The sequence below is a fragment of the Rattus norvegicus genome, chromosome 4, assembly GCF_036323735.1.
Source record: "Rattus norvegicus strain BN/NHsdMcwi chromosome 4, GRCr8, whole genome shotgun sequence".
Lineage (NCBI taxonomy): Eukaryota > Metazoa > Chordata > Mammalia > Rodentia > Muridae > Rattus > Rattus norvegicus.
In genome coordinates, this window is record NC_086022.1 from 157108707 (window position 1) to 157170058 (window position 61352).

The window sequence follows — 61352 nt, forward strand, 5'->3', positions numbered from 1 at the left end:
CCCTGCATTCTGCTGCCTACAGGAAACACACCTCAGAGACAAAGACAGACACTACCTCAGAGTGAAAGGCTGTAAAACAACTTTCCAAGCAAATGGTCTAAAGAAGCAAGCTGGAGTAGCCATTCTAATATCAAATAAAATCGATTTTCGACCAAAAGTCATCAAAAAAGATAAAGAAGGACACTTTATATTCATCAAAGGAAAAATCCACCAAGATGAACTCTCAATCCTAAATATCTATGCTCCAAATACAAGGGCACCTACATACATAAAAGAAACCTTACTAAAGCTCAAAACACAGATTGCACCTCACACAATAATAGTACAGATAGGACAGATCATGGAAACAGAAATTAAATAGAGACATAGACAGACTAAGAGAAGTCATGAACCAAATGGACTTAACAGATATTTATAGAACATTCTATCCTAAAGCAAAAGGATATACATTCTTCTCAGCACCTCATGCTACTTTCTCCAAAATTGACCATATAATTGGTCATAAAACAGGCTTCAAAAGATACCAAAAGATACAAATGATCCCATGTATCCTATCAGACCACCACGGGCTAAAGGTGGTCTTCAATAAAAATAAGGGAAGAACGACCACATATACATGGAAGTTGAACAATGCTCTACTCAATGATAACCTGGTCAAGGAAGAAATAAAGAAAGAAATTAGAGACTTCTTAGAATTTAATGAAAATGAAGGTACAACATACCCAAACTTATGGGACACAATGAAAGCTGTGCTAAGAAGAAAGCTCATAGCTCTGAGTGCCTGCAGAAAGAAAGAGAAGAGACCATATGTCAGCAGCTTGACAGCACACCTAAAAGCTCTACAACAAAAAGAAGCAAATACACCCAGGAGGAGTAGAAGGCAGGAAATAATCAAACTCAGAGCTGAAATCAACCAAGTAGAAACAAAAAGAACCATAGAAAGAATCAACAGAACCAAAAGGTGGTTCTTTGAGAAAATCAACAAGATAGATAAACTCTTAGCCAGACTAATGAGAGGACACAGAGAGTGTGTCCAAATTGAAAAAAATCAGAAATGAAAAGGGAGACGTGACTACAGAATCAGAGAAAATTCAAAAAATCATCAGATCCTACTACAAAAGCCTATATTCAACAAAACTTGAAAATCTGCAGGAAATGGACAATTTCCTAGACAGATACCAGGTACCAAAGTTAAATCAGGAACAAATAAACCATTTAAACAATCTTATAACTCCTAACGAAATAGAAGCAGTCGTTAAAGGTCTCCCAACCAAAAAGAGGCCAGGTCCAGATGGATTCAGTGCAGAATTCTATCAGACCTTCATAGAAGACCTCATACCAATACTATCCAAACTATTCCACAAAATTGAAACAGATGGAGCACTACCGAATTCCTTCTATGAAGCCACAAGAACTCTTATACCTAAACCACACAAAGACCCAACAAAGAAAGAGAACTTCAGACCAATTTCCCTTATGAATATCGACGTAAAAATACTCAATAAAATTCTGGCAAACCGAATCCAAGAGCACATCAAAACAATCATCCACCATGATCAAGCAGGCTTCATCCCAGGCATGCAGGGATGGTTTATTATACAGAAAACCATCAATGTGATCCATTATATAAACAAACTGAAAGAACAAAACCACATGATCATTTCATTAGATGCTGAGAAAGCATTTGACAAAATTCAACACCCCTTCATGATAAAAGTCCTGGAAAGAATAGGAATTCAAGGCCCATACCTAAACATAGTAAATGCCATATACAGCAAACCAGTCGCTAACATTAAACTAACTGGAGAGAAACTTGAAGCAATCCCACTAAAATCAGGGACTAGACAAGGCTGCACACTCTCTCCCTACTTAGTCAATATAGTTCTTGAAGTTCGAGCCAGAGCAATCAGACAACAAACGGAGATCAAGGGGATACAGATTGGAAAAGAAGAAGTCAAAATATCACTATTTGCAGATGATATGATAGTATATTTAAGTGATCCCAAAAGTTCCACCAGAGAACTACTAAAGCTGATAAGCAACTTCAGCAAAGTGGCTGGGTATAAAATTAACTCAAATAAATCAGTAGCCATCCTCTACACAAAAGAGAAACAAACCGAGAAAGAAATTAGGGAAACAACACCCTTCATAATAGTCCCAAATAATATAAAATAAATCGGTGTGACTTTAACCAAGCAAGTAAAAGATTTGTACAATAAGAACTTCAAGCCTCTGAAGAAAGAAACTGGAGAAGACCTCAGAAGATGGAAAGATCTCCCATGCTCATGGATTGGCAGGATTAATATAGTAAAAATGGCCATTTTACCAAAAGCGATCTACAGAATCAATGCAATCCCCATCAAAATACCAATCCAATTCTTCAGAGAGTTAGACCGAACAATTTGCAAATTCATCTGGAATAACAAAAAACCCAGGATAACTAAAACTATCCTCAACAATAAAAGGACTTCAGGGGGAATCACTATCCATGAACTCAAGCAGTATTACAGAGCAATAGTGATAAAAACTGCATGGTATTGGTACAGAGACAGACAGATAGACGAGTGGAATAGAATTGAAGACCCAGAAATGAACCCACACACCTATGGGCACTTGATTTTTGACAAAGGAGCCAAAACCATCCAATGGAAAAAAGATAGCATTTTCAGCAAATGGTGCTGGTTCAACTGGAGGTCAGCCTGTAGAAGAATGCAGATCGGTCCATGCTTATCACCCTGTACAAAGCTTAAGTCCAAGTGGATCAAGGACCTCCACATCAAACCACATACACTCAAACTAATAGAAGAAAAAGTGGGGAAGCATCTGGAACACGTGGGCACTGGAGAAAACATTGGTGTTTCCTGAACAAAACACCAATGGCTTATGCTCTAAGATCAAGAATCGACAAATGGGATCTCATAAAACTGCAAAGCTTCTGTAAGGCAAAGGACACTGTGGTTAGGACAAAATGGCAACCAACAGATTGGGAAAAGATCTTTACCAATCCTACAACAGATAGAGGCCTTATATCCAAAATATACAAAGAACTCAAGAAGTTAGACCGCAGGGAGACAAATACCCCTATTAAAAAATGGAGTTCAGAGCTAAACAAAGAATTCACAGCTGAAGAATGCCGAATGGCTGAGAAACACCTAAAGAAATGTTCAACATCTTTAGTCATAAAGGAAATGCAAATCAAAACAACCCTGAGATTTCACCTCACACCAGTGAGAATGGCTAAGATCAAAAACTCAGGTGACAGCAGATACTGGCGAGGATGTGGAGAAAGAGGAACACTCCTCCATTGTTGGTGGGATTGCAGACTGGTACAACCATTCTGGAAATCAGTCTGGAGGTTCCTCAGAAAATTGGACACTGAACTACCTGAGGATCCAGCTATACCTCTCTTGGGCATATACCCAAAAGATGCCCCAACATATAACAAAGACACATGCTCCACTATGTTCATAGCAGCCTTATTTATAATAGCCAGAAGCTGGAAAGAACCCAGATGCCCTTCAACAGAGGAATGGATACAGAAAATGTGGTACATCTACACAATGGAATATTACTCAGCTATCAAAAACAATGACTTTATGTTGTTGTTTGCCCTGAGGCTATCTGTATTTTGATGCTAATTCCACTGCCCCTAGGACAGCTGCCTAGTCACATACTCAGGAATCAGGTGACTTGATCAGAACCTTTTCCCCATTGAATTTGTAAAGTACAGGTGAGGGGCAGGTACAGGATAGAAGGAGGCCTGTCATTGGAGGAGAAGGAAGGATGGGCGGGAGAGAAGTTTGAAGGACAAGAAGAGGAAGTAGGAGAGACAGGACAGAGTCGGAGAGAGGAGAGAAGCCATGGCAGGTGCTGTTAAGATTCTGCTCTGTGTATTTACACGTTGTTATCAATATTCCTAAGGGATGGATGGTACCGGGCTTTGTATGTTTAAGTGGGCAATTATATCTTGTCAATTGGGTCAAAGATTATTGTGTTGTCTGTTCTTTTATGTGAAGGTTTGAGTATAGGAAAGTGCGCGGCTGGGATGTGTTTCCGCCAAGATACCTAGCAGATATCTTGGGACACCACAGTACGGACCTAGCGGGTTAAAAGACCATCATTACTTTTTTATTTTTATATTTTTACAACGACTTTATGAAATTCATAGGCAAATGGATGGAACTGGAAAATATCATCCTGAGTGAGGTAACCCAATCACAGAAAAACACACATGGTATGCACTCATTGATAAGTGGCTATTAGCCCAAATGCTTGAATTGCCCTAGATGCACAGAACACATGAAACTCAAGACAGATAATCAAGTTGTGAATGCTTCACTCCTTCTTTAAAAGGGGAACAAGAATACCCTTGGCAGGGAATAGAGAGGCAAAGATTAAAACAGACACAGAAGGAACACCCATTCAGAGCCTGCCCCACATGTGGCCCATGCATATACAGCCACCCAATTAGACAAGATGGATGAAGCAAAGAAGTGCAGGCTGACAGGAACGGATGTAGATCTCTCCTGAGAGACACAGCCAGAATACAGCTAATACATAGGTGAATGCCAGCAGCAAACCATTGAACTGAGAACGGGACCCCCGTTGAAGGAATCAGAGAAAGAACTGGAAGAGCTTGAAGGGGCTCCAGACCCCATATGAACAATAATGCCAAGCAACCAGAGCTTCCAGGGACTAAGCCACTACCTAAAGACTATACATGGACTTACCCTGGACACTGACCTCATGGGTAGCAATGAATATCCTAGTAAGAGCACCAGTGGAAGGGGAAGCCCTTGGTCCTGCTAAGACTGAACCCCCAGTGAACGTGATTGTTGTGGGGAGGGCGGTAATAGGGGAAGGATGGGGAGGGGAACACCCTTGTTGAAGGGGAGGGGGAGGGGAAGGGGAATATTGGCCCGGAAACCAGGAAAGGAAATAACAATCGAAATGTAAATAAGAAATACTCAAGTTAATAATGAAAAAAATAAGTGTAAAATGATACATTAAATTAAATATAAAGTAATATATTGTTATATAGTTATATATTTTATACATAAATAAGTTACAAACATTTATTCTAGTTATTTCTGCCAGCCCATGAGATAGAGGGATTAATGGCAACAAAAGCAGTGTATTGTGGCCCTCCCAGCCCACCTAAGTAAGCAGGTAAATATCTCAAAGGCAACAGCTAGTTCAATTTGAATTTTCTGTCTATAGAAGGAGGTAACAGGGAATCACACCCCTGCCCATCTCTCAGCTTTGCTCCTTGGTGGGGAACACTCATAATTTATGGTGTGGTGGTATTTGTCCTACTTTGTTGGGGTAATTATGGTGACTCCACTTGGGCCATGGCTTGGCTGCTAGAAGGTGTGCAGTTTCAGTTTCTACTCAAACAGACTTGGAGGGGGACAGCAGGCCTGTAGCAGTCACCAAGCAGACAGGATGTGTGCAGCTTCCTTTACAAAGAGTTTAGCAGATGTGTAAGAATTTCAGAGGGTTATCACCAGTACAGAGTGTTATCTTTTACCTCCTTGTCTTGCAGAAGTGTTAGTATAGAAAATACTCATCTCCAGCAGGGAATGGTGGTCATATACTCCTGTAGTCCCAGCATGTGGGAGGGGAAGGACAGAGGATCAGGAGTTTAAGGCTAACCTCAGTTATGTAGTAAGTTCAGACCAACCTGAACTACAACAGACCCTGTCTCAAAACAAAATAAAACAAAACAGAAGCAAACAACAAAGAAAACAAAACAGCCCACCAACAGCCAGTAAAAGCCCACCCCCTCAGCATTTGCTGTCCCTCACACTTGGTATTGACTCAGTTTCTCCTTCTTTCCTGGGTGAGAGTTTGGAAAACCTGAAGCCAACTCCTGCAGGATAAGCTTAAATCTTGTGGTCGATCGCTTTGATGCACAGTATGTGTGTCTATCCAGCACACACCATATCTGGGACTAAACGTTTCCTTTGTTTGCACTGGATTTTCATTTATTTAATTTGACCCTGAACACATGGCCCAGTGTGTGTGGAAATCAGCTCAACCGGTGGAGCTGTTTGCCCCTCCCACCATGTGGGCACAGAGTGAGACTGGGTGGCAGGCACCTCTACTTGCAGGGCATCCTCTCCAGCTTGGGATAACACCTTTACTTCAGTTACCACGAGAATATTCATAAGGTTAACAACATCAAGACAGGGAGACACCTCTCTAGAGGATGTCTGAGGGTAGTTTAAATGGAAATAAAACACTATGTTCTTTAGACAGTAGCAGAAAACAAGGCCTTTGTCTTGTGTTTGTTTTTATTATTCTCTTTTGCTTTAATAAGAACACATCCTTTTCGGACCTCGAGTACAGTGATGGGCAGAGTGCAACTCCCCAGTGTTCATGAGCGTCTTTGTTAGGTCATATGAGCATCTCATCTCTGTTTCTCCTTCTCTCTGTGACTACAGCCCTTAACCTTTCCTCTGGGGATGTTACTGCCTGCACATGCGCAGTAAGGTGCCATCTTTGTTTCGCCGTGCCGCTCTCTACATCTCCCCCTTTTTTGTTTAATAAAATGACTGGTCTAGATCTGGGTGTCGCGTCAATCTTGTCATTGCTCCTGTCTTAGGTCGTTCCTTACGATGACTCGGCCTTACCCGTCGCTGGGTCACCCTATCGCCACCGGGCCCCATGTCTTAGGTTGGTCCGAGTTCGAGGAAAGTTGCCCGTCCCTGGATACAATGACTCCACATGACTGTGACAAAAACGATCTAGGGAGAACTCTTGATCTTTCAAAGAGGCCAGCCATATGTTGGGAGAAGTACCCTTTTTAATGGTGGTCATAGCCTGGTAAACAACCACTTTGTGTCTGGCATGTTCTCTTTTTAAACGGCCAATAAGCCAGAGACCTACTCTGCATCCCAGGAGGACAATAGCTCCCCGGGACAAACATGCCCGCCCACTCCTTGAAAAGGGAGAAAGCATTGGTAATCCATGAGGTAAAGTCTTCAACTGTGATGGGGTCCAGCCTAGTGCTGTTGAGGACAGCAATCTGCATCAGCAATTGTCTTGATAGTTGCTCTGCTTTCATGGACCAGTTTCCTTTCGGATAATTCGAGATTTCTTTGTTCTGTTGAAAATTCTGAGAAAAGTTAGCTCGCAAAGGAATAATGCATAAACCTCTAAGGGAGGAAACACAAGACAGCTGTGTCATATGATACAGTGCTTCAATTTGTTCTTGAACTAAATCTATCCTTTGATTGGCTAATAGAAGGCCAGATGCCAAATGGGTATTAAATTCTTTTTGTATCTCTAGTGCCATTGCAGTTCTTTCTACAATCTGATTGACAGTCTCAGCCGTCTGTATTTGATTGGTCATAGCGATTGCAGCTGTGGTAGCTGCGGCAGCAGACAGCACAATGGCTGAAATTATGGCTGCCATAATTCCAAAATCTCTTTTGGCTCTCAGCAAATTAAGAATAAGAAAGCTATCTGGGTTTGCCTCCACTGGGATTGGCACAAAGGAGGGAATCTTAACCATCACTGCGGTGTCATTGGTGCCATCCCAGCATTCAGCTAAATAGCAGACTACATCAGAGCTATTACAATTTAAAGCACCACTGCTTACATTAGTGCTTATCAGAAAAAAGGTGATCTAGCACATACTGAAGTACTAGTGGCAGTATTATTTACCAAGAGGTTATTATATTGAATATTGATCAACCTGGTATCACCTTTTTCTGGTAGCTGAAACATTATACAGCACGAAGTTCTCTCCCATCAACCTAGCAAAGGGGGTCAGGGATGTATATGCCCCTTGCTCATTGGACAGCATCCATTGGAACCAAGGCCAGAGATTATGCTTGCCAGTCTTATTCTCAAAACAGTAGAATTGCTATGAACTGGCATGGGTACTGGCCAGGATCTGGCAATAGCCCACAGGGTGAGCGAATTAACCTGTATTACCATTCCCAGTAGTAATAGTAGGGTTCATAGTCTCATCTTCAGGAAGAGCAGAAGACAATCTTTGAGTCAAACGCTCAGGTACCCAAATTGGATTTTCTTGATTCTGCGGAAAAACACAAATCGCTCCCCTAGATCTCGAAATCACGGGATCTGGGCCACGCCATTCATCAGTTAAGACATCTTTCCACTTTACTTCTGTATTAGTTATAGGTGTAGTAGTAGCATGGTGATCCGCAGCAGAGCGGCCATGTGCATCCAGAATTAAGAAATTTAGAGTAGAAAGAGCTAAAGAAAGTTGTTCTTTTGGTGTTCGGCTGCTGGCAATTCCCTCTTTTTGTTTTTGTATAAGCTCTTTTAAGGTACGATGTACTCTTTCCACAATTCCTTGACCTTGGGGATTGTATGGTAAGCCTGTAGTATGACCGACCTGTATTGTCTGGCAAAATGCCTGAAAGAACTTTGCAGTGTAGGCAGGCCCATTGTCTTTCTTGAGACTATCAGGCTTTCCCCAGGCTGCCCATGCCTCTAAGCAATGACTTATGGCATTACAAGCCTTTTCACCAGTCATCAGAGTAGCGTGTATAATACCGGAACAGGTATCAACAGAAACATGAGCATATTTTAAATTTCCAAATTGAGATATGTGTGTGAAATCCATCTGCCAAAGTTTCAGCGGGATCAGACCACGAGGGTTAATCCCCACATGAGGAGGGTGGTGAAACACAATTCTGGCAACTTAGCACCACATGACGAGCTGCAGCTCTAGAGATTTTAAATTTTGTTGAAGAGTAAAGGCAGGTACATGAAACTTTTGATGAAATCCTCTAGCGAGATCAACCGGAGTGGCATGAAAAATAAACTCTCTACTAGTACTAGCATCCACCAGGGTGTTATTACTGGTCATGGGACCAGGCAAATTAGTATGGGCTCGAATATGTTGTATAAAAATTTTATTTTTTCTGGCCCAAATCAAATTTTGTAATTCTAAAAGAATTTGACATACGGTACTACTCGACCGAATTGGCCCTGCAATTTCAAGTGAGCGCACAGCATTAACTACATAAGCAGAGTCAGAAATTAAATTAAAATAATCATGAAATCTTTTGAAAACTTTCAATACAATTTTATATTCTGTAATTTAGGGGGTGCCTGGACTGTATTGAATTAATACTGGTTCTTGAGAATCAACCATATAGGCACCTACACCTGTTTTGGAGCCATCTGTATAAATATTTAACGCTCCAGACAAAGGCTCTGAGGCAGTGACCTTTGGAAAAATCACTGGATGTTCAGTAAAAAATTGTAGCAAAGGCATCCCAATTTAGACCTGTTTCCCTAGATTGGCTCATGACTCCATCCAAATTTACCAGTTTTATGTCAACTTTCTGTTATCAATGTTACATTTTTTTAAACCATATCCAATAACTTAAAAGCCAATAGTCCATAACCAAGGCATGTAGAGAATATTTATACATTTAAAACCAGTCAGAAAACAAAATTGAAGTGGCTACACATATCTTAGCTATAGGTGCAAGGCTCCAAGGGCCAATTGAAACTGCTTTTTTAAGAGAAGCACCTTGTCACTTGCTAAATCTCCTTGAGATCAGGAATCCAAGTAGGCACACTCAAGTTTATCTTTTTGTTTGATTCTCCTGAATAAATTTTCAGGCGGTCTACCTCTATCAAATCTGATCAGTATGACTCTGTGAGGTTTCCAGAGCCTAATCACATACCTAGCAATAGCCTCAACTTGAGCCACAACAAAAGCTGCACTGACCTCATTTTTTATCTCTGCCTTCTCTCTGTTCCTTTTATCTCCTTTTCTTTTTTTTTTTCTTTCGAGACCTTTTCTCCCTCTGACATACTTTCTTGTTGCTCTCCAAGGACCCTCTGACCTGTTCTAACAGCTCTAAGGGCTTCCTCACATCGTTTATCCTCTAAGCAGGCAGGGACCATTTGCCAAAGAGGTTTTGGTCTGGGCTTAAGCTTGCCATCTGTGGCTTCTCTATCCCACACAAAGAAAAAAAGAAACAAAATTACCAGCCTTGCCCAGAAAGGATCCATAACTTTAGGTTTCTTCACAGTGGCTCTCCACCTAGGCCCATATCTTTCTTCCTCATATATGTCTGCCTCTTCCTCTAATTCCTCCTCCTCCCACTCTGACAACTCTTGCTCAGAGTCACTGCCAGCCAGTTCTAAGGCTTCTAATTCTTTTAATGGATACAAAGTATCCTCTCCGGATGACTTGTACTTTGTCCTCCGGGGCATACCTATTTTTTCCTCTGGCAGCGTTTCTTCCGCCTTTTGTATCTCTTTCACTTTTGTTTTAGTAACCTTTTTCTTTTTTCGCGCTCCTAATTTCTCACTCTGCTCCGTTTCTGACATGCTCTCTTCCAAAAAGGGGCATGCCTCTCGAAGCTTACCTTTTAATTTACCTTCTCGCAGTTCTGAATCCTCTTCAGCACACTGAAGGGTCCCCTCGGTACCGGCGATGTTGGTTCCCGGGTCTCAGCACCACTTGTCGCGCGCCTAATGTCCCGCCAGTAAGAACGACGCGTGGCAACAGGATTCTTCTGCGAACAAGCCTTTACTGTGTTACAGCTCTTCTTAGTGTTACAGCTCTTCTCAGTGTTACAGCTCTCTTGAACAGGGACCCCGAGCAGCAAAATCGCTCGGCTTATATAGACAACAGTATGCTAATTATCTCTCAGGGATTGGTGGGGCATGGATCACCCCACTACTTGTCCTCCAGGGATTGGCGGAGAATGAATCACCTCATTAGCATATTAACGGTCAACTGACACCTGGTGCATAAACCGCACATGTGCAGTACCGCTGTTCACCACTAGAGGGAGCCCTAGCAAGGGACAAGCCTGCACATGCGCAGTAAGTTGTCGACATCCAGACAAGGCTGGATGTCGGCGCCATCTTTGTTTCGCCGCGCCGCTCTCTACACTGCCTCCATTTTTAGGAAGTGGTCCTTGGTCTTATATGTAACTCATTGGTTTTCAAAACACACTTTACTGTTGTATGTTGTTTCCATAGTTCTATGAGGTTGAGGCCTGTCTACCCATGCTGGTATAAATAATCTAATGGTTGGCTGTATCCATTGTCTTTTTTTTTTTAACTTTTATTCTTTTCTCTACCTTTATATCCCCACCTGCAGTTTCCCCACCCTTCATTCCTCACAGTCCCTCGCCTCCCTCCTCCAGATCAACTCTTTCTTTTTATTTCTCTTCAAACAAAATAAAACAAAACAAGCAGGCCTCCCAGGGCTATCCACCAAACAAACCTAAGAAGATACAATAAGATTAGGTACTAACCTTCATATTAAGGCTGGATGTGGCAACCCAGGGGCAGGGAAAAAGTCATGAGAGCACACAAAAGAGTCAGAGACACCCCCCATCCCCATTTTTAGGAGTCCCTTAAAAACACCAAGCTATACAACCCTAAGCCATATATAGAGGACCTAGTTCAGGCCCACACAGGGTCCCTGTTGGTCCATTTAGTTCATCTGATTCCCTCTGATCCCTGGTTGGTTCTGGGTGTTCTCCTGGTGTCCTTGATCCCTCTCTAATCCTTCCTCTCCCTCTTCTGTGGGGTTACCCTGGTTCCACCTACTGTTTGACTCTGGGTCTCTGCATATGTATAATATGGATGAGTGTCAGACATTTTAAGTAAAAGAATACAGGAAAAATGCACTTTGTATAATTCTTTTAAATTCTATATACTACAGCTTTAAATGATGCAGCCTAACCATGCCCACAGTCGAAGCCCTCAGAAGGCTAAGACAGGAAGATCAAGAATTCAAGGCAAGTCCGAACCCCAAAATGAGACCCTACCCTTAAAAGTATGCAACCTAAATTAAAGTGCCAGATAAAGTATGCCCAGATTTAGTAGGGGAGCGGCTTTCATGTGGGAGGTGGAGGGGAGGGGATGAGAACTTGTTGAAGCCAGGAGGACTGTTTTTGAACACAGTGGCTTCCCATCTTGGTGAATGGAAAGAAAGGCGTGCTTGAGACGTGCAAGAGACAGCCGTTCCAACTGCAGCCAGGAGAGTGTGTGGGATTTTACTCAGGAACCGCCCACGCATACTCATTTTTGACATGCTCAGTTGCAAGGTTAAAGACTACAATCTTGAGCATGCTCAGGTTAAGGTCATAATTTTAGAAAGAATAGTAGTAGGCAAGCTTTGTAGTGTGCTCAGCTCAGGGTGATGAGAACATATTAAATGATTAAACCGATGGACAGGGATCCCTCTGGCATGCTCAAATTTTTTTAACTACATTTTCTTTTAAAGACACTTTGAAGGTACATCAAAAGTTTGCTCCTCAAGATGTCTGCCTCACTCATCTTCTAAAAATACTCCTGTGAGTGTTGGGGTCCAGGAGTCGCCTCACAAACCAGACAAACACTGATCATAGTCAGACAGGAATAGTTGGATAGTTCATTGAGCAAACACACAGGACTGATCTATCAGGGCCCGGCCCAGATTTGGGAACTGAACCGTGACCCTGAGTTAAGATCCTACAGGGTTTTTAAGCCTAAAATTCACAGATATAGCTGCCAAGTTATTCCACCAATCAGGATTTAGGGATGGGGCTTTCCTTAGGAACATGTCTTTGTTGTACAGTACCCTGCTCCTGTTGGTTGGGACACTCAGCTGTGGCAGGGCATTAGCCTTAACCAACATTCATGTCAACCTGTCAACTAGGGTGTCAATTACCCATGTACAAGTCTTTTTCTGCCAAGGAGGATGTCAGTTCCCAGAGAGGTCTTAGGAACTTAAACTTTACAAGACCACTACTCAAATTGGAAATCTTCTTATATCGGGGTGAGGTATCTCTCATGTTGGGGTCCATCCCAGGAGTAGCTTACACCATACACAGCTGCAGGTAGTACTGTTGGGTGGTTGGTTCTGGTCCAGTCTCGTTGTGGGTAACAACTGTAGAAAGCAGTTCTACTGACTTCTGTCGTGATTGATTTCCAAGGGCACAGAACATAACAGAATATGTAATCAACTTAGGCATGAGAAAGTTTCCTAGTGACAGCAGAAACAACATATGAGGAAACTTTCTTATATTATTAGTTACAGAACAAAATGGCAGACCAGACAGGTAACAGTTACCTAGGCTTAACATTTTACCTATGCCTAAATATTTTACCTAGGCCTTAACAGTGAGTCATCCACATACTTGATATCTTGGTGGTGGTGCCCATTCCATGCTACATATATGTAATTTGGTTCTACCTATGAGCCAGATTTTTGCCCTTTAAATGTGTTCCAATTATTGAATATCAAATGAACCTCAATCAAACTGGTTTTTGGTTTGGTTCTGCTTGGGTTTTGTTTTGTTTTTTTTTTGGGGGGGGGTGTTGGATGTATATTGTTTGGTTTGGTTTCAGTTGTATATTTATTTTGTTTTTAGCAGCCCGTGGAATTGAACCTCAGTCTTCTCCCATGTCAGGCAGTGCTGTACCCACCGAGCATTCTTTTTTTTTTTTTTTAACTTGAGTATTTCTTATATACATTTCGAGTGTTATTCCCTTTCCCGGTATCCGGGCAAACATCCCCCTCCCCCCTCCCCTTCCTTATGGGTGTTCCCCTCCCAACCCTCCCCCCATTGCCGCCCTCCACCCACCAGTCTAGTTCACTCCCACCGAGCATTCTTTTACTTTTACACTGAAACAAAGTCTAAGGCAGCAGACCAGTCTGGAACTCAATTTGTAGCCCAAGATTCTTCTTGAACTTTCAATCCTCCTGCCTCAGTGTGTCAAAGAGCTGAGATAACAGATCTGCACCACCAGACCTGGCATTCAAACTGGTGTCAAAGGTTGGTTGTAACTAGAAAGCCATCACAGTAATTAATACAATTAGACAACAGCTTGGTACCACAGGTAAGCATGGGGGAGGGGCACCGAGTGATGGCATTTCTTGTTAGCATAAACAGGAAAAGTGACCGATGGAGTGAAGAAATCCAAATGCAAGAATATGAGAGATAAGTTCTTCTGATACCAAAGGACTAAAGGAATGTTGATCCATAGGTAAGGTGACCCGAGGTCGGGGACACCTCTCCTCCAGCATCTTCTTAGACCATGAACCAAAGAGAGACAGGAGAAATATTAAGGAGCTTCATGAAACCAGACTTGCAGAAAGAGACTTGACAGACAAGCTGAAGAAAGTAGAAACTGGGTGCCTTGAGTTTGCCCATTGACATTTTGTGAATGAAAAGGTGGCTTGTACCTAGGGCATGAAACTCAGGCTTCCTCAGACCAACAGAGAAGAAATTATTACCTTCCTGCTGTTACCATCACTTTAACCTTGAGGTCTGCTGTGTGTGCCTCGAAACTGGGGCTGGGTGTTGGGGACAGGAGCTAGCTGACCACACTTACTGCCAGGAGTTTGTCTTTCAGTGTCTCTTAGCTCTGGTGCAGGAAGAACAGCTATCATCTAGTATTCAACAACACCGGTTTATCCTTTAGATTATGGCCTGTGTCTGCACTTGCTACTCTTTCCCCAAGGTCTTCTGGTTCCTGTTTAATTCACTGGTGACAAGAAGTTTGAGGACTGTTTGCTGAAATGCCAGTGTTCATTTGTTCTCTCTGTGCACAAGCCCAGGGTCTGCTGCCTGTCCCTCTGAGAAGCTGCCTCTTCTCCCAGTTGCTTAAGTTGTTGCCAATTCCAACACTCTAGTCTCAAATCTACACAATAGGGTAGATTGTAGGGCCACTTCCTAGACAGAGAAAACTGGAAAATAGGTTATGTAAAAATATTCATCATATCTTTAAAAAATTACGGGGAGTCAGAGGTAAACTAGAGATATACCATTAAGACAATGGATCCTAGCTATACCTCTCTTGGGCAAATACCCACAAGATGCCCCAACATATAAAAAAAGACATGTGCTCCACTATGTTCATCACAGCCTTATTTATAATAGCCAGAAGCTGGAAAGAACCCAGATGCCCTTCAACAGAGGAATGGATACAGAAAATGTGGTACATCTACACAATGGAATATTACTCAGCTATCAAAAACAACGACTTTATGAAATTCGTAGGCAAATGGATGGAACTGGAAAATATCATCCTGAGTGAGGTAACCCAATCACAGAAAGACATACATGGTATGCACTCATTGATAAGTGGCTATGAGCCCAAATGCTTGAATTACCCTAGATGCCTAGAACAAATGAAACTCAAGACGGATGATCAAAATGTGAATGCTTCACTCCTTCTTTAAAAGGGGAACAAGAATACCCTTGGCAGGGAAGAGAGAGGCAAAGATTAAAACAGACACAGAAGGAACACCCATTCAGAGCCTGCCCCACATGTGGCCCATGCATATACAGCCATCCAATTAGACAAGATGGATGAAGCAAAGAAGTGCAGGCCGACAGGAGCCGGATGTAGATCTCTCCCGAGAGACACAGCCAGAATACAGCAAATACAGAGGCGAATGTCAGCAGCAAACCACTGAACTGAGAATAGGACCCCCGTTGAAGGAATCAGAGAAAGAACTGGAAGAGTTTGAAGGGGCTTGAGATCCCATATGTACAACAATGCCAAGCAACCAGAGCTTCCAGGGACTAAGCCACTACCTAAAGACTATACATGGACTGACCCTGGACTCTGACCTCATAGGTAGCAATGAATATCCTAGTAAGAGCACCAGTGGAAGGGGAAGCCCTGGGTCCTGCAAAGACTGAACCCCCAGTGAACTAGACTGTTGGGGGGAGGGCGGCAAGGGGGGGAGGATGGGGAGGGGAACACCCATAAATAAGGGGAGGGGATGTTTGCCTGGAAACCGGGAAAGGGAATAACACTCAAAATGTATATAAGAAATACTCAAGTTAATAAAAAAAAAAAAGACAATGGATCCACCAAGCAAGGATGGGAACAGATGCAGAGACCCAGAGTCAAACACTAGGTGGAGCCAGGGTACCCCGCAGAAGAGGGACAGGAAGGATTAGAGAGGGATCAAGGACACCAGGAGAACACCCAGAACCAACCATGGATTAGAGGGAGTCAGAGGAACTAAATGGACAAACAGGGACCCTGTGTGGGTCTGAACTAGGTCCTCTATATATGCCTTAAGGTTGTATAGCTTGGTGTTTTTTAAGGGACTCCCAACAGTGGGGATGGGAGGTGTCTCTGACTCTTTTGCCTTCTCTCATGTCATTTTTCCTCCTACTGGGTTGCCACATCAGCTGTAATATGAAGGTTAGTACCTAATCTTATTGTACATTGTTAGGCCACCTCTGCTGGATAGCCCTGGGGAGGCTGCTTGTTTTGTTTTATTTTCTTTGAAGAGAAAGCAAAGGTAAGAGTTGATCTGGAGGAGAGAGGAGGGAGGGGATGGACTGGGAGGAGTGAAGGGTGGGGAAACTGCAGGTGGGGATATAATGCTTCGGAGAGGAATGAAAGTTAAAAACAGACAATGGATACAACCAACAGATTATGTACACCAGCGTGAGTGGACAGGCCTCAAACACATAGAACTATGGAAACAAGATACAACAGTGAGTACGTTTTGGAAACCATTAAGACCAAGGACCAAAGATAGAGGAAGACAGAAGGAACATCCCCAGAGGAAAGGTTAAGAGCTGTAGTCACCAGAGAGAGGGAGAAACAGAGATGAGATGCTCGTATGACCTAACAAAGACGCTCATGAACACTGGGGAGTTGCACTCTGCCCATCTCTGTACTCGAGGTCCGAAAAGGATGTGTTCTTATTAAAGCAAAAGAGAATAATAAGAACAACCACGAGACAAAGGCCTTGTTTTCTGCTACTGTCTAAAGAACATAGTGTTTTATTTCCATTTAAACTACCCTCAGACATCCTCTAGAGAGGTGTCTCCCTGTCTTGATGTTGTTAACCTTATGAATATTCTCGTGGTAACTGAAGTAAAGGTGTTATCCCAAGCTGGAGAGGATGCCCTGCAAGTAGAGGTACCTGCCACCCAGTCTCACTCTGTGCCCACATGGTGGGAGGGGCAAACAGCTCCACCGGTTGAGCTGATTTCCACACACACTGGGCCATGTGTTCAGGGTCAAATTAAATAAATGAAAATCCAGTGCAAACAAAGGAAACGTTTAGTCCCAGATATGGTGTGTGCTGGATAGGCACACATACTGTGCGTCAAAGTGATCGACCACAAGATTTAAGCTTATCCTGCAGGAGTTGGCTTCAGGTTTTCCAAACTCTCACCCAGGAAAGAAGGAGAAACTGAGTCAATACCAAGTGTGAGGGACAGCAAATGCTGAGGGGGTGGGCTTTTACTGGCTGTTGGTGGGCTGTTTTGTTTTCTTTGTTGTTTGTTTCTGTTTTGTTTTGTTTTATTTTGTTTTGAGATAGGGTCTGTTGTAGTTCAGGTTGGTCTGAACTTGCTACATAACTGAGGTTAGCCTTAAACTCCTGATCCTCTGGCCTTCCCCTCCCACATGCTGGGACTACAGGAGTATATGACCACCATTCCCCGCTGGAGATGAGTATTTTCTATACTAACACTTCCAGAGGACAAGGAGGTAAAAGATAACACTCTGTACTGGTGATAACCCTCTGAAATTCTTACACATCTGCTAAACTCTTTGTAAAGGAAGCTGCACACATCCTGTCTGCTTGGTGACTGCTACAGGCCTGCTGTCCCCCTCCAAGTCTGTTTGAGTAGAAACTGAAACTGCACACCTTCTAGCAGCCAAGCCATGGCCCAAGTGGAGTCACCATAATTACCCCAACAAAGTAGGACAAATACCACCACACCATAAATTATGAGTGTTCCCCACCAAGGAGCAAAGCTGAGAGATGGGCAGGGGTGTGATTCCCTGTTACCTCCTTCTATAGACAGAAAATTCAAATTGAACTAGCTGTTGCCTTTGAGATATTTACCTGCTTACTTAGGTGGGCTGGGAGGGCCACAATACACTGCTTTTGTTGCCTTTAATCCCTCTATCTCATGGGCTGGCAGAAATTACTAGAATAAATGTTTGTAACTTATTTATATATAAAATATACAAATATATAACAATATATTATTTTATATTTAATTTAATGTATCATTTTACAGTTATATTTATTTATATAAATGTTTAATATATATTTGATTGAATGTATAGCTGATTTGATATATTGATATATAATTAATTTAATATAATATAAATTAATTTATATATTTATGTCACTTAAACATATGGTAAATTTTATGTATATAAAATAAAATAACTCCTCTTATTTTATTCACCAGTCTGTCTATTAAGCGTTTGCTAAGTGTCAGCATTTTCTTAGATGCTGAGATAGACAGGTAGAAGAATGACTGTGAAGGGTAACATGGCAGTCAGCATCCTCAAAAGACAGAGATTTCCTTCTGTTGTGTTGTGTGTAGACCCAAAGGATACGCTCTCTCCTCGCCTGTGCCCAAAGTCTACTAAGAAGAAATAGTGAGGTCTCTCCTCACTTCTGAGGCATCGGGGCAGGAGTCAGCCCCATAAATGACCTCTGTAAAGTTTCCTCTGTAGAAGCCCAGTCTCAGACTAAAGACAATCACACACTCACCCAGTAGAACAGAATCTGTTGTCACACACTGGCTCCTTCAACCACACCCAGGCAGGAGTATCTGAAGAAACTACATTAAGGGCAGGTCACTGGGTAAGTGTGAACAGCTGAATCAGTAGAAAGCTTCATCCTGTCGTCATCTGCTTCCCACACTGTAGAGCCATGCCTTCTCGCAGCAAGCAGTGTTTCAGCATAAAACTCCACACACCACAAGCCACTGTTAGCACACGATACGCAGTGGGGTGGGGGGAGGCAGGTACCATTAGCTGGCATAGTTTATGTTCTTCATAACAGTGCACAGGAAAGGGTCTCACCAATGCTACATGCACACACTTCTTCAGATTAATTCCAGATATAAAATAGACATGTAGCAGAAAGGTATTTTTTATTTTAATTGGGACTTCTTTAATTTTTAGGGAAATTAGGGATAGATAATGATTGTACACATTTATGGGGCACAGTGTGATATTTCAATGTGTGTGGAAATCATCCAGTCAGGGTTCTCAGCACATCTCTCCTGCAGGCATTTGGTAACACCCACGGTCCTTCCACCTCGCTATCCGGAAGTTCACAACATATTGGCAAACATACAACAATCATTAATCATGATGGTCACCCCACACCAGCCAAACCATTAACCAACCTCTACCATCCCTTCAGTCTCCTGGACTCTGGTAACCACTGCACTTCTCCCTACACCTCAGGCTTGAGCTACTTCAGCTTCCAAGCAGGAGTGAGAACAGGAGGTGTTTGCTTTTCTGTCTCTACTCGATGTCTATGTAATGTGTTATTGACCGTGGTGGGGGTTCTTCTGCAGATGAATAGTTTTGCACATATCTTTGATAGATATGGCAGAGTATGGGATGAGAAAGCCAGGGTGAGTTTGTGCAGTAAGAGCCATCAAAATAAATTTTATCTATTTCATTTGCCCAGATTTAGGCTTTAAATGGCTAACATGACTGAGAAAGCCCAGTTGAAAAATGCCAGCTCCCAGGAAGGAATGCTAACGCCTGTCTAATGGCATATCATAACAGGTTTGGCATTTGCTAAAGACACCTTTGTGAACAGAGGTTCCCCATGCCCATTCCCTCTTTTTGAAGACATGTGGCAGATCTGAGGCTTGGGACACAGTGGAATCCTTCAGGGCAGGACCTTCTCACAGATCCACTGCAAAGCAACCTCACAACTGGAGGCGTGGAGGCCACACCTGTGGATGGTGCCACACTTCTGTACCACGCTGTTAGAGAGAATGCTGTAAGAAAGCAGAGGCATTGGTCACTTTCGGTAACCTGTAAGGTAGAAGACTTAAAAGGCATGAACGAAAAGAAGTGGAATGAATCTAGTCTCCTCAGATCGCCCCTGCACCAAAGCAGTCAGAGAATAAGCTGTTTATTGTCCCCTTGAACATGTCACCACATTTTTGTCCTTTCCTATGATCACCGTTTTTCTTTCCTGTCTTTGTTCCTTTATCTTCTGTGGCACAGCCAAACCCACTAGAAACAGAGGGTCCTGAAGCCAGCACAGTTCCAGGAAAGCTGAGAGGGTGGCTTGCTCACATTGCTGTCCTGTCTCTAATTTTGGCTTTTGGTCTCTGAGTGTTGTACTCTTGGGGGATTTTGGCATTGTGATTCAGTTTATGTCTTTTCCAGAGAAAATTATGTCTGAGTCTTTTTAGGAAAATGCTAAAATTCACTTTATCTGGCACTATTGGGGCCTTCTTTATGCCTTGGAGATCTTAAGCACCGATTAGCACAGAGGAGGCCATTTCTCCAGGGGTCTGCGAGGGGTATCTGTCCCTGCGCTAATGCACACAGCATCATTGATGCAGGGTAAACAGAGGCAATTAGCTAACTCTGACTGACCAGGGGATGGGCTACAGGTTCAAGATCTCTTCTCATTATAGACTTCGAGATCTTTGTAAAAGTAGTTTAAAGTTAAGGGTTCATACTGGGTACACCCCTGAAGGAATAAAACTCAGAAAGTAAGATAGTTTGACTAAAATAACTACTTTATAGAGTACATGATGAGATAGCAATAGAAGTTCGGTATTAATGTTTGCTGCTCATAAAAGGACCAGTTCACATCGTTTCTGTTTGTTTGAAGGGCTTTCAAATCCTCCATCCTAAAAGCAGGAAGCCATGTATTAAATGTGTTTGCTTTAGTGAAGACATTCTTTAGATTCTCTACATTGGAGTTATAGGTCAAAGAAGGAGTTGGAGGAAGAGTTGAAGGAGAAGGAAGAGGAAGAGGAGGAAGAAGAGGAGGAGGGAGAGGAGGAAGAGATTCACCTTTTGTTTGTATATTCTAATTGCAACTGAACTCGTAACCCTGAACATGTAATGAAAAGTCAAACACATTCTGTACCACTTGGATAATCATTGGTCTGTCTGTCCTGTGAACCTTGTATAAATAAAGAACCTGGTTGCTAGTCAGTCATTGTAGCAGAAATGGCCTGATTGCTAGTCAAAGCCATACAGGCAGCCCTCTGCCCTGCCAGGAGTCACCCAATCAGGAAGGTCCCTGCTACTGTCCTCTCATGCTGGGGAAGCATCCCCCACTCCCAACCACCCTCATCCACCCACCAATCCACACCCACACCCATCCCACTACCTCTCCTTTTCACCCTTTGCTGTCTGTCCTTTTCCTTCTGTTTCCCTGGGTTTTTCCTTCCTTCTTCCTCTTCTTTCACTGCCTCACTCCTCAAACACTTTACCTTAAGCTGAGAGCTGGGCCATCTTCCCACCTCCAGCCATCGATGTCCCTCAAGCCAATCCAGTAAAAGTCCTCGCCCACATACTCCTGGAACAGGTTCTAAGAGAAAGATTGAAGACAGTGAATAAAGATAACAAAGACACCCGGGACCCCTTGAGTGAATCACATATCATCCTTATCCTTTCTCTGTGTCTCTCTGTCTGTCTCTGTCTATGTCTCTCTTTGTCTCTGTCTATCTCTGTCTCTCTCAGACCCGGGTGAGGACTGGATGTTTATTTAAGCCAAAATTCATCTGTTGAAACTATAACCTCTGAAGTCATCTGAAAGTGGATAGCCTCAAGTTGTTCAGGCTTAGGTGAGGTCATAAGAAGGTACCCCCATGAAACAATGCTACAGCCTTAAAATAAGAAGGGACCAGAGCTACAGCTCTCTCTACAGGGAGGATCCAAGGCAAGACACTCAGATGAGCTGAAAGAGGCTCTAAGCAGCAACCTTGACTTTAGACATCCCAATCTCCAAAACTGTGCCTACTGTTTAAGCCATTCGCTCTAGGGGATCTTACAGAAATGAAGGAAATTGAGGCAAACAACCACTTCAGTTAACTAAGCCCTCTTTCCCTTCTAATTCTAATGGGGCTCCTGGTTCTAACTAAGGTCTATCTATTATGAGGAGCTGCCTCGCAGAACTGACCTTTAGTTTATAAGTACAGCTCACAACATAACAGATAAGATATTGGGTCAGATCTGTCTGGACTGCCACTTCCTTTCTGATTAGATGGAGCCTGATAGGTACTCAGCAGAAAGAAGCTCGACCCTGCTGCAGGAGCATTCACCTCACTCATTATCCACACCACCAGCCGCAGCTACACTCACTCAGTGATATGCTCTGTGTCCCCCATAAGGCTCTCATTTTCAATGGGCCTTTAGGCCGACTTAAACTAAGTGCACCCCTGTGTGTACCCCTTGGGATGGGATGAACGATGCTTTGCTCTGTACAGTAGTAGTACAGTCCAGTGAAGATGTTTATGCCCTCAGGGAACAGCTCACCGCATTAACCAGAAAAAAGAATAAATCCACAAAGATGGATTTTTGTTGTTAAGGTAACATTCATGTAATGAGTAATTACATTTTCAATATCTTCCAGTGACAGCTTAATTAATTGAATTTGGACTAAACTACTTGAATTACCTTTTTATGGTATTTTAGATTGGTGTTTGTGGAATCATTTCCTTAGAGGAAATTGTCTTTTATTCAGAAATTAAGAAGGTCCAGTGAAATACCAATTCTATTATGATGATGCTCCTAAATGTCTCAATTGGGGGTCATTTTTATTCTGGTCCTAGAAGAGGCCACCTGAGGAGAAAGAATGTGAGGGCTCAGCTGTAGACAGCTCTCCCTTGCCTGACTGCATCCTTCCCAGCAAGAAGAGAGTCAAAGGCCTAAGTTCTCTCTGCATGCCCAGGGACAGCAAACAGTTGGAAACTCTTCTGTGCTCTCTACTAAGGCCAGAAGCACCTCTATCCTATCTTCACTAGGTTTCAGGTTTTAAAATCTAAAAATCTACACGTACAAAGGCTTGCATAATCTGGGCACTGCCAATCACTCGTTCACCAACTTCTAGCCCCATCTGCCCTCTTTTCTCCTTTTTGTAACAGGCCAAGAGCATTCTTGCATTAGAACTTTGCACAGCCTGTACTGCACCCTGGATTTTCTATGACCGTCATTGTATAGGCCTTGGCCTTCCTTCTGAAGGGTCCATGTAGAGCAATGTCCAGTCACTGTCCCATCAAACTGTGCATTTTCTCTAAAGCACTAATTACCATATTTATTTATGTCTTTAGTTGGCTGTCTCATCTAAAATTTCCCACTATAATGGCAAGAACTCTTGCTTACAAGAGTCTCAACACCTTGAAGAAATATAGGAAATACCTTACTCATATGTAGTATTTGTGGAAGAATAAACTTTGGCATCAGGCTCATGCTATCCTAAGTACAAATCTCCATACCCTCTGCCTCTTGTGAGTACTGACTGCACGCTGAGGTAGCATGGGAGAATGAAGGAGAAAGAAGAGATTGGACAAAGTGATAGGCCAGTGCTCAAGTTGGCATTTGTGGGCCCACTGTCTAAAATGGTTGCTTATATTGAAGGAGACATGTGGGTGCCTCTCCTGGCTTTTTAAGAAAACCTTTCACTTCTTGGGCTGGAGCTGTGAAGTTCAGTGGTGAAGCGATTGATTACCTAGTACATACAAGGCTGTGGTACTGTCTCCATAACCACAAGAGAGAAGGAACATCTTCATTGCGTTTTCTCATCCTCTCCAAAGGAGGACCAGAGCTAATAAGGCACTGAAGTGGGAAGGCATCTTGCAGGGCAGGAAAGAGCACCTCTTCTTGTGCTGGTTTATTATGCTCAAGTCCCATACGATGCTAAGCCACATGACTAGTCCTCCTACTCAAGGTGAACCCAGATGTTCAAAAATTTCTCTTGAATATCATCCCACATGAACAAGGCCTTCAAACACAAATAAAATTATTTTTCTCTCTCCTCCTGATTGTTTGATTAGGGTATGTGGGCACGTGTACATGTGTCAAATAGAAGAAACATAAATGTATGCCTAAAGGTGTTAGCTCAGAACTCTTTATCTCCCAAAGAGATTGACACTTCTGGAGCAGGCAATGTTTGCTTGGATTCCAAAAAAGGGGAACACCGCAAAAACCAAAATGAACCAAAAAAATGTTAGATTAAGTGGGGCTCACCACAGCTCGCATGTGTGGAGGTTCCAGGATTGAACTCAGGCTGTCTGGTTTAGTGGCAAGCACCTTTCCTCAATGAACTATTTTGTGACCTGAATTTTTTCAGTTTTAATAGACTTGTATTGGTGGTCAGAGTCTCGGTTTGTAGGCTGTGTTGTCCCAGAGCATAAGCTTCTCTGACTTCAGGCTACAGAGTGGAGGAATTACCAGTATGGGTCACCACATCCATAATTTTGTTTTTAAATATGGTCTTTCCAGACACACATGAAGCTAGGTGTACTGCTCATACCATAATAAAATAAGTCTTGCCTGAGAACAAAAGAGTACACAGGGGCAATGGACTCTACCAATCTGTACAGGTTGTTTTGACTTGAGAGACATTGACCAAAAGTGAAAAAAAAAAAATCAAGTAAGAATTCACAGGAATGTGGGAAATTACTTATCAGTAGCTTTATTAAATGTAGCAGGGGTTTATTAAATAAATGTAGCAGGGGCACTTGGCACCCTCCAACTCTGACTGTAACCAAGTGCTCTTGGTTTAAAAAAAAACAAACAAAAAAGTCTTGACTTTGGAAAAGTAGTGGACTTAACTCAACAGAGTACTCTCCACAGTGGGCACATGATCCAGGAAACACAAAGAAAGAAAACACAAAATCCTTCAAGAATCCTCCGGGCACAAAGACGGCCTCAACTCCCAGATACTCCTTGTCTTAGCTCTTCTGGCTCTCCTGGGCGCATGTCTCCTGTGCACATGAGGTAGTTTATGGCGCTGCTATACTTGATTCTCTGTTGCACTGTCTCGTGTTGTGACTCACTGCTGCTCTGTCAGAGTTTAGGGGCAAATGTTTCCAGCTAGTTCCTCACTTTTGCTAATGACTTCAATCAGGTGCTCAAAGCTGCTATAGTAAGTTCCAGAAAACAAGGCTATGTAGTATATCTTGCCACTTGGCTTAGAGAAAGAATAAAGGAAAAGCACATTTCTGAGGAAGGATTTGGAATTTAGATCCTTCCTGAATTTCAAGCGCATAAGTGTTCTTTTGAGAGAAAATAAACTAAATAGCTCATCTTTACTCAAAATAGGCAGTGTCAATCCAGGACTGTGGTGAACTCCTTGAATCCCAGGAGATTAGTCTGAATGGAAAGCTGAGCCCAGGACATCATGAGTTTGAAACCAACCCATGCTACAAAACCCCTAGCTCTCAATTATTAATGAACTATTCTCTGTGGTTTGATTTTATTCTCCCATCAAATTAAAAAAAAAACCGCAGTATCAAAACCAAAAATCATCTAAGATTTCTTACTGTCTTATGTGTGAATTGTAACTGAGGTTGGTCAAGTTTGTGCCAGGATGTCAGCTCCTCAAACAGATTGGAGAGACTCTGGGTGCACAGGAGCTGAGGGGGCTGTAGGAAACAGAGCCTCACCCCCACCTCCTGTGTTCTCTTCTTCTAATAGAACTTTCTAGACGTTGTTTCCAATCTGGAACTTACTAAAATCCAGTGAATAAAAAACACTCAGCAGAGGACATTTAAGTGCTTATCTGTAGTCCCTTTGTCCCTGAGCCTGTCCTTGCCAAGTTCCACCCACTTCCTCAGAGAACTGGACCTCTGTATTTCAGGACTTCATCCCTCATTTAACTCGGCTTGTGTTCTACGTCTAGTTCCTCTGCAGTGGTTACCAGCATCTCCCCTCTGTCACACACACACACACACACACACACACACACACACACACACAGAGGCAAATACAAGCACATATACATACCATAAACACACCAAGGCATGTGCGTGCAGACACGTGCATAGACAAATAAATAAATGTCCAAATTCACACATAAATAAACAATTGTTAAAAAAATACATACACAAAGTAGATAAATGAATATTTAAACACACACACACACACAGAGAGAGAGAGAGAGAGAGAGAGAGAGAGAGAGAGAGAGAGCTAGAAGGCTGAGGCAGGAAAACCACAAGTTCATAGCCAGCCTGGACTATATAGGAAGACGTCATCTCAAAGGAGGGAAGGAATAGAGGAGGTGAGAGGAAGAGAGGAAGGGAAAAATAGCTCTATATTTTCTATATGTTTTCATTTACCACTCCCTGGTTGTCCGGAAATGTAAGGAGATGCGAGCCTTTGTCTGCACAGAACTTCAGACTAGAGTTCCAGTCCCTTTTCTCCATTGAGAAGTAGTAACAGTGGCTCCCGTTCCTCATCCAGAGGTTGGGGCACCTGGAGCACTGGGAACACATAAAGCCCTTGGAGCCTAGAAGGAAAGAGGATGCAGTTCGCATCTTTGTGGACCAAATGATCCTGGAAAGTAAAAAGGAGATACAGGAGAACATGGCCTCTCCAGTGTCTACCTTGCCCTTCCCCTTGTCAAATACTGAATGGTTCACCATGTCCAACTCATCACTCTGAAGTACTTTCCACTAGGCAGGCATGGATTCTGCTCAGCCTGTGGAGTACATATACACTGAAAATGATCTGTATCCATGTGATACACACACAGCGCATAATGGATGCATGGGCTGTCATGGTACATGTCTATGTACTGTCTGTATAGCCCCCAGTGAGTTCACGGAGTTCATGAATTCAGTGTTCAGAACCCTTCAGGACATCAAGACAGCATGCATGAGGTGTACAGGAAAAAGGAGGCCAGCCAGAAAGTGCCAACAGATGTGGTCTCTGGAACCAATAGAAATTTTAAAAAAATCATCTTCAGACAAAGTTACTACTTAAACATTTTTTTTTCTGACAGAAAAGCACATTTTCCTCTAGAAAATACAATCCTCCTTCCTTTAAAGTGCTTGAAATGAATGGCCATTGTGTAAGCATCTTGGGGACTTCAAATAAGTTTCCACAATTGGGGTTTTTTTCCTTCCATGGGACTCATTTGCATAAAATCACCATAAGTCATCCCACCAAAGGACACACGTACATACATGAACATCTGTCGTACACATACATATTCTAGATTGGGAACTGGAAGTTAAGAAAAGCTTCCTGAGGGGTTGGGGATTTAGCTCAGTGGTAGAGCACTTGCCTAGGAAGCGCAAGGCCCTGGGTTTGGTCCCCAGCTCCGAAAAAAAGAACCAAAAAAAAAAAAAAAGAAAAGCTTCCTGAGTCTCACTAAGTTTAGGTAACTTCCTGAGGGAAGGCTGTGTGTGTGTGCACAGCACCAGGGTTGAAGTTTTCAGACTGAGGTGTCAAATTGCATTTGGTGGCCTCATGCCTTTTCCAGACAACTGTGGCAAAATCAGCCTGGATCAGAAAAGTTCCAACTTCCTGGGAGTTTCTCTGCTGGAAGTTAGGGTCTGAGTACAAAGTGCAGAGTGTGACTGAATCCTATGAATGCTCTACTAGAGTCTGTAAAACCCTGCCACTAACAGTCGTCTTGCTTTATAATATAAAGGGAAAGGTTAATTTGGAGGTGAAGTTAGCACTCACCACAGCACAGAGTCCGTTGGTACAACAGTAGACTCATGAGAATCACAGTCAAAAGCCCCAAAGCCACCATCACAAGGTAGGAAACACAGGGTCGGTGTAAGACAGCTGCAGAGACACAACCCAAAGCAAAAGCCTTGAGCCGTGAGCAGAGGCTCAGGCAAGAACCTCTGTATCTTGAAGCACTTCTGCCTGGAGGGACAGGAACCCAGGCCACACAGGTTCCTCTCCTGATTAGGGTGAGCACTTGTTCTCCAGTTAAAGGGAAACCTTGGCTTTGCAACTGTGGCTTCTGTACTCTCACTAGGACAGAGAGCTATCGAGTAGATAAGCAAGCTCCACCTGTTAGAGATCGAAGGACAATTTGGAATGATTTACCAGAATTGAAAAGCATTTTGCCTTTTGGCCCAGCAATTTCTCCTCGAGTAACATTTTTCTAGACAGGCACACATGTGTGAGATACACACATAAAGTTACCTGTGGCAGTAATGTCTGAATGATGGTCACCTGTCTACACCTATCAACCAAAAAAAAAAAAAAAAAAAAAACCTCCAAAAATCAGCAGGATATATTTATAGCCATGAAATATATAGCTTCTGAAGAGGGATTCTTTTAAAGTCAATAGGAAGTGATTTTTAAATATATAATTAAAAGAAAGGCATATTCCTCAGAACAAAGGCTTCCTGATATCACTGATGTCTATCCAAAAGCACTTCTCAGCCTTTAGGCCAAGATCAAATGTGGAAGTCCATCTGGGCATTTGATAGTGTTTTCCCTTTTAAAGAGGAAATGGGTGGTTAGGAGCAGAAGCAAAAGGAGAGGTTCTTTTGCTTTTTTTAAATTTTTATTTATTATTATAATTTGACTCTGGCACTCAATTTTTAAATAAATAAAATTTTAAACTGATGGCTTCTCGGTCTTTTGGCTACGATCAAGTATAAAATTTAAGCTGAAATAAAGTAAAACGAAGTTTTAATAAACAAAACCAAGTTCTTCTTCTTTTCAGAAGAACTTGATAAAATTCACCTTGTTTTGCAAGAAACTATTCGATGTACCATAAGTTTAGGTTGCCCTTGTTTTTGAGGGTTGAGCACTGTGTCTTATTACTTACGTGGCTACTTCGTCTAAGAATACTGTATTTCCAGTTTAAAAATGAAAGTATTCTTCTCAGATATTTGTTTAAAAAAATCATAGGTGTCTTATCATTTGATGGCATGGGAAGCACGTGTAAAGAAAAACTGTAAAGATTCTTTTGCATTCCTTCGGTTTATCTTGAAATAAATCAATTATTTTGGAGCTGGATGTGGTAGCCCAGACCTGTAGTGGTGGCATTTGGAGCCTAAAACCAGAGGGATCCGTGATCCAAAGTCACCCCAGCAAATTCGGGGTCAGCTTGGGCTACATGAGATTCTGTCTCAGAGAGAGAGACTTTAATTTTCCTACTGTAGTCCCATGTACCTGCTCAAGTTTTAGGTAAATTGTTCTTAACACATTCCCATCGATGAAAGAGTCTCAATTTCTTAAAGTAATTTTATAGTAAGAGTTCAACGTGGCAAATGCTTTCACTCATGAATCCCAAGTGTCTTGGGATTCTAATGAAATAAGACAACAACAAAAAACTTCACCTTTAACCCCAGCACTGGGGAGGCAGAGACAGGTGGATCCCTTTGAGTTTGAGGCCAGCCTTATCTACAGGGTGTAGCCAGCACTACATAGAGAGACCCTATCTCAAAAAATAAAACTAAAATTAAAAATTAAAAAGTATATCAGATTTGTAGCATAGATGACTTTTTTATCATTTATGCCTACCCCCCACCACCCCAGACAGGGTATCTCTGTGTAACCCTAGCTGCCCTGGAACATGCTCTGTAGACCGGGTTAGCTTTGAACTCAGAGATCTGCCTGCCTCTGCTTCCTGAGTGAGCACCACCAAGCCCAGCTGCATAAATGACTTCTTAATGAAATTAAAAGCCCTCATTTATTTGTGTGCCAAATGAAAGAAAATGTTATCAGATTATAGTTGTATTTGGGTAGCCACCATCCAACTTAAAGTAAAACAAAAATTTTACTTATTTTATTTTATGTATATATTAGTTCCAACTATTAATTATTAGGTTCTTTACTTAAAATATATTTAATAAATAAATAAATAACATATCATATTATTAATTAAGTTCTATACTTCAAAATACACATTCCCTTTGACTTAACACTTCTATCCCTCACGAATTAGAGCAGATACAATAAAGGAAAAAATCACACATACAGTGATGTGTAGCTCTATATAGTTTATAGAAACAGAAATAAATCTAAATGCCCATGATTTAGAAAACATGGCAATGTTTTCAAAAGGTGCATAAAAATTTTAACAAAAAGGAGGGAGAAAAGGGTGGTAAAAAAACAGAGAAAATCTTAAAAACTATAAAAGAGATAGTGTCTCTTGGAGTCACCTGCTCAACGTGTAAAACCAAAGATTAATTTTGGCATTTACATCGACCCCTGTCTCAGACAGAATCTGCATAAAAAGGGGGGGTTTGTAGGTGTCGTGGATGATCTCTGAGTCCACAGATCTCTAGCCAGCAGTCTTTAGCATCCAATGCCTTTCACTGAGTCGCACCCCAAGAAAGAGAGAAGAAACAGGAAACAAATCTACATGCGTGAATCCATTTCTCATCTCAACAACTCTTACCACTAGCCCTTAATAAAACTGTTGCTTTTTTCACTCCGTGGTTAGAGAAACAGAGGTACGTGGTGGATGGCCGCCATCAAAGCCTGACTACAGAAAAATCCTCTCACGAAGCTCTGACTTTAGGTCAGGGTCAATAAATAATGGCACGCTTGTCTGCATGTACAGAATCCTTGAGAATAAAAGGAAAAAATAACAAAAAATATAGCATTGCCTTTGCGGGGCATGAGCTGGGATCCCAGGAGTGGGAGCCTAGAGAAGAATCATCTGAGACATTGCAGCAGCGCTCCACACCGAAAGTCCATGTCTCGGATCGGCGTGGCAAACTGAACCTGAAGTATGCCTTCACAGTGTCCTGGATTCTGCACCCTCTCCTCCCAGTAATTCCCCTCTCCTCATCCTCCGCACAGTCTTCAGTGCTGACGTGCCTAACTCACCTTTGACCTTCCATCTGGAGTCATCTTGGACTCGAGGTGCAGCAGGCAGCTCTAATGTTGAGTAGATAGAGTTGTCGGCCATCTCCACCCAACGCCCTTCACACTCAGCAGGGAGTGACGACAGTAAGCAGGGTGAGATCAGCACCCGTGAGGAACAGCCCATCCTGTAAAGTAGCAGCAAGGAGACTTGACCAAAACAGAAGCAAATGTGTCAGGAAATGATGCAGGTTCTAGGGCCGCTATAGAAATGGATGATCAAATTGTCCTTTGAAGTCAGCACACCCGGAAGATGCTTGCTAGATACATGCTGACTGGCAGGCTCATCTTGCTCTGTGGGAATCATGGTGCTCAGGCCCAGAAGTTTGTATATGGACTCTGCAATAAATGTGAATAGTTCCTAGACTTCATCACAGAGCCTCTTTCCCTTCTAAAAAAGACAGACACCAATTAATGCTGATTTCTTCATACTGTGGACCTTTTGAGTACCAGTAAAAGCTAGGGTGACGGATTGTGGCTGCATGGGCCTATTTCACGGAAGAGACAGACTCCCATGTATTTTGTGAGTGTGCCATAGCATTCACTGTCTTACCCGGAACACCTTGACCTTTTCTCATTGCTTTATCTTTCTATGTGAACACAATTACAAAGAAAAACAAGTTCTAAAGTGCCAGCAGTTTATTTCTGGTAGGAGAAGGGCTAATAAAAACTCAAGTAAGAAAACATAAAGGGCTGTGATCTTTGAGAAAGGAGAGAGTAAAGTGAACAGGACTCTCCACACTGGCTTCCCCAGGGAGAAGGAATCGGATAAACGGGGTAGCAGTCACTCTCACCAAGCAGGAGTCAGAGGCTGGCATTCTGAACTGTTACTGTGGCTGGGAGTTATATGGTCCAGTTACTGATAAGAGCTTTGCACTGGGAGGTACCTGAAAGACCTTGGGGGAATCCACCACAGGTCTGTGACTAAAATCTAGGATTCTCCGGCTTGAGACAGAGCTTCATCTCTACAGCACAGTCTCCTGCACTGCCAGCAACTGTCAACAGAGGTAGTATAGTGCTTGTTATGCGTACTAACACACACACACACACACACACACACACACACACACACACCACACATACACCCACACACACATATACATACACACACACAAATATACACATACACACACATACACACTCACACACACACTCACACATACACTCACACATACACACTCACAAATATACACATACACACACATACACACTCACACACACACTCACACATACACTCACACATACACACTCACACACACAAATATACACATACACACGCATACACACTCACACACACGTACACACACACTCACACATACACACACTCACATACACGTACACACACACTCACACATACACACACACACATAAACACACACATACACATTCACACACACACTCACACATACACACACTCACACACACATAAACACACACATACACATTCACACACACACTCACACATACACACTCACACACACTCACACACATATACACACTCACACACACACATATACACACACATACACACTCACACATACATACACTCACACACACACATACACATACACACCCATACACACACACTCACACACACACATACACACACTCACACACATACATATACACACATACACACACTCACTCACACACTCATACACACTCACACACACACTCACACACACTCACACACTCATACACACTCACACATACACACACTCACTCACACATACACACACACACACATACACACACACACACACACCACATCTCTAGAAAAACACCGAAAAGGTCCACAGGTGACTTAGCCACAGACATGAAAACCAATACTAACACCATTAAAAGGAACTTAATATCAAAATTAGTTATACTTGTAGCAAAATATTAGTCAGCGTTAAAAGGGAAGGAAATTCCATCATATGCTGTGACTGGTGTGATGATGCTTGCTTTTAATTCCACCACTGAGAAGGCTGAGGCAGGAGGATCATGAGTTCAAGGCTAGCCTGGATGCACAGCACATTAGTTGATATCCTTATTGCCATGTCAAATCGCTGACAAAAGCATATTTAGTGTGGGGGGAGGGGGGACAGTTATGCTCACAGAGGGGGGAGGGGGTCAGTTAGGCTCACAGAGGGGGGACAATTAGGCTCACAGAGGGGGATTAGTTAGTCTCACAAAGAGGGGACAGTTAGGCTCACAGAGGGGGTTAGTTAGGCTGGGGGGGTGTCAGTTAGACTCACAGAGGGGGGACAGTTAGGCTCACAGAGGGGGGTCCCCAATTAGGCTCATGGGGGGGGTGATCAATTAGGCTCACAGGGAGGTTAGGCTCACAGAGGTGGCATCATTTAGGCTTACAGATAAGAGGAAAGTGATCCATCCGTCATGATAGAAAGTTCTGGTGACAGGAGCTTGAGACAGCTGGGCTCATTGAACGTGAAAGTCAGGGCACAGGGAGAGAGGAAGCTGGCGCTCTGCCCATGTTTTCCTTCTTAGTAAGTCTAGGGCCATACTTCATAGACAATGCTACCCACATTTGGGTGGACCCTCCCATCTCAGTAACTCAGTTTAGAAAACCCTTCACAGACACACACACAGAGATGTGTCTCCTAGGTGATTCTAGGGCAAAGTTCTCAACCTTCCTAAAGCTGCGACCCTTTAATACCCTTCATGTTGTGGTGACCCCTAACCATAAAATTATTTCATTGCTACTTCATAACTGTAATTTTGCTTGCTACGAATCGTAATGTGAATATTTGAGGTGCAGGATATCTGATATGCGAGCCCTGTGGGGAGATCTGCTGCTCTATATATCCTGTCAAGTTGATAAGCAGCATTAACCATCAGAGTCCACCCTGGTCAAACCGACACTAAGACGTAACACCTCTAAACCACACTCTGGGGGGAAAACGGTTAAGCAGCAAGAAGCATCCATGAGATAGAGACCAGAGTCAGCAAGCAAGAACTGTAGTCATTTAGAAAAATATGTTTGAACACTTGTTAAAAAGTAGGATCAGGGTCTGGACAGATGACTCAGCAGTTAAGAGCATCCGTAATCCGATGCCCTCTTCTGGTGTGTCTGAAGACAGCTACAGTGTACTCATATAAGTAAAATAAATAAATAAATGCATCTTTTAAAAAAAAAAGTAGGATCAGAATGAATAAAAGGCTGAAGAATTTCATCAGAGAAATGGCAACTATAAAAAGAGAATCAGCCAGATATTCTGGAGTAATGTTGAGGTTTGGTCTGTTGTTGCAATGCTTAATTCTATATCTGAAGGTCTAGGCCTGCAAGCGGCTTCTCCTGTTTACAAGCTTTTGTTGTGCAATCTGGTTCCTCAATATAAAACTATTGGCTAAACAAAATTGGCTATGGCCAGTTACTGGAGGGGGTGGGCTTGGGGTGGCCTGGTTTGGGGAGGGAGACAAGAAGAGGAAGAGGAAGAAAAGGAGAGAGGAAGTCACCATGAGGGGACACATACGGACAGTGAGCACATGGCCAGGAGAGACCTCAAGTATCTGGGGTACACCCTGGGGTGGCAGCCAGGGTGGCAGTGAGGAGAGTAGATTAGGGGTGACACCCCAGTAATTGTCAAGGCCAAATAAAGTAGCCATTGTCTGAGTCTCATTTATCTGTAAGCTGGTCGGGGGTAAGTTTATAGTGGTTTTACAGACTACAGAATAATAGTCATGATTTTTAAAAATAACGGAATATGGCTAATAGCAAGTCGGAACATTCGGAAGGAAAGCTCAGTGAAGAAGCCATAAGATAATATCAAAAAATATAAGTAAATTGAGAGGCTAAGGAGGTGAGTTATCAGTAAAGTACCTGCCTGGCAAGCACAAGGACCCGAGTTCATGTCTCCAGCGCCCACATAAAAAGCCACGCATGTGGCCATGCACCTGCGATCCCTACGCTGGGATAATACAGACAGGAGATCCCTGTTGCTCATGGGCCAGCCAGCCAAATTGATGAGCTACAGGGTCAGTGAGAGACTCTGTCTCAAAATAATAATAATCACAACAACAACAATAACAATAACAATAACAAGGTTGAACAATTGCAGAAGACACCCAACATTAACCTCTGACCTCTACACGCACAAATACACACACACACACACACACACACACACACACACACACGAGCAAGGGAGTGGGGGTTGAAGTAGAAACTTAAGGGTTCTTTGGGAAATCAGTTGGTGGTTTTGCCGGGGCAAACACATGAAGGAACATTTAGCTGAAATGGACAAAGGCGAAAGGCTAAGGCAGACTCGTGAAGGAACGGTTCGCTGAAGCAGGCACAAAGGAGAGGATGTTCTGCTAAAGCAAGCATGTGAAAGGACCAGTGATGAAGGATGCTTTGCTAACGACCAACGACCTGCTGTATTCGTCCCAGTACTGTGTAGGTGAGTTGCATTTGTTGGGACTCCATGGAGAAAAATGTACCAAAAAAAAAAAAAAAACAAAACAAAACAAAAAAAAAAAAAACTTCTGGTGATGTGCTGCACTCACTTGCAGCTTCCGAAAGCTCGGGCTGATTGGCAGAGTGATGTCAGCTGAGCTCAGACACGTGAAGGACACGTGATGTCTGGAGGGTATAAATAAGACTCAATGAATGGTAGGGCGGAGCTTGGCTTGCTGGTACGGTTGTGGGTCTCCAGTCTTCCCTGAAAGAGGCACAGATGAGAACTTCTCCTGGTGTCACTCTGCATTCCTCCTGCTGAGGAGCCAAGGCTGAGGCAGGGCTGTCTCTGCTGGGTCACTGCTGTTTCTAATCTGACTCTACCAAGCTGGACTGCTGGTGTTATCCATGAAGTGTGGATCGAGCTGCCGCTGCTGACCTGTGAACTGAACTGCTGATTTCCACACAACACGGATGGGAACCTTTCTAAACAGGTCCACTTCCCCCGTATCCTTTCCTTTCGACTACCTCTGGTGTGGTGGGCTACAAGAGAAGTTAAAGCGTTTAAGAACCATCATTAAAAATAGGTTTCGAAAAAAATTAAAGTTATAGGGGATAGAGATGAACAACTCGGGACAGTCACCGGATGAAAAAAATAAATTATAAAAAAATCTACACGGGGCTGGTAAGAGCACTTGTCACACGTGTGAGGTGATGAGTTCAAAGCTATGTAAAATGTCAGGTATAAGAGCGCACATCTACAGTGCCCAATACTGTGCTGAGTGGAGACAGGAGAGTCGCTGGGGTTTGCTGGCCACCATCCAAGCTCCAGATTCAGAGAGAAAGGGACCCTCCCTCTCCAAGGAGAAGTGTGATACGGTAGGCCACTCAGCATCCTCCTCTGGCCTCCATGTGCACATACCCCTGCACACACATACACCACACACACTCCACACTCACACTTACACGCAAAAGGACTATATAAGCCAGTGAATGATAAACAGAGAAGCCTGAAAAGAGAGTATCATTAGTGTAACAAACCATCTATCACACACTTAAGAGCCACAAAACAACATAAACTTTTCTTAACGCTCCCAGGGTCAGAAGCCTTCAGTCACTGAGTTGGCAGGAGGTCTTTCCCTCTGGAACCAATCAACGTCCTTCATTGTTGTCCTAGAACCTTGAGGTTGCCTGTGTCCACCGCCTTCAAAGTCCCATTTCACCTTCTGCTTCCAATGTTGCAACTCTGTCTTCTGACCCTGTCACTGGCTCCCCCTGCTGGAAGCACAAGGGCAATCCAGCATAATCCCTCATATCGAGATTGTTTTGTTTTGTTTTGTTTTTTTACTTATTCATTTTAACATCCCACTCAGTGGTCTTCCCCTCCCACAATCCTTCTCCTCACATTCTTCTCTGATTGGGGGCCTCTCTGGGTATCCCCCAACCCTGGCACATCAAGACTCTGTGAGGCTAAGTGCAACCTTTCCCACTGAGAACACAACAGAACATAACCCACCAACAGCTTTTGGGTTAACCCCTACTCCAACTTTCTGGGACCCACATGAAGACCAAGCTGCAGATCTGCTACCTATGTGCAGGGAAGCCTAGGTCCAACCCCTGTATGTTCTCCAGTTGGGATTCAGCCTTTGAGAGCCCTGAAAGTCCAGGTTAGTTGACTCACTCTGTTGGTCTTCCTGTGGAGTTCCTACCACCTTAGGGGCCACAATCCTTCCTCCTATTCTTCCATAAGAGTCCCCAAGCCCCATTCAGTTTAGCTGTAGGTGTCTGCATCTATCTGAGTCACCTGCTGGATGGAACCCCTCAGAGGGCATCCTTGCTAGACTCCTGTCTGCAAGCACAACAGAGCATCATTAACAGTGTCAGGGATTGGTACTTGCCCATGGAATGGGTCTTTTTTTTTTTTTGGTTCTTTTTTTTTCAGAGCTGGGGACCGAACCCAGGGCCTTGCGCTTCCTAGGTAAGCACTCTGCCACTGAGCTAAATCCCCAGCCCCATGGAATGGGTCTTAAGTTGGGTTGGTTATTGCTTGGCCATTCCCTCAGTTTCTGGTCCATTCCCCATTCCTGCATTTCTTTTTTTTTTTTAATCTTTATTAACTTGAGTATTTCTTATTTACATTTCGATTATTGTTTCCCTTCCCAGTTTCTGGGTCAACATCCCCCTGACCCCTGCCCCTCCCCTTCTATATGGGCTTCCCCTCCCCCATCCTCCCCCCATTACCACCCTCCCCCCAACAGTCACGTTCACTGGGGGTTCAGTCTTGGCAGGACCAAGGGCTTCCCCTTCCACTGGTGCTCTTACTAGGATATTCATTGCTACCTATGATGTCAGAGTCCAGGGTCAGTCCATGTATAGTCTTTGGGTAGTGGCTTAGTCCCTGGAAGCTCTGGTTGCTTGGCATTGTTGTTCATATGAGGTCTCGAGCCCCTTCAAGCTCTTTCAGTCCTTTCTCTGATTCCTTCAATGGGGGACCTATTCTCAGTTCAGTGGTTTGCTGCTGGCATTTGCCTATGTGTTTGCTGTATTCTGGCTGTGTCTCTCAGGAGAGATCTACATCCAGTTCCTGTCAGCCTGCACTTCTTTTGCTTCATCCATCTTATCTAGTTTGGTGGCTGTTGGGGTTGAAAGTTTTGTGAGTGTTGGTGTGCCTATTGCTCCATTGGGGTTCCTGCTTGGCTGGCCACAGGAGGGGGCCTCTTCAGGTTTCTTATCCCCAATGCTGTGAGTCTCAGCTAAGGATACCCGCTTTGATCTTGGGTGCCACCCTTATCCCAGGTCTCTGTCTCTTCCTGGAATCAGGCCTATAATCTTAGCACTTAGAAAGCCGAAGTTGGAGGATCACAAGTTCCAAGCCAGACTAGGTATGTAGTGATCACACACACACACACACACACACACACACACACACACACACAGAGTCGATCACAACTACAGAGTCCCTTTTGCCTTATAAGGTAAGGGGAGTCATTACTAAGCCTGTAACAAATGGTCAGATTAACATAAAACAAAATAGACCTATACAAAGATACCTTTCATGATTACGTTAGTTAGTCATGGTACTGAGCCTATTAACAACTACAAGTGAACATGTTTGCCCAATTCAGAATTTCAAAACATTAGAAGCAAAAGCTTACTGAATTAAAGTGAAATCAACAAATACATAATCATGTAAAAAAATTAATTTCTTTCCTCAAGAACTGACAAAGGTACTAGGCAAAATAGTAGTAGTAGTAGTAGTAGTAGTAGTAGTAGTAGTAGTAGTAATAAAAATAATAATAACAATCAGTAGGTTATTTTAGGAAATTATTTCTCACTAACAATTTTCTTCTTGATAAAAAAAACTACTGCCCAGATGTAAGACTTCGGACTTTGGCTCAATTTTATACCCCAGAGCCCTTCTGGAACCAAGAGAGGCAGCTTAACCTACAAAATGAATAATGGGTTTATCTCTTTTCTTTCTCGAGAAGCAATGTGGGAGAGATTTTGCTGTCATCTTAGCCATTTCAATAGCTATCTAAAACCCTGAAAATATCCTGGGGTCAGCACAGTCCAGCCTTAGAGGCCCAGTAGATGGATGCTCTAATGGACATGTTTTTTTTTTTTTTTTTTTTTTTTTTTTTTTTTTTTTTTTGCTGAGTCTCTGCCTAGGGCTTGTGATGATAAACCCTTGCCTTTACCTCCCTTCTGTGTGTCTTTCCAGGCTCAGTTAGTTCTTCTCCACGTTGCTCAGACAAGAATAACTTCCTTTCACCTTTCCTTCCCTAACAGTGAGCATTCTGGGCTTCCTCATGCTCTCTAGGGCTCTGTTCGCTCACTCCTCACTTTGTGGAGACTGTCTGACCTCAGAGCCAGTTTAATCAATGTGGCTTTTTTCCCTACCTCTTTCCAAGTCTCTCTCTCTCCAGGCAGCAGTTGAAATTTACAGCCTGCCTGCCCTGGGGGGTTTCCTTTAGTCCATAACAAAATTGTCCTTGAGCTTCGAAAAACTCAATAATAATATAAAACATTTCAACCACACCACTGCCCACCTTGATCTAATTAAATTTACCCTGGAATTACATTGAACAAGTAGAGCATACAGGGGGTTATTTTTCCAAGTCTGAAAAAACACAAAGTTCATAAAAAACAGATGGTATATTGAGCTATAATATACATTTTAATAAATTTGAAATACTAGCACATTTTCATCTTTATTAATGGTGTGGGGGGTTGGGGGAGGTTGGGAGCACACATATGCTGCACTGTGGTCATTCTGGGTATCAAGCCCAGGTCACTGGAGCTTACACAGAAAGAACGTCACCGTCTGAGCCATCTCACATGCCCACTATAGGGTATCACATGCATCAAAGAAATCAACAAGGAAAAAAAAAATCTCAGCAATTGTTAAAGTGTTTGGAAATTAAAATCCACTTCTAAATGACTCATAAGCCATTAAAATAAAAGAAATAATAAGACAAAATAAGTGAAGTAGGATGTGAGAGTTTGTTAAACAGCCAATCTGATGCTTAGGGGGGGCTATTGCAGCTCTCGATGAATAGGAGACAGATTAGTACAATCTGACTTTAAAAGTCAATGATAGAAAGACAGCTGCAAATTAAAACCAGAGGAAACAGAAGAGTGGCCAGAATTAAAAAGTAACCCCAAGTCAAATTTTAATAATAGTAGGAAATTTAACAAAAACTAAAAATTGGCTCGTTAATGACATTAAGGTTGGTAAAGCTCTCACACGACAGATAAAGAAGACTCTAGCTACAGGTCAGGATGAAACCAAGTAGTATGTGTGAATGTGTGTCTGTAGTGCCCTCGGGTCCCCTGGGACTGAAGTTACAGACAGTTGTGAACTGTTGTGTGAGCGCTGGAACCCAGGTCCTCTGGAAGAACAAGCAACCCTCCTAACCTCAAAGCCATTTCTCCATCCCATAATGAGTTTTTTAAAGAACGGAGCATTGTAGTATACGCTATAGTCCCAGCATTCAAGAGGCAGAAAGAGGAGGATCATTTTAAACTCAAGGTCGGTCTGAGTCACAAAGCAAGAGGGTCTCTACCACCCCTTAAAAGACAAAAGATTTGAAGCACACAGAGTCTAATTTCACCTTGAAGAAGAAGAAACAAAGTCCAGTGTTAGAAGAAAGGCAATGATGGCGATCAGAAGTAAACACAGAACATAGGAACAATGAGAGAAAGCTAAGCTCATTTGAAAGATTAAGCAAAATCAACAAAAAAGAAGGCCCAGACAGCTAAAACCGGCTTCTGATAACGTGGACACAGTAACTAACATTGCTGATCTATAACCATGGGAGCTCTCCATCCTTGAGTGTCTTCCATGATTTCTTTCTTTTACTCTATGTAGCTTTCATTGCAGAAGTCCTTAACATCCAGATTAAATGTAGGCCTAGGGGTTCTGCTTATTTCTTTGTTTATTTTATTTTATTCTTTATTGCGAATGGTGAAAGGACCAGAGTTGGCACAGGACACACCAAGACCAAGATTTATTTGCTCCAGAGGGACAAAGACAGGTCAGAGGAGACAATAGAGAAGAGAAAGAAGGCAAGGGAGAGGGGGAAGGGACATATGCTCCTGAAGGGCAAAGGACTACCTCTGGATAAAGAGAAAACAGACATGACCCTAGGCAAATGGCAGGTTATAAACAGAAAAAGGGAAAACTGGGTTAGGTAGGATGAAATGTTTAATTAGGGCAGCCAAAGGGGAGCTTTTGATTGCTGGACTTCAATACTTTGATAGCTGGACCTTGGTAATCAGCCTCAGGAAGAGGAAGTGGCCAAAATAGGTGGTTAGCTTTAGGAAATGTAATGTAATGGGTTTTTATCAAGGGAGAGTAGGGTAAAGGCAAAATATGCCATCAGGGCCTTGGTTGTCATCTCAGATTGCCCTTCAAGTGAGATTCCCCCCCCCCTTGGCTTTTTTTTCCAGAAAATTCCATTTTTAGCATATAGAAAACTACCATTTTTTTAAAGCTAGAAATGAAAGAGAAGGCTGCTTGTGCAAAAACAGCCAACTCCAAATGGTACAGACTTCCAGGTGTAAAACTATGAGAAGAAAACACGAAAGAAGCGTTTCAAGATGGCACCAGCAATGAGTCCTACTTGGATTCCAAGAGCTTGGAATCACGTGGTCTTCTCTCCAGAAAAGCACTTTATGAGCATGCTAGGCAATCGGCTGGTGGGAGGGGCACATCTCTGTGATGGACACATGGTAAGTATGGGGCTGAACTTTCCCCCTCAGCCTGCTACCTAGCAATACAAATCACCTACTTGCCATAGGACCTACCCCTTCTCTCCGAAGCTTTTAAGAGGGAACCCTCATTTTGACCTCATTGGACTGAACTCAGAGACCCCACCTATGTACCATCCCATGGAGCTAAGGATTTCCCCAAAAGGACCAGCAAGATGGCTCAGTAAGAAAAGGCAAACCCGGGGTTGGGGATTTAGCTCAGTGGTAGAGCCCTTGCCTAGCAAGCGCAAGGCCCTGGGTTCGGTCCCCAGCTCCAAAAAAAAAAAAAGAAAAGGGGAAAAAAAGAAAAGGCAAACCCACCCAGTGGAGGAAGAGAACCAACTCCCACAAGCTGTCCTCTGACCTCAACATATACATCATGTTTTGAATGCACCAACACACACACACACAGACACACACACACACAGACACACACACACACAGACACACACACACACACACACACACACACACATACACACACACAATTAGCTTACAGGCGACGCCACTAGGCTCCTCCCAGAAACCTGGATCTCTCTTTCTGTCCTTTCTGTCTTCCTCTGTGCCCTTTCTCTCCCCTCATGGCTCTGCTCCAGGCTGCCTCTACCCCTTCACCAAGCCCTCACTCCCCTCCCTTCCCCCAAAGAAATTCCTGTGGCATGATTTCTCAAGGAGACACATTGGCATGGGCCGACCAGATACCCCTACCTGTTGCTGAATTGTATTTCATAACAATAATCTCTCCAGTAAATTTCTTACCCCAAAGGACAAGCCACTTCATCAGTGTCCCTCTTGAACCCTGGATTCTAAGAACTCAGAAAATGGTGTTAAAACTTGGGTGTGTGCATCGAGGAACAGATCACCCCACAGGGACCCCCATGCCTTTGCTACTGCTTTTCCACACCCACACTGGCCTCTGGCTGCACCTGTCTTTCAGGCTATCAGGACACATGTCCTGACTGAGTAAAACTTATCACCCAGTCAGATGCTTCGTGTGGTTTAGGGTCAGACAGGCTGCCCTAAACTAACCGAATTTAAGGATGCTCAATTCTCGCCCAGTCACCTTCTTGTGACATTGGTCACATGTCTGGGATAAAATCGAGTGCTATGAGATCACTAATTCTGGCTTTCCCCTCGTATATGGTGAGAAAGGACATGACCACTCCAAGGTGTGGTTGAGAGGAAGGTTTTTATTGTAGATATGAAGGAGAATACAGCCAGAGGCATCTGGAAAAATCCAGAGACCGGTGAGAAAATAGTAGACTAAACATGGCTGGTAACCTGAACTGGGCCATGAGAGAATGTTGGTAAGCCGAGAGAGAAAGAGAATAAAGGGCGAGGAGGCCAAAGAGAGCCAAGAGAGACCAAGAGACAGCCGAGGGGGTGCATTGCCAAAATGGCAGGGTTATATGGGAATGACAAGCTTTGGGAGGGGAAGCCCATGAACTGGAGTTTAGGGTACAGTGTAGAGGGCAAAATTTGCTTGTGCACACAGATAAGCTCTGAAGAACCCAGGAAAGTTAGCCTCAGGCATCCTTCAAAGGAAGGGGATATTTAACTGTCCTCTTGGAATGCCGGTCCTTTGTGGTCTAGTTAGGCAGGCTCTGCCCCGTCTCCCAAAGTTTTTCTTTTCCTTATCCCGGGTCTTTTGCCTCTAAATCTTGAGCATTCTAGGACATTTATGGAAGAGGGGATAAGAGGAGAAGGGTGGTGAAGAATTGGGTTCCCCATTATGTCTGTTTAAGAAAGAGCACCGCTGACTGTCAGGCCAGATGCTGACTCCCACAGGCCTTATGTTTACCTCAGTCACTCTCCCTTGAACACTGTTTCTAAGTCAACAAGAACCCATCCTGTGAACAAATCCCTAAGTGCTTTGGAAAGAGCTTCAATGTAAACACGTCTTAAGCTTTGTCTACTCCCCACTCACTGGGCTGAGTTAACTGTTATCAGAAAACTTGTTTCCAAAATTGGGCTGTGCTTAAATATGGCTAAAATAAATGAACTGACGGTCGGACTCTCAAAGTCTTGGCCCAACACCAATACCCAATCAAGCTGATTCTTCTTTTTTTTTTTTTTTTTTTTTTTTTTTTTAATTCACTGTGAAGCCTGCGGGTACCCTCCACAGGGGACAGGGTGAGCAGAGCTGTGAGATGTCACAGGTATTCTGTGAGCCTGGAAGCCCGCATGTGCTTTGGTATGCTACTAGGTAACTCTTTCAGCCTTTGTCTCTGATTTCTCTTGGACCCAACACCCATCTGCCAAGTTGACCACCAGACTTCATAATGGTATCGCAAAACAACCCCAAACTTTGACAGCTTCATCCAGAACAAAGGCAAACCCGGAGGGGTAGCCTATACTTCGTGTCCCACCTCATCCACATTCCTCTAGCTGGCCTGTCCGCTTGTCTCTTCCTTTCACAGACACAATTCTAATTCTTGCCCTCCCTGTCTCCTCTCACTCTTCCTTGCCAGTGCTCAGTCCTGTCCCTCAGCAGGGAAAAAAAAAACAAAAAAAAAAAAAAAAACAAAAACGAGGTAGCTGGAGAACACCTAACTGCAGCTTTTCTCTGTGGGTGTTATAAGGGCTGCCAGCCGAGGACAGCTTTCTTCCCGAGCCAGTCTCCCAGCGCTGATCAAATACTGAAAGGGCGAGCTCTAACACACAGGCTGTCTCAATGCGCTTCCTCCTATCCCTCCCTGTTTCTCATTCTTTCTTCCTGGCCCAGCTCTGCTGAGTCCCGCCCTCCCCTCCTTGTCCGCACAGCACCCCTAGCCCCTCGCAGCCCCCTTGCCAGCTCACCACCCCTACCCCCAACCCTATCCCCACCCAACCTCCTACACCGCACTCTAGCACTGTTTCCCAAAGAGGAAATGGACCACGCCTCCACTCGAAGTGTCCCCTCCTGGCCCTAAGGAAGAAAAGCAAAGAGCCACCTTCTCAGCCTCCCCCCTTCCCCACCCCCCTCACAGCTGATCTGAGTCCAATCCCGGCCTATGCAGAAATCCCCGCTGGCTCAGTATGTCTTAATCTAAAGAGCCGCAACCCTGCTTCACAGCTCCACCTCTTGGAGTCAGGTTATGACCCAAGCCTATCCAGACACGGTTGCGTTTTAAAAGTGTTCAATTTAAAACATGGTCAAGTCCCAAAGTCCCAAGCTACCTCATTTAACCTGCAAAATGCTTTCGGTGACACCGTTAGCCTTCCTCAACCTCCCCCCTCCCCCTCCCTCTCCCCCCTCCCTCTCTCCCCCTCCCCCTCCTCCTCCACCCCCACGCAATTTCTCTCTCCTCTCTGCAACTAGAGTCCTCTCTCCTCCAGTTCAAGAGCCACAGACCCCCACACCCACTCCCACACCACCACACCACCACACCACCACACCACCACACCACCACACCACCACACCACCACACCACCACACCACCACACCACCACACCACCACACCACCACACCACCACACCACCACACCACCACACCACCACACCACCACACCACCACACGACCTGTATGGCAACTCTCAGCTAAAAGCAATAAACAAACAAAAAGGGTGCCCAAGAGGCAAGCCTCCTCGGCCTTGTCTAAACTCCCTTATACACTTACTTGCAAATGTCTGGTAGAGGATTCCAGAACCTTCACCCGTTGCTCTGCCAGTGTCCTGTCACATGTTATTTGGTTTGATTACCTGCTATGGTTGTGCTTGTAAGGGTCTTATGTGACCTGTCCCTCTCATCTTATGTCTCGAAAGTAGTCTAAGTAATAAGTCTACTTTTAAGGTTACAGAGTATTATACACCTGGATTTTAATGTGTGCCGCATGTATGCATTAGTATGTATGTGTACTAAACATTTTAAAGTGCAGTTTTTGTTCAAGGACATCTTGGAATTTAGAGATAATCCTGATATGTTTCATTACATTATGAATATGATTTATATTTGGGGATGATAACCGAATCCTACAATGCAATTTCCTGAGTAGTCATTTAAAATGCTACTGGGTAGTTGACCCAATAAACGGTGTTTTCAGGACTTTAAAAATGAAATAAAGCAATGGAGAAACATCTAATGAGAAAGACAGGAAAAACAAGACGTTATATCAGGCCTTGACGGGGGGGAGGGGGCAAACAAACTCCCTGACAGGAGGGGCCCCTGCCAGCTAACCAGGAAAGACTAGCTGGATAAACTCAAGGCCTGACCTCAACCTGATCCCCCAAAGTTGTGGTCTTATCAGCTTTCCTGGTTTGAACTGGTCAGTCCGGAATTATACTTCAGTTTGGCTTGAATTGGCTCATGTCATTGTCTGCAGAAAGAAAGACTGGAAAAAGGAACTCTTCCCCCACCACTACCTCACCCCACTCCTCACCCCCACCCCTCACTCCACCAGCCCCCTCCACCCCCACACCCTGAACCAGGCTGGGGGCTCAACTTCTCCAAGTCTCAGTCTCAGAACCAATCATTTCGTCCTCAGAGATAACTTCTCATTCTTTTCTTTCTCTTTTTCCCCTGTAAACAGTGTTTGTCTGTGTAGCCCTAGCCATCCTGGAACTAGTTCTGTAGACCCGGTCAGCCTCAGACTCAGAGATCCACCTGCCTCTGCCTCTTAAGAGCTGGGATTAAAAGTGTGTGTCACCATTGCCCAGTGCAAGCATTCTTAATCTCTGGGCCATCCTCCAACCCAGTGTTGTGTGCTTCTTTACCTTAAATAAAAGTATTCAGGGGTGGGGGTTGGGGGCAGTTGGCTCAGTGGTTAAAGGCACTGGCTGCCCCTCCAGAGGAGCCAGGTTCAATTCCCCCCAACCACAGGGCACCTCACCTCTGTCTGTAACTCCAGTTCCAGGGGTCCCACACCCTTACACATGCTATGTTCAGGCAAAACACTAATACACAGAAGATGAAAATAAATTCATTTTTAAAAATAAATGCTTTTCATCTGTTGTTTCTACCTATACGGTTGAGGTCCCCCCACCCCACCCCCGGCTTTTAATTCTTTAACTGGCAAAGAGAACGAACCCAGTAAAGACCCCTAGAAACAGATATAAATTGTATTTTAGACAAAGATGTAAAGTTTGGTCAGTCTGATGCAGTTCAGAATCCCCTGGGAAGGTGGTCTCCATGGAGGACAGTCTAGATCGGGTTGACCTGTGAGCATGTCTGTGCAACTGCCTTAATAGACAGAAAGGGATGATCTGCCCCATGGGTGACCCCACTCTCTAATCGAGAGACTGTGCAAGTGTGGAGAGTGAGCCAAGCACACACATGTGCACATGCATTTTGTCTTTTATCTTGACTCTGGGCGTGACAGGCTGCTTCTAGCTCCTGTTGCCCTGACTTCGCTGGCTGCTTCTAGCTCCCGCTGCCCTGACTTCACTGCAGTGATGGACTGGAACCAGGAATCGTGTTTATTTTACCTTCTCGGTTAAACCTTTCTCTCCTAGGTTGGTTTACATAGGGTGTTTTATCACAGCAACAGAACCCAAACTAAGTCAGCAAGGTCAAAAATTGTTCTCACACAATTGTCTGACGCGATTAGACAACGGTTCCAGCATGGTGTAAACAGTCCGCAACCCTTGAGCTTGGTAAAGGGTGTTGTGGTAAGTGCAGGGTAACTGAAGTTTGTTAAAAACCCTAAGATCTACTTCCATAGCAAGAAAGTGATGTATTTAGAGTTAACCAAAGATACATTAGGATCTGGATGGACATTTCAGTTTGACTTAAAGTACAAGATCTAGGCCAGGCATGGTTGAGGAGACTCTGGCCAGCACAGCTCTATCTAGTAAGCCTTGCCCTTCTCCCCCATTCTCTCTTCCTTGCAAAAAACACAACAAAACAAAAAACCCAAAACAACAAAACCCTAACTTGTTAGATTATATTCCTGAACTAGCCAGCAAGTTCTATTATTTGGCGAATTCCTCCTCCTGAGACTGACCACCAAGGCCCAGTTCTCAAAGTACAGAAGTCCAGCAATCAAAAGCCCCTTTTGGGGAAGCCCTTGGTCCTGCCAAGACTGAACCCCCAGTGAATGGGATTCTTGGGGGGAGGGTGATAATGGGGGGAGGGTGGGGAGGGGAGCACCTACATAGAAGGGGAGGGGTTGGTGGATGTTGGCCTGGAAATTGGGAAAGGGAATAACATTTGAAATGTAAATAAGAAATACCCAATTTAATAAAGATGGGGGAGAAAGCCCCCTTTGGTTGACTTAATTAACATGTCCAATCAAAATATACCACTGCGTCCTAGCCCATCCTAACACTGCCCTTCCCCCTTTCTCTTCTTTCAGCTGGAAGGTCATTTGCTGCTGTTTTCCTGTCTGAGTCAGAAAGCAGCCACTTTAACTTTGCTTCCTGGCGTAATAAAGGATTTCTCTGTGAAAACGGGTGTTTGAGTGTGGTTTGTGCCTAATCCAGGGCAGAAAGGAAGCCTCCTTCCCTGCTCTTGGGGTCTCCTAATGATGGTTGGTTGCCCATACATTTAATCCCAGCACTCAGGAGGCAGAGTCAGGCAGATTTATTTGAGTTCCAGGCCAGCTACATACTGAGATCTTACCTTAAAGAAGACACAAAACAAACACAGACTATCATGTTTTTGAAAGTTAAAAAAGGAAAGGAGGGAGCAGTCAGGTTAGAGAAGTGGTAAAGTGGTTAGGAGTACCTGCTGCTCTTACAGAGGACCGGGTTTTGATTTCTAACACCCACATCCATGCCTTACAACTGCCTGTAACTCTGGTTCTAGGGTCCACAGCGCCCTCTTCTGGCCTCCTTGGGCACCAGGTGCAAACACAGCACCTACATAATACAGGCAAAACACTTATACACATGAAAAAAATCTTCTAAAATGATGTGGGCAAATCAAAAACACAAAAAAGGCCCCATAAGGAGACATCCATTTATTCTTAACAATATTCTATGCCCTTCAAAAGCAATTTCTCTGCCCTCCCATGTGCTACAAATTTCTGTGACAGAAGCCACACCCTGACCAAGGAGTGTGCGTCTCTGACTTGTGGTGAGAAAGTATTTCCTTTACATTTCGAGGTGTTTCCTCAGCCTTTGAGGTCTTGACAATCGTAGAATCACTGTTTCAGTATATAGAGAATCATTTATCTTTTAATAGTTGATCATCTTACTAGAAAACAAATCTTTACAACAGTCACATTAAGAAAAAAAAGTGGGACATTCTATAATGACCAATGTTCTCAAAGTTCAAAGGTCAAACAAGGTAACTAATTGCAACCTGTCTCTTACTTGGCTCCTTTAGCTGGGGCCTGGGAAGCAGTCGTGAGGAATGTTTATTGGAACAAACAGTGAAATTGTGCATGACAGTGGAGATTAGATAATAATAATAATAATATTGAGTTCATTTTACAGCTCCTGATTTTGATACTCATATTATTATTACAAAAAAAATTGTTCTTAGGAAATACACCCTGGTGTGTTTAATGGTAATGAGGGCAGTAACCAATAAATTGTTCAAAAATCAATTACTGTGGAAGAGAGCAAGGAAAAAAAGAGAATAAAATAAATAGAATAACGTGCAAACAACTGAACTCAAGTAGAGTACTATTTTATTTTATTATTTTATCTTATTTTATTTTATTTTTTGAGACAGGCTCACAATGTAGCCCAAGCACTCTTTTGAACCTGCAATCCTCCTGCCTCAGCTTCTCCAGTGCTGGCATTCAGCTAAGCTCTATCATGCCCGTCACCTTTGTACTCCTTCTTGCCTCGTTCCCACACATGCTAAATTAGTAAAAGTGAAAGTTGCAGCGACCAAATGCGTACTTAACCTCTAAAGTACATTCAATGTTATCAGTTTGACAGGCATCGGTAAATATCAAAATTAAAATCCACTTCGAGATGGTAAGCTAGACACATGCATAATGGCAGAGCAGAAGTGGAACTCAGAAAGGATGTGTTTGAAGGCGAAACCAGAGCAGAATCTGCTAACACAGTCGTAGCTAAGGGTCAAGGGGTCGCAGGACCACTCCCGTTCCCAACACTGCTCCCACCTGCTGGACAGCTTCTATCTACATCAGGAAACTTGAAGTCTGTTCTGTGATGTAGACACTCAACCATGCAAAGCCCTTGGAATGGGCCCAGAAGCCGCACTGGGGAGAGTCCACTCTGCTTCCACTCCCACCGAAGGCTGGTCACCCAACCTACTCACGCAGGATCCTTATTTCCAACACACTCCCCTCTCTGCAGCCCAACACTACTTCGGACAATGGCTTGGAAGCAAGATTTCTGAAGTGGAACTTGAAGTAACCAACAAGGCAGGTGAGGAGAGCTAAACGTGAGACCGGATAGAGAAAGGAGGGCTGGGAGGAAGAGACAAAAACTCAGGATGCATATTGAGGCTTATAAAACCCCAGTAGTTGGTAAGCTAATTAAAAACATTCTTTTAAAGGAGTTTGAACAGATGTGCCCTGTGCGGGTGAGCAATGTTGCCTTCAGAAGACTTGAGTTCTTAAATGGAAATTTGGATGGCAGGCATGAGTTGCTTTCCTATGAGTTATGGGTCAGTAGGGCTTCAGAGACACCTAAGACAATATGTTGTTACCACTGCTCTTGGATGCTTACCATAACTAAAGGGATAAGACTCTATTAGTAAAGAAGACACCACACAGTTAGCCAAGATACCAAGAAAATGATCTTGAGCCGAGCAGGCACCCCCTGCTGGCAAGCAGGCTCCCCCTGCTGGCGAGTTTGCACAGTGCTGGAAGGCTCTCTGCAGACTGCTGAGGGAAATTGATCATTGGTTTTACCCAGCACTGAACCCTGCATGCTGAACTAGCAGGCAAGATATGCTAACAGGTTCATAGTATGTGACAGATTTTCCTGGGGAGTCACGACACACATACACATTGGCTCACCCCAGAAAGAGAGCCTGTGGAAAACTAAAGTAACTACTGGCACTGAAATCCAATATGGTGAACCAACAAGGGTTTGTTTATTGGGGTTACTAACAGGAACGTGGGAAAGGGGTCCCTTACAAGGAGTAGGGATGATTCAAAGGCGGTGACGTCATCAGAAAAGCTACCCCAACGTAAGTGAGACTCCTAAAACTACAGCCCTGGAACTCTCTACCTACCCAATCCGGAGGTCTCTTTCTGACCTTAGTCTGGGTGGTCAGAGTCTCCACCACAGCAACTCTCTACTCTCTTTCTTCACTGTTGACATGGGCCCTAAAGAATCTTCCAAGCTTGCGTTATTTAGTGCATGTGACCTTCTGCTTACCTCCTGAGGCTCCCTCGGTCCTCTGGTATCTCTTGGAAGAAATGTTTCCATTTGGAGGAAAAGTTACAAACCTGAGGAACACGCTATACAACCATGCACGAATGGCAAAACTGTTGGAAGGGGTAACTGCTTTCTTGACTGGACCTGAGGACTTCCTCCAGGAGGATATTGAGGTCTGGTACCTAAAACATTATCAAAACCCAAGGCTGGGGAATGTATAGGTCCTAGGGGAGAATCTGATGATAATGATTTGCTAAATAGTAGTGCTGTCAAACTGCCTTCTAAATATTTATGTTTTTTTAATTTTTTAAAAAGACTATTTATTATTTACAACGTTCTCCCTGCATGCATGCCTGCAGGCCAGAAGAGAGCACCAGATCTCATTACAGGTGGTTGTGAGCCCCCATGTGGTTGCTGGGAATTGAACTCAGGACCTCTGGAAGAGCAGTCAGCGCTCTTAACCTCTGAGCCATCTCTCCAGCCCCAATATTTATGTTTACAACCTGAGCTGTTTCAACCCTAGTCAGAGAAGCTTCTCGTTGCAAGAGACAGAGATCCATGCAGAGGCTCCTAACTCTTCAAATGCTGAGGCTGAGTAAGTGACAGAATACCCAGTCACGGGGACATCTATGTCACCCTTGCCTCCTAAAGCCCAGGGAACCTTTCCAAAGAGAGAGGTGGAAAGAAGGTGAGAAGCGTGGCTGTTTGCTCATTAAATATGAGCTGGGTGATTGATTAAGCTAAGTCAGAAATAAGTCAAACACCCAACATTTAATACCATTGGTTAAACAGTAATCTATGAAACTAAATAATATGCAACTATTAAGAAGTTTATTTATGTGCCCGGGGATGTCGCTCAGCAGTAGAAGTGTTTGTTTGTCGTCTGAAGGCCCAGAATATAAACCCCAAAACTGAAGAAAACATCTACTTGTAGAATTAAATGATAAGAGGAAATTTTATTTTTATTTTTATTTTTTTCAAGAAACAACTTTAAGTTTGAAGGAAATATACAAGATTTTGGTCAGTTTCTGTACGGTTGTTATTTTGTTTGTTTTATTCTTCAATATTAAACTATTTTTATCATTACAAAATTCAGGGCTTTTTTTCCTGAATGTATTAATTTCTAATGTGAGTCAACTCCGAGATGCATGACTGTAATCTCTGTGCTCAAGAGGGAAAGGAAGGAAGATCTCAAACTCCCAGCACCCCCCGGGCTACATATAAAGACCCTGTCTAAAAACAAGAGTGAGCAAAAACACTTTAACAACATCAACAATAATGACTACTAATTTATACAAAGGCACTCATGTACACCTGCCTCTGTCTGTGTCTGCTCCAAGTTGGGGAGTTGGAACTTGGGGAGTTTGACTGCGCTTATCCCATGATGCCACTGGGACACTGCTCTGCGGGTGGGAAAGCAGCTGTATGAGATGTGGGAAAGTTTGAGCTGGTGTGGGGGTCCCCGGGCCTGCAATGAGGCCCGGCCGTGGGGTTGTCAGACTCTTGGACGTCCAGGCACCGGAGTCATGGAAGAACCGAAAACATTGTCGGGGGCAGAGACTGGGGACAGCATCTAACCCTGGGCCTGGGGAGTTGGGGGGTGGGGAGCTCTGGCTTGTCCTAGCGGCATATCCTTAGCTAGGTGGAGGCAGGCTTGGTGGAGGTTGTCCTTGGGAGAGCAGAGAGGTCGTCTGTGGGAGAATTAAGCTGCAGCTCTGTAGGTGAAAGCCTTCCTCATGGCTCCGCACCAGGGCTTGATGAAAGAGATAGTCCGTGGTTCTTTTTTTTTTTTTTTTTTTTTTGGAGCTGGGGACCGAACCCAGGGCCTTGCGCTTGCCACTCTACCACTGAGCTAAATCCCCAACCCCTAGTCCGTGGTTCTAAACTGTTTATTGGTTGTTCATGGTGGATGCATAACATACTCTACCACTTCTCAGGGGGGACCTGAGATTAAATACCTTCTGCAGGGAGGAGTGTCTGGAAAGGGAAGCTTACTGGCTAAGCCCTACCAGTCTCTAGGTACCTCAGCGTGAAGAACTCTGTTCTGGGCCTACATGACTGTGGTCACATCTCTTTTATGTGAGAAGCGTGGCTCACGTTCCAAGTCAGGAGTCTGGCAGGGAGCAGGGAGTTACCTACAGCTCAGGTGTGTGCCCACCGAGTCTCCAGGTCTCGACCTGCTCTACCTTACCAAACTTCCTAGCATGGTTTTACGTCCCACATATCTGGTTTAACGTATGCATCTGTAAAACAAGATACTTCCTCATAAGGTTGGAGTGAGGATTTAAGTGAAGAATCCTGTAAGTACCTTTTAAAAAGTGTGGTGGGGAGGCAGAGGCAGGTGGGCCAGAGCCAGCCTGGTCTACATAGTGAGGTCCAGGCCAACCAGGTTTACACAACCAGTATACATCTACAAATAAACAAACAAACCAACAACCAGACCACCTAGCGACACCACTCCTTGGCACACGCCCAAATGACTCAACGCCCCTACCCCACAGATCCTTGCTCTGGCATGTCCACTGCTGCTCTGTTCACAACAGCTAGGAAGTGGAGACAACCGAAATGTCCTCGGACGGAAGAGTGGTTAATGACAATGTGGTGCATGAGCCATTCAACGGTAAAGAAGCGGAAGCAGAAAGCTGAAGGTAAATGAACAGGCCTAGAAAAGACCATATTGAGCAAGGTAACCCAGACTCAGAAAGACAAATGCTGCGTTTCTCTTTCATCTGTGGTCCCTAGCTCCAAATCCTCAGGAGTGAGCATACACATGGCGGACAGCAGAATCCAGGCAACCATAAGAGGACCATGTGGTGGGGAGGGGCTGCTTGGAACTGGAATAGCAAGATACGGGTGATATGATGTAAGAAATGGAAAAATGGGACAGAAGTTTCAACTGAGTGGAGAGGAAAGAGGTCAGCACAGAAGGAGACAGTAGGGGGAGGGACAAGGGTTTTTGATAATCCTTCACATAATGTTGTTATTTAATATGTACCTAAAATTATACATAATGCACACACATAGATAGATGGATGGATAGATAGATAGACCGTGTGTGTGTGTGTTATAGATAGATAGCTCACATTATATATATGTATATATAAGTATGCATATTATAGATAGATTGATCACATTATATATATGAAAGTTATGGATAGAGAGATAGATAGATCACTATATATAAATATATATTTATATATTTTATATATAAATATATATATATATATATATATATATATATAAACAGTTATGCCACTTGAACTCACCATTCTTCACACAAGAATGGCAGACTAACAAAAGCCCCAGTGGAAAGCACAAGATGTCTCTAAAATGGTTGGTCAGGGCAGTCCAAGTGACTCTCAAAACATTATCGACTACGGCTGTTTCCCTTCGTTGCCTCTCAGAGGTCAAAGGTAAGCTCCTATTGCTGAAGACACAGCAGACTTAGGATACAGGGCTCAGACTACATGAGCTAGATTAGCCTGAAAGCCTCATTCCTGCAGTATGGCTTCTATAGTACAGAAATACTATACAAGGTGCCAGGGAAGGGAAGCAATTGATAATCCTACCCAACTGTGATACCTATAAATTACAATGACCAACATAGCAAGAAATCCAGTACAGTAAATGCCCCTCATATGTTGGTGGTAACCACCAGCTGTCTAATTAGAGTTAAAGTCCACTCAACAGGAGGGAAATTATACCTAGTACTAGAAATCTAACTTCCCAGGGCTGGTAGGATCTTAGAAAATTTACTACCATTTGGCAAGGTCAGCATAATTCCCGACTGCATTCTAAATCATACCCTTATGCCCGCAGATAAGTGGTCTCCGCATAAATCAACTAAACTTTAGTTTACAGCAAATGGAGACCATCGGAGCTAGGGTTTGTGACTTTGGGGGTTCTTCTTTCCTCCACCCTTCTCCACCTCTCTTCCACTCCTTCAACCTCCTAATATAGATAGAAAAAAAGGGAGAGAGGGGAAAGAGGAAAGGAAAGGGACCTCTGAAATCTAACTTCCCTTCTTCTTGTTTCTTCTTTGAGCACAACTACTAACAAACTGCAACCAACCCCCCAACAACCAACAACCAACAACCAACAACAAACCCCACAACAACCAACAATCAACAACCAACAACAAACCCCACAACAACCAACAACCAACCCCCAATAACCAACAACCAACCCCACAACAACCAACAATCAACCCCATAACAACCAACAACCAACAACCAACCCCCCAACAACCAACAACCAACCCCCCAACAAACAACCCCCCAAATAACCAACAAACAACAAACAACCCCCCAACAACCAACAACCAAGCCCCCACCAACTAACAACCAACAACCAACAACCAACCCCCAACAACCAACAACCAACAACCAACCCCCAACAACCAACAATCAACAACCAACAACAAACCCCACAACAACCAACAACCAACCCCCAATAACCAACAACCAACCCCCCAACAACCAACAACCAACAACCAACCCCCAACAACCAACAATCAACAACCAACAACCAGCCCCCCAACAACCAACAACCAACAACCAACCCCCAACAACCAACAATCAACAACCAACAACCAACCCCCCAACAACCAACAACCAACAACCAACCCCACAACAACCAACAACCAACCCCATAACAACCAACAACCAACAACCAACCCCCCAACAACCAACAACCAACCCCCCAACAAACAACCCCCCAAATAACCAACAAACAACAAACAACCCCCCAACAACTAACAACCAACAACCAACCGTGCCTCTCTTCATGTACCCTCTGAAAAGTTCTCACAATTCCAAATATCTGCAGCTGGCAAAAATTACACCCCTGCTAGAGCCCAAAGCAAATCACAGTCAGCTGCTGTGGACAATCTGAAGCAGCCCCAAATCCCACACCGGGGGTTAAAATGAAAATACGTTCTTATAATTTTTCTGTCTTGTTGTTGTTGTTGTTGTTGTTGTTGTTGTTGTTGTTTTTAAGAAACCAAAATTCCAAAATTCTCACTATAGACCATCACAGAAAATCATGACAAAACACAGTGCAAAGATAAGCAAGTGGTGAGGGGCCCAGCCACAATGGACACCTCTACATCACAGCTCCTACATCTATAACTGTATAAAAAAGAGGGGACTGTGAAAACCATAACATCTGGAATACCAGGAAGTCTGGCATGAAACACTCTATCATAGAAATGGTCACGTAAACAAGATCTAAACAGTGGTGATCTCAATATGCTAACGGGTTTGGGGGGGGGGGGGAGTCACACATAGTCCCACCCCTAAGCAAAGAACTACAGGCAATAAATAACTTCTGGGAGAGGAAGAATTAACCTCTCCCCAATATGAGCCCATTAAGAAGCTATCGCAATCAAAGTGATCATCCTTGAAGTCATCTACATACAAACATAAATATAGAACCCGCAGGTTGTAGTGTATCTATGCAAATCTATGTAATTACAATTAAAGAAAAAGAGGCCAGGGTTGAGGATTTAGCTCAGTGGTAGAGCACTTGCCTAGCAAGCTCAAGGCCCTGGGTTTGGTCCCCAGCTCCGAAAAAAAGAAAAAAAAGAAAAAGAGGCCAGCAATTTGAGTGGGGGACATGGAGAAAGCTAGATGAAAGGGTCTTTGGGGGCTGGAGAGATGGCTCAGTGGTTAAGAGCACTGACTGCTCTTCCAGAGGTCATGAGTTCAATTCCCAGCAACCACATGGTGGCTCACAGCCATCTGTAATAAGATCTGATGCCCTCTTCTGGCCTGCAGTCACATATGCAGGCAGAATGCTGTACATAAAATAAATAAATAAATCTTAAAAAAAAAAAAGGGTCTTTGGAAGAACTAGAAGAAGGAAACGGAGGAAAGAGAAGTAATTATATTTTAATTAAAATGTATTAAAACGTCTCTGCACCCAAATCCCGTGGGAGGGAGAGCTGAACCTTCAGAGAGGCAGACAAGCCTGGGAAACCAGAAGAGACTGCTCTCTGTACATACACCTCGGACGCCAGAGGAAAACACCAAAGGCCATCTGGAACCCTGGTGCACTGAAGCTCCCGGAAGGGGCGGCACAGGTCTTCCTGGTTGCTGCCGCTGCAGAGAGCCCATGGGCAGCACCCCGCGAGCAAACTTCAGCCTCGGGACCACAGGTAAGACCAACTTGTCTGCTGCAAGAGAGCTGCCTGGTGAGATCGGGACACACAGAAGCAGAATTCATCTAGGACCGGGCACATCCTGTGTTTGCCGGAGGTCCCACGCCCGCGGATCCCGGCCCGCAGCAGCTCTCTGCTCCCAGACCCTGTGGGAAAGAGACCTCACCGACTGATCAGGTGGGCACTCCTGAGGCTGCAGAGCGGAAGAGACCACCAACACTGCCCACCCCTGCCCACATCCCTGGCCCAAGAGGAAACTGTATAAGGCCTCTGGGCTCCCGTGGGGGAGGGCCCAGGAGCGGCAGGACCCCTGCCTGAGACACCGCCAGAACCTGAAGGAAACAGACCAGATAAACAGTTCTCTGCACCCAAATCCCGTGGGAGGGAGAGCTAAACCTTCAGAGAGGCAGACAAGCCTGGGAAACCAGAAGAGACTGCTCTCTGTGCACACATCTCGGACGCCAGAGGAAAACACCAAAGGCCATCTGGAACCCTGGTGCACTGAAGCTCACGGAAGGGGCGGCACAGGTCTTCCTGGTTGCTGCCGCTGCAGAGAGCCCGTGGGCAGCACCCCACGAGCGAACTCGAGCCTCGGGACCACAGGTAAGACCAACTTTTCTGCTGCAAGAAAGCTGCCTGGTGAACTCAAGACACAGGCCCACAGGAACAGCTGAAGACCTGTAGAGAGGAAAAACTACACGCCCGAAAGCAGAACACTCTGTCCCCATAACTGACTGAAAGAGAGGAAAACAGGTCTACAGCACTCCTGACACACAGGCTTATAGGACAGTCTAGCCACTGTCAGAAATAGCAGAACAAAGTAACACTAGAGATAATCTGATGGCGAGAGGCAAGCGCAGGAACCCAAGCAACAGAAACCAAGACTACATGGCACCATCGGAGCCCAATTCTCCCATCAAAACAAACATGGAATATCCAAACACACCAGAAAAGCAAGATCTAGTTTCAAAATCATTTTTGATCATGATGCTGGAGGACTTCAAGAAAGACATGAAGAACTCCCTTAGAGAACAAGTAGAAGCCTAAGGAGAGGAATCGCAAAAATGCCTGAAAGAATCGCAAAAATCCCTGAAAGAATTCCAGGAAAACATAAATAAACAAGTAGAAGCCCATAGAGAGGAGACACAAAAATCCCTGAAAGAATTCCAGGAAAACACAATCAAACAGTTGAAGGAATTAAAAATGGAAATAGAAGCAATCAAGAAAGAACACATGGAAATAACCCTGGATATAGAAAACCAAAAGAAGAGACAAGGAGCTGTAGATACAAGCTTCACCAACAGAATACAAGAGATGGAAGAGAGAATCTCAGGAGCAGAAGATTCCATAGAAATCATTGACTCAACTGTCAAAGATAATGTAAAGCAGAAAAAGCTACTGGTCCAAAACATACAGGAAATCCAGGACTCAATGAGAAGATCAAACCTAAGGATAATAGGTATAGAAGAGAGTGAAGACTCCCAGCTCAAAGGACCAGTAAATATCTTCAACAAAATCATAGAAGAAAACTTCCCTAACCTAAAAAAAGAGATACCCATAGACATACAAGAAGCCTACAGAACTCCAAATAGATTGGACCAGAAAAGAAACTCCTCCCGTCACATAATTGTCAAAACACCAAATGCACAAAATAAAGAAAGAATATTAAAAGCAGTAAGGGAAAAAGGTCAAGTAACATATAAAGGGAGACCTATCAGAATCACACCAGACTTCTCGCCAGAAACTATGAAGGCCAGAAGATCCTGGACTGATGTCATACAGACCCTAAGAGAACACAAATGGCAGCCCAGGTTACTGTATCCAGCAAAACTCTCAATTAACATTGATGGAGAAACCAAGATATTCCATGACAAAACCAAATTTACACAATATCTTTCTACAAATCCAGCACTACAAAGGATAATAAATGGTAAAGCCCAACAAAAGGAGGCAAGCTATACCCTAGAAGAAGCAAGAAACAAATCGTCTTGGCAACAAAACAAAGAGAATGAAAGCACACAAACATAACCTCACATCCAAATATGAATATAACGGGAAGCAATAATCACTATTCCTTAATATCTCTCAATATCAATGGCCTCAACTCCCCAATAAAAAGACATAGATTAACAAACTGGATAAGCAACGAGGACCCTGCATTCTGCTGCCTACAGGAAACACACCTCAGAGACAAAGACAGGCACTACCTCAGAGTGAAAGGCTGGAAAACAACTTTCCAAGCAAATGGTCAGAAGAAGCAAGCTGGAGTAGCCATTCTAATATCAAATAAAATCAATTTCCAACTAAAAGTCATCAAAAAAGATAAGGAAGAACACTTCATATTCATCAAAGGAAAAATCCACCAAGATGAACTCTCAATCCTAAATATCTATGCCCCAAATACAAGGGCACCTACATACGTAAAAGAAACCTTACTAAAGCTCAAAACACACATTGCACCTCACACAATAATAGTGGGAGATTTCAACACCCCACTCTCATCAATGGACAGATCATGGAAACAGAAATTAAACAGTGATGTCGACAGACTAAGAGAAGTCATGAGCCAAATGGACTTAACGGATATTTATAGAACATTCTATCCTAAAGCAAAAGGATATACCTTCTTCTCAGCTCCTCATGGTACTTTCTTCAAAATTGACCATATAATTGGTCAAAAAACGGGCCTCAACAGATACAGAAAGATAGAAATAATCCCATGCGTGCTATCGGACCACCACGGCCTAAAACTGGTCTTCAATAACAATAAGGGAAGAATGCCCACATATACGTGGAAATTGAACAATGCTCTACTCAATGATAACCTGGTCAAGGAAGAAATAAAGAAAGAAATTAAAGACTTTTTAGAATTTAATGAAAATGAAGATACAACATACCCAAACTTATGGGACACAATGAAAGCTGTGCTAAGAGGAAAACTCATAGCGCTGAGTGCCTGCAGAAAGAAACAGGAAAGAGCATATGTCAGCAGCTTGACAGCACACCTAAAAGCTCTAGAACAAAAAGAAGCAAATACACCCAGGAGGAGTAGAAGGCAGGAAATAATCAAACTCAGAGCTGAAATCAACCAAGTAGAAACAAAAAGGACCATAGAAAGAATCAACAGAACCAAAAGTTGGTTCTTTGAGAAAATCAACAAGATAGATAAACCCTTAGCCAGACTAACGAGAGGACACAGAGAGTGCGTCCAAATTAACAAAATCAGAAATGAAAAGGGAGACATAACAACAGATTCAGAGGAAATTCAAAAAATCATCAGATCTTACTATAAAAACCTATATTCAACAAAACTTGAAAATCTTCAGGAAATGGACAATTTCCTAGACAGATACCAGGTATCGAAGTTAAATCAGGAACAGATAAACCAGTTAAACAACCCCATAACTCCTAAGGAAATAGAAGCAGTCATTAAAGGTCTCCCAACCAAAAAGAGCCCAGGTCCAGACGGGTTTAGTGCAGAATTCTATCAAACCTTCATAGAAGACCTCATACCAATATTATCCAAACTATTCCACAAAATTGAAACAGATGGAGCACTACCGAATTCCTTCTACAAAGCCACAATTACTCTTATACCTAAACCACACAAAGACACAACAAAGAAAGAGAACTTCAGACCAATTTCCCTTATGAATATCGACGCAAAAATACTCAATAAAATTCTGGCAAACCGAATCCAAGAGCACATCAAAACAATCATCCACCATGATCAAGTAGGCTTCATCCCAGGCATGCAGGGATGGTTTAATATACGGAAAACCATCAACGTGATCCATTATATAAACAAACTGAAAAAACAAAACCACATGATCATTTCATTAGACGCTGAGAAAGCATTTGACAAAATTCAACACCCCTTCATAATAAAAGTCCTGGAAAGAATAGGAATTCAAGGCCCATACCTGAACATAGTAAAAGCCATATACAGCAAACCAGTTGCTAACATTAAACTAAATGGAGAGAAACTTAAAGCAATCCCACTAAAATCAGGGACTAGACAAGGCTGCCCACTCTCTCCCTACTTATTCAATATAGTTCTTGAAGTTCTAGCCAGAGCAATCAGACAACAAAAGGAGGTCAAGGGGATACAGATCAGAAAAGAAGAAGTCAAAATATCACTATTTGCAGATGATATGATAGTATATTTAAGTGATCCCAAAAGTTCCACCAGAGAACTACTAAAGCTGATAAACAACTTCAGCAAAGTGGCTGGGTATAAAATTAACTCAAATAAATCAGTTGCCTTCCTCTATACAAAAGAGAAACAAGCCGAGAAAGAAATTAGGGAAACGACACCCTTCATAATAGACCCAAATAATATAAAGTACCTCGGAGTGACTTTAACAAAGCAAGTAAAAGATCTGTACAATAAGAACTTCAAGACACTGAGGAAAGAAATTGAAGAAGACCTCAGAAGATGGAAAGATCTCCCATGCTCATGGATTGGCAGGATTAATATAGTAAAAATGGCCGTTTTACCAAAAGCAATCTAAAGATTCAATGCAATCCCCATCAAAATACCAATCCAATTCTTCAAAGAGTTAGACAGAACAATTTGCAAATTCATCTGGAATAACAAAAAACCCAGGATAGCTAAAGCTATCCTCAACAATAAAAGGACTTCAGGGGGAATCACTATCCCTGATCTCAAGCAGTATTACAGAGCAATAGTGATAAAAACTGCATGGTATTGGTACAGAGACAGACAGATAGACCAATGGAATAG

General features: G+C 43.4%; 1 protein-coding gene and 1 long non-coding RNA gene across 4 annotated transcripts; both read right to left on the reverse strand.

Moving 5' to 3' along the window:
• Nucleotides 1-6284: 6284 nt before the first annotated feature.
• LOC134486841 (uncharacterized) lies at nt 6285-10804 on the reverse strand. The gene is made up of 2 exons (XR_010066265.1): nt 7945-10804; nt 6285-7108 (listed from the first exon to the last, which is right to left on the reverse strand). It is a non-coding gene; the product is annotated as an uncharacterized LOC134486841 (long non-coding RNA).
• An 8060-nt stretch (nt 10805-18864) lies between these two features.
• On the reverse strand, nt 18865-30666 carry Klrg1 (killer cell lectin like receptor G1). 3 transcript variants are annotated; one of them, NM_031649.3, is made up of 5 exons: nt 30532-30666; nt 27412-27516; nt 26058-26227; nt 21210-21307; nt 18865-19748 (listed from the first exon to the last, which is right to left on the reverse strand). In NM_031649.3, the coding sequence occupies exons 1-5, from the start codon at nt 30611-30613 to the stop codon at nt 19637-19639; spliced, it is 567 nt and encodes a 188-aa protein (NP_113837.1). In that variant the 5' UTR covers nt 30614-30666; the 3' UTR covers nt 18865-19636. The 3 variants fall into 3 exon arrangements, with proteins under 3 accessions (NP_113837.1, XP_038964227.1, XP_006237375.1); XM_039108299.2 differs by having other exon boundaries at nt 27412-27750; nt 30532-30635; XM_006237313.5 differs by lacking the exon at nt 27412-27516 and having other exon boundaries at nt 30532-30658.
• Nucleotides 30667-61352: the final 30686 nt, after the last annotated feature.

Bases quoted from the DNA above. Each gene is read 5' to 3' on its own strand.
- Klrg1 (NM_031649.3), bottom strand. From the start codon at position 30,613: ATGGCCGACAACTCTATCTACTCAACATTAGAGCTGCCTGCTGCACCT. The intron at 27,517-30,531 runs GTGAGTTAGGCA...GTGTCTCTGCAG, and splicing joins CTCCAGATGGAAGGTCAAAG to CTGTCTTACACCGACCCTGT. The intron at 19,749-21,209 runs GTAAAGTGTTTG...GCTTTCTTACAG, and splicing joins GGCCCAGCTCTCAGCTTAAG to CATTCTCTCTAACAGCGTGG.